This window comes from Sorghum bicolor, chromosome 5, assembly GCF_000003195.3.
Source record: "Sorghum bicolor cultivar BTx623 chromosome 5, Sorghum_bicolor_NCBIv3, whole genome shotgun sequence".
NCBI classification, from domain to species: Eukaryota; Viridiplantae; Streptophyta; class Magnoliopsida; order Poales; family Poaceae; genus Sorghum; species Sorghum bicolor.
In genome coordinates this window covers 68,950,215-69,021,312 of record NC_012874.2, presented here as the reverse complement: position 1 = coordinate 69,021,312, position 71,098 = coordinate 68,950,215, and the positions used below count along the sequence as shown (strand labels likewise).

The following is a 71,098-nucleotide window of genomic DNA, read 5'->3' as shown; positions in this document are numbered from 1 at the left end:
ACAAAGAAGGGAAGTACTACGGTGGATCAAGGAGTTGATGTTCCCTGATGGGTATGCCAGGAACATGAGTAGGGGAGTCAACTTGAGCACTATGCGAGTCAATGGGATGAAGAGTCATGACTACCACGTATGGATTGAGCGGCTTCTTCCGGCGATGGTTCGGGGCTATGTTCCTGAGCATGTCTGGCTAGTGCTAGCGGAGTTGAGCTATTTCTTCCGCCAGCTCTGTGCCAAGGAGCTATCTCGTACCGTGATTGCAAACTTGGAGGCAAGGGCACCTGAGTTGGTTTGTAAGCTCGAGAAGATCTTTCCACCCGGCTTCTTCTTGTCGATGCAACATTTGATTGTGCACCTCCCGTATGAGGCACGCATGGGGGGGCCCGTGCAGGCCCGTTGGTGCTATCCAATCGAGAGATGTCTGAAGGCGGTTCGTAAGAAATGTAGAAATAAAGCCAAAATTGAGGCTTCTATTGCAGAGGCAACCATTGTGGAGGAGGTGACAAACTTCACACAACTATACTACACGGAGAACCTTCCCAATGTGCATAATCCACCCCCTCGGTACAATGTTGATCAAAATGAAGGCAACCTCAGCATTTTCCAAGGGCAACTCGGCAGGTCAAGTGGATCGATCAGGAAGGTGTTGGAGCCTGAAGAGTGGCGCACGATCATGCTATATGTGTTCCACAGCCTACCCGAGATGAAGCCGTTCATTGAGTAAGTTCTCAAAGAACTTGTTTCATTACGCCCTCAATGTTATGCATCGAACTAATTCTTTGTCGTTTGCACAGAGATTTATTCGTGTATCCTGGCATCATCAAACTACGCCTACCCAACGACAAACCGACACCCTTATTGTAAGGGGTCCGGGAGCAGGGAGGCCCGATTTCATTTCTTGGATCAAAACAAAGGTAGTGTCGAATTGACCTCTTACCTCGTTCTAGATTTCGACTTTCGCATACTTAGTCCGCAATCTTTTCTTCTCTCACTTACAGGCCCAAACCGATGCAACAATGAGTCAGGAGTTGAGACAGGTTGCAAATGGGTTCAACCGAACGGTGGAAGCTTTTTCAGGCTATGATGTCAATGGATATTGGTTTCACACAAGACGGTACGAGTAAGCTCGGCCAAATCGAAAAACCACAAACAGTGGAGTTTGTACTCCCGGCACTGATGACCTCGAGTATCATGGCATACTTGAAGATATCTACGAACTTTCATTTTATGGTTCAAAACCATGCACCTAACATTGGTCTAGTCGAGGTTCGACACGATTCTATATATGAAGGAATAGATGTCTTTATTCTGGCGGATCAAGCCGTGCAGGTTTATTATTTGCAATACGCATGCCAAGGCAACAACGCTCTTCAGGGTTGGTCTATTGTGCACCAGACATCGCCACATGGTAGGTGTCCTGTCCCAAACGATGAAGATTACAACTTTAACCCGAACACATATGATGGAGAGTTCTATCAAGAAGATGGGCTCACAGGGAGGTTGGTGATAGACTTAACCGAGGCGATCAGAATGGAAGTAGACAATGACGTGGTCGAAGGAGATGAGGTGCAAAATGCCAACGACATAGAAATGCTTGAGCGATTACATTTAGACGATGACCAGGAAGAAGGCAATGTTGTTAGTCCGGACAATCTTGTTTATTTGGACAATTTTGATAGCGATGATGAGACATATGATCTAGATAATCCCAATACTGATGATTACATCTAATACATGTAATGCTATCTTATTTTGTACCTATGTTTTGTTTACTTAGCTTCTATTTACAATACATGTACTAATATGTCTTGTTTGTTTCTTCTTCATTGCAGGTGATTGAACAAAGATGGCGAGCGGTCGTGAGCAAAGGACAAACGTGGCCTCTGTGTTTATGAGGCCCCGACCAGGAGAGGAGGAGGCCGAGGACAGGAGCAGGACGAGGAGCAGGGGTAGGAGAGGCAGCGGCACCAGGAGGAGGGGCCGACCTCCTCTAGCCAGGACGCGTGACGCGTCCCAGGGGGAGCGGCGTACCTCGGGCTACTTGCAGGACGAGGAGCGTACCTCAAGCTACTTGCAGGACGAGGAGCGTACCTTGGGCTACTTGCAGGACGAGGCTCAGCAGGGCCTGGGGACGGACGACGAGGCACAGCAGGGCCTGGGGACGGACGATGAGGCAGACGAGGGCCTCGAGGCAGACGAGGGCGCCGAGGATGGAGCTGTGGCCAGGCCCTACTTTCGAGGTGCCTCAAAACTCTGTGCGCCTCCGCTTCCTCACCTACGCCCAATGATCCGCCCCCAGGGGGATAGGTAACTAAGTTCAGTTTTTTTCACGGCTACTTCATATAACCTGTTCAAAATTGCCAGAGAAACTAATAATGTTTGTTAATCACTTGTGTAGGCACTGGGAGGTTTTATCGCCTGGGGGTTCACGCAACCCCAACCACATGTTGGGGCTTATTTGCAGGCACTTTTACCCTGGCCTTGTCACGCACAAAAGCAAGGAGGGGCCGGCCAAGACGTGGGCCCACTACAAATCTGCCCCCGACCCGACAAGCAGGATCGGGTAAAGGCCGAGTTCTGGGTAAGTCACGTTCGCACAACTATGATCAATACATCACATTCATTTTCCTTTTTGTTGACACAACGAATTGATACATTGTGTTTGTCTGTAGAAATGGTTCAAGTGTGAAGACGGACAGGAAGAAAGGGCGGATAAGCACATTGAGAAAACATGCAAATCAAGAATCTCCAACATGCACTACGAGGAGCGCATCTCTCTCACCATCAAGTACTACGCCGAGCACCTTGGTCAGAAGATCAACAAGGCAGAGGCAAGACAGTCGCTTCTGACCCAAGAACAGTTCCTGGAGGTAAATGAAGAAGCAAGATACTGATTTGTTTTTAGACTAAGTAGCTTTAGTTTGGCCGTCTTATATCTGAAGTTGTTTGTCACATGTATATGATTCCATGGTGGTGCGCGTCATATGCCGACTGTTGGGAGAAGATTGTGAACAGTTGGTTTGTGCCGGGAGCAGCCGAGGATCGCGACTCCCACCGTGACCGGGCTAAGCAGAAGCAAGGCCCCACACACCATCAAGGAAGCAGCAGCCTCAGCGGGTACCAAAAAAGATGGGTACGGACTTTATCAACATTCGATGCATTTATAGTATTTAGACTATGTCAAATTTCTTCTAATCATCTTCTTGTCTTCCTCGCAGTCGTCTTCGCATGGTGGCTAGACTTTGTCAAAGTTCCAGGCATATGGAATGGCCCGCAAGGCAAAGGCGTCTTCCGATGTCACCTTCAACGTGGATGACCCGCCCGAGGCGTACAGCGACCCGAGCATCCACGCACGCATCACTACCTATGCGTCTGAGGTTAGGTCGGTCCGGTCAGACTGGGATCCGAGCACCGATGACATTGATGGGACAGTGGTCATGAGGGTTGGACAAGGCAAGAAGCATGGGCGGTACTGGCTTGGCGATGGCGTTCTCGATTCCACCCAGGTTCCCTCCCTCTCCCAGATCCGAGCTGAAACCCCGAGCGGAGGCCCGGCCATACGCCAACGGCCGTCCCGTTCACAGCAGAAGATTGTGGCACTCGAGGTTAGTCCCGTGGCACTCGTCGTACATTGATCTTGACATAACTTAGTTGCCTTTGCATTACTGATACATTCGATTCAAATGTTGCAGGCCGAGAACAAGAGGCTCAATGAGGAGGTAGCAAACCATGCCAAGCAGCTGGCTGAAATTAAGGCGTTCCTCCAGAGTCAGAATGGGGGGGCTTTGTTCAGTCCTCATGCGAGTCCTGTGAGTACATATGAACCAAGTTGGCTTCGACAAGTGCTTTCAGTATATGACTACTCTAACACATGCAACCTCTTCTCCTTTATGCAGTCTCAGTCAACCGTGGGTTCGAATATCCCACCTCAACTGCAAGCAGGCGACCGATCTACGTCTTCGCCAGGCCATGCCAGGCAAATTGCTTCACCAGACGACTAGTTTCCCGTCAACCTCTAGTTTGCTTTCCCTTTTCGCCGCTTCATGGACATGTATTGGACATATTATGCTTGTGTGAGACATGTTTCGTTTGATGGACATGTTATGTTTGGACATGTCATGTTTGGACATGTCGATGTTCGATGAACATATTATGGTTGATGTGATATATATGTCTCATATTGTGTTTGTGATGTCAAATATGTGTCATGTATATTGTCTGTGATTTGTTTGTGAACACAGAAAAAATTAAAAATAAAAATTTATATATATAGCCTTTGCCTGGTGTTTTATTGGAAAACACCAGGCAAATCTGGGAACATTTTCCAGTTCGGTTCCCAGCTTTGCCGGGTGTTTCCTGTAAAACACCAGGCAAATCTTTTTAAAATTTTTCTTTACAAATTTATTTGCCGGGTGCCAACCTCAGAAGACACCCGGCAAAGGATGCTGTCGAAAAAATGAATATATATATATATTTGCCAGGTGCCTCCACCCTAGCACCCGGCAAAAAAACCAGCTAACGGAGGCGCCGTGACCGGTAACTTTTTTTTGCCTGGTGCCGACAAAAACACCAGGCAAAAGATTTGCCTAGTGCCCGATAAAAAACACCCGGCAAATATTTCTTTGCCTGGTCTTTTTTTGCCGGGTGTTGTTTGCCGGGTGTTGCACCAGGCAAATTAGTTGCCGGGTGTTTTTTGACCTTTGCCTGGTGTTTTAGGCACCAGGCAAATTGCCCGAATCCTGTAGTGGTGGTATATCTAGGCACCAAAAGAGGTGCTGATAAAAATACATGCACAATTTCAATTAATCTAGAACAAACTCTAGCTGAAACAGATACAAAATTTAGGGAGCTTTACTTAATTAAGAAAAAGGAACATAAACATTGCTTTAATTTAGGTTTGTGAGTGATGTGCCATCACCACATGCACTAAACATATCAACGCATGAGCACTATCCTGCAATAACGGCCAACCACTGCCTCCCTTCTGTAGAGAGACCACAACAGTAGATCTTCGAAGATACATTGCAAATGGCAGTTCCTTGTGTCTCTCATACCCAATGGCCAATGGTATATCACCTAGTCTATAGCTGTTTTGGTTTAAACTAGAGCCCTTGGCATGGAACCCAAAATCTGTATCCAGCTAGTTGAATTTTGAATTGTTGGCATAATATATAACAAATTGACACCATATCGCAAGGTTCATGTATACTTCTATATATGTATGATACTGTTGAGGCATGTATTGGGCCTCAAAGGAAGTGTATATAAATGAAAACTACCATGGATTGCAAGCAATTATCAATACTAGAGATATAGTTGGAAATTGGAATCATACCAAACATATAGACAATGTACTAAGAACATGCAAATGTCCTATGACGATGACGGTGCATGCCATTTTTCCAACTATTTGAATTCTGTTCATATTTATAAAAGGATTTAGTGAACCTTGTTACTCTAAATTGCTGATAAGTCGCTACTAGAAATCTGAGCTTTTGCGACAACAAAATTTGTTGCATTATTCAAAAGCCTGGCAGGTGTGACCAATAGTACTGTGCTGCAAAGTTTTAGGCCATGATTTGTTTTGTTGAAATTAATATTTATTCTAAATGCCATATGATTAGCGGTTGAATCATACAACTGTTGCAAGGATATGACTGTTATAAGGAAAAGCTTTATGTGTGGCAGTAATTCTGTTGGCAAAAGTAACGAACAATACTGCACTGTAGTATAATAATATATAGGTGAGGTTTCTATCGCAAAAAATGTATGGCAATAGGTTGATCTGAAACAAAATTACATCCTAGCATTAGATACGGTCGTCCCACCATTCTCTGTTCTTCTGAAGATGCCAAGCAGATTAGTACAGGTGCATTGTTAATTTCAGCATTCATGTGTGTCTGCTCCTGTTTTGGTGCCTGGCCAATATCTCTGGGTTCTTTATCGGCTTGTTTGGCGGCTGCATTGGGAAGGTCATCAGCCTCGTGATTGTTTTAGTGGGGATGTGCTTCGAATCAGACTCCTCTGAATCACTGCTGCTTCTTCCAGTAGAAGCCTCTGCAGTATAATGCCACGGCAATTTGACACATATAAATTCCAGGTGCATCTCATACCTAAGTGATCCGATACTTAATTGAACAACTTCTGCTGATTTGTTGCATAATTAGTGTGGAGCCCAGTTGGATTCCAATCAAGTTGTACGCATTACACGCAAAGCATGGTGGATGCAATTTTAGAGTTAACTGTCGAATGGAGCTGAAAATAATTTCCAAATATGAGTTGAAATGAAAGTCTCACTGACGCAGACATGGAACACATCAGTCTTGTTTTGGTAAAATACAGCTGAATATCTTAATGAATTCATTGCTTGTTGTGGCTCCCAGAAGACAGAAATGATGACATGACTACAAGATGGTCGTTGAAGGCAATAATAGAAGCCCTCTTTAGCGATAAACACTAAGTGACCAAACTCGAAAACAAGAAGAGACACAATTACGTACATAGTTGCAACCGGCAAGAGCTGGACAGGAGCTTGCTAGTGATGCTGAGCAGCATGACGTTGTACACTATGACAGAATTGAAAAGCAAATTAGTAATGGTTCAAGATCTATATTAGTGACGGGGATATGAAGCATCTCTAAATTTATGTATGTGATGTGAGCAACATTAATGAGGTGTTATTCCTCATCTCTAATATATACTTAATAGCGACGGTTACTAAGAAAAAACCATCTTTGATGTGTATTCTACAGTAAATAGGCCTCAAGGTGGAGTGTCTCTAAAATATTAGAGACAACATATGGATAGATTGTCACCGATACTATAAGTATACCCCGCGCATTGTCGTAGGATTTTTTTTTAAAAATAAATATGTTATATACATAGCAATACTATATGGTATTCTGTATAATGTATGTGTGTGTGTCTATATATATATATATATATATATATATATCAAATGGTAAAAAGCCGATAATCTAATAGAGGAAAAAACCAATAGAATTTTTTATTACATTATAGAGGAATAGGTGGAAACAAATAGCATATATAGATGTTGTATGTTAATAGATTAAAAATTTAAAGTATTGCACATGATGAAGATGACGTGGATATTCTTTAATAAAAGATGACATGGACTTAGTAGAAAATGATGTGAATACCTTGTATGAATAGATAACATATCTAGGGTGGGGAATGATATGGACACCATGCATGAAGAGAAAAATCATTTAGTGGGGTTTAGCTTTATAAGAGTACTAGAAGCATACCCCATGCTGCTGCGGGATTTTCCTAAAAATAAATATATTATATATATAGCATTAATATATGATATTTCGTATATTGTGTATTTATAAATTTGATATACGTGTTATTTTATTATATCAGATCTGGTATAAAATCGGTAAGCTAATAGAAGAAAAACTAATAGAATATTTGATTATGTTATAAAGGAATATATGATGAAACAAATAGTGTATGTAGATGATATGTATGTTAATAGATTAAAGATTAAAAGTATCACACATGATAGAGATGTCATGAATATTTTTTTTTGTAATTGATAGGGGATGACATTGACTTAGTGGGAAATGATGTGTTGCCACCTTGTATGAAGAAATAGACCATCTAGTGGGGTCACTTAGTGGGAAATGATGTGGACACCTAGTGGAGTTTAGTTTTATAAGAGTGGAGTTTAGCTTTATAAGAGTTAGATATAGATTAGTTCATCAGAGATGGGTACTATTGCTGCGTGGCTCCAGACAAAAACAAAATAGAGACGTACTTTAACTACACATATCTCTAATATGTTACTGTGATGCTGACTGATTTATTACCATCTATGATGTACGCGTCTCTTTTGTTCCTTTCTGGCGTAGTGGTGTTTCGTGGTCCCTCTCATAACCAATGGTAACTTATCCAACCACATGTGCGTCGTCTCTAGCCTTGTCGCAACCTGGGATAAGTTACTAGTAAGAATTGAAGTCGTTGTCGCTGAAAAACAACTGACCTCCTTACTTGTTTTAGTAATAGATGACCCTAACCATTATATATGAATGGCTCACAATTATTTGGGAGTACCACACTAAAGCTCTTATATATGGTCAACCATATAATTATGTGTGCGCATGTTGCAATCTTTTGAGTACGTAGAAAGCTTCAAATGTGCAAAGAGGAAGCAAAGATTTTGGGCGAGTTTCCTCAGGGGACGGTGTTTCCTCTTAGTTAGTAGCTCCTAGTGTTTTGGTTTTTCTCTCTTTTTCCTCTCTTTTGGCACCTTTAGGGTGCCAGGGTGGTCGTTAGTAGTAGAGTAGAGTTTTTTTCTTGGCCTTTTCCGGTGTTTTCACCTGTTCTTTTGTAATTCCCTCGTCTAATAAAATTCCGGCAAAAGCTTTTTGCCGCCTTTCGAAAAAAATTTGGGCGAGTTTGGTTGAGCTCGGCTCCAGGGTTTTCAAGCTCTCACATTGTTCAACACTACACAACACAATTCACAAGGTTATATTGAACTGATGGTCAATGGTAAGAGTTTGCAAGCCAATAGTTTTTGGCTAAGTAAAAAATTACAATAAAAAATGAACTCGACAAATCTCAGTAACGCCAGACACAATGCATCACAGTGTCACCTTGAGCTCTGATGTGCCTACGCCTATCAGACATAAGATGATTTGGGAAAGGTCCTTTATGTAACGAGAACGAGAATTCTCAGCACATGCAAATCCAAAGTTTTTCTCAGCTATTCCCACATTCTCCGTCTGTTGGACACATGTGTTTGCATGATCTTTTTTGACTGAATGTTTGCATAATCTAATATATGTGATAATGATAGTAGGTAGCTAGCGCCATTGTGTAGCTTGAAGCTAATACAGACGAAATGTCAAAAACTAATTTACCAATTATATATGCTTGCATGCTTAGTTAATTTTTAGCCATCGTTCGGAGCTTGTCTGTTCAGCGACAGAGACGACAAAGGAGTCTTTTCTGTCAATCTCTGGATCGACCATTCTCTAACCCAAACACATGTGTGTCCAAAATTAATTTCAATCTAACAAAAGATATGTCCCTCACAAAATGAGCAACCTACGTGTCCTGCTAAAGCAGGCATGAAAACAACTGAATTAGCCCATATGCGGTATGCCCACCATTGTCCGCTGGTCCTGGACATGCAGCTAACTGAAGCGTCTGGCTTCGTAGAGACAGCTTACCTCCAAATGTTCGGACCTCCACTGATGGGAGAGCTCAGGCAATTGGGTTATCATAGTTCATCCAGATCATGTACAGGGACATCTGTGTACACCCTGATGCCTCTCGTTCCTAGTGGTGCACACATCCTGTCCCACACGTCTGTTTCTCTTATAGATCTAATGAAATAGTGTGGTGAGAGAGGCTCTCTTCTCCTTAGCTCGAGCTTTTTCCCTTGCTCGGTAAGGAAAATTAACCCTGAACTAGTGCAGAGAGAGCCTTGTGCTAAGAAAAATGAAAAAAGGGTAAGGCGTTGAACAGAACAATTGGAAGGGAAAACGGGGGCACTTTCATTGTGGCATTTTGATTTCTACATGAAGACCCTTTTATTTGGTCCAAAAGAGTTCATGGTATAATTGCTGATAACATGTGACTATAACCAACGTGTCTCCCTCGAGCTAAGGCGAAGGATGCATTCTGCTTCCTCCTAAAGTGCTTCCATAGTGTTACTTAAGATAATTCCAGCTAATGGATTAACTACCTCGCAAAAGCTGATTCATCTCTATTCAAGACATTCCATCTTACTTCAAAAAAATCATAGTTATAAATAATTTAAAATTTCATAAACAAGCCCGCACAAGTGCACAGGTTCACAAATAGCTTCACTAATAGTCATTATGAAAGATGATAAACTTCAAAAAGAAACTAGCAATTTCCTGGAACCATCCTCAGCTAGCTACAAGTGAGCATTGGGCAGCCGTTGTGGTTCACAGAAGAGAGAAATGTCCACGTACCATCCATTATATTAGTTGATGAAGGCTTACCCGATCGAGCTCCATATAACACCTAAGGAGAAACATCCTAGGACTCCAAGCAACAGCGCACAGGAGGGACTTGAGTTAGTTCTATCCTGCAACAACCAGCCAGTGCCTTCATTTCTTTGTCAGACCACAACGACTGAACGTCGAAGACCATGCTGGAGATGTCAAAGTCTCAAAGACCATGCTGGAGATGTACGTTGGAAATCACAGTTCCCGGTGCCTCTCATACCCAATGGTATCTCATCCAGTCTCATGCTGCGTTAGTTTCAACTAGAGCTCTTGTAATGGAAACCCGAATTCGTATCTAGTCGAATTTAGAGCTCTCGCGATGATATTTAATAAATTGACACCATATGGCAAGATTTATATATACCTCTATATATGTATGACGAAGTTTAGGCTTCTATCGGGCCTCACAAGAAGTATATATAGAGGACATCCTGAATGGATTGCAAGCAACCATCAATACTAGGATTTACATCCAACCACCCTGTACCTGCATTTTGTTAAATAAGTGATTTACAAAGACGGTCAAAACTGGATTATGGAGCTAGGTCTGTGGAACTGGTTCCTTTATAGAAGCGGCAAAGGATTGACCTATGAAAATTGTATACAGAAGCAGGATCCTAAAACTTACCAATATATATCTATGTTCAGAGGTGCCTGCCTTAGGAGAGGCAACGCTCTATAAAACATTTTTCGAGATTCGGCCATACAGTCAACTTAAGCCCACCAAGGAACCACACTGGCACGCTAGGATTCATAAGTAACTCAATTTATCAAGGAAAATACATGTTAGTACATTTCCTTGGATTTGAAACTAATTCTCTACCCTAGTGCGAGCCTTCCTTTCTGTCCCACTACAAGAATGCTAGAGATTCAATAGGAGAATATTTCTTTTACAGCTTTGGTGGGACTGAAAACATATTTTAAATATATCTGAAAGGATTCTAAGGCAGATTTAGGCCCCTAAACTATCACAAATTAAAAAATGTTCACTATAAAATTGTTGATTGTGTGAAGAACTAAAACTTTGGTGTAGGTATAAAACTGCTAGGCGGTGTTCCTATAAAAGGACTTTAGAAGACATCCTCTCTGATTAATACAGAGCTGGGCACATTTAAGGACCCTCTGTATAAAATGCTAGGCGGCCTTCAGGTAAAAGCAAGCCGTTATTAATCATTTACAGAAGTGGTATCCTAAGGCTACTTCCTCTATTAATCTTAGGATGTCTAGTTGTCTACCTCTGTAAATTGATTAATAGAAATGTCTGCCTCTAAGAATCATTATTATTAGCAGAGGCGGATGTTCTAAGTGTCAGCCCCACAGAATCGTTTAACAGCAATGGGCATGTTAAGAGATCCCCCTCTAGAAATAGATGCATCCAAAAAGACGTTACATAACTTTTCCATAAAAACCCTAAAGAAGACAAACTTTATATGAAAATTGTAGCCCTTGATGGGATCTACAACTTTTGTAGTGGAGATGTTTCATATCTGAAACTATTTACAATTTCAAACAACCTTAGATGTAAACATGGTATAAATAAAAGTTGTGCTTAAGAATATAATATAGAACTTCGTAGTTGGAAAGTTTATGGTTTGAAGCTGTTTAGAGCCCTAAACATGTATTTTAAGTTGATAGATGTTAAAATTCAAATTTTGGAATTTCCAAATGACCTCCAATATTTGCATGGTTAATACAAAAGTTGCAGTGGTGACCTGATCTACAAGTTTTTTGTTGATAAATTGTTGATTCGAAGTAATTTGGAGTCTCAATGTTTTGTTTTAAATTTAGATATTTTGAGACTCAGATTTCTGAAATTTTCAAACATTCTCAAATGGCCAAGACATGTTCCATACAAAAGTTGTAGTGTGGTTACCAAGATTAAAAACTTTGTAGTCAAAACTTTTTTCATTTGAGTTCGATTAGTATAAGAAATATTCAATACAACATTACGAAATGTTGGAAAACATAGTAAGTATATTCATGAGTGACTAAAGATCTTGAGTTTTGAAAAGCACCATTTTTTTGGTTTTGTGGCATGATTAATAGAGGTGGGCATGTTAATGTGCTTGCCTCTATTAATACTATTTATAGTGGCAGGGCATCTAATATGTCTGCCATTGTAAATTACCATTAACAGTAGCCATTTGACAAAACGGGTCAGGTTGCCTATCTCCTGTTTTGCTTATTGCAGAAAGTTACTTGAACATGACAACACAACTTTTGCTAATGCACAGTTTTTATAATATGATAACATGGAAAAAAAACTACCTGATTAAGCACCGTAAATATTAGTAATTTCTTGTATATTTTATTAAAGTTGAAGTACGTTTAACCTCTTAATATATTTTAAGAACATTAAAAAATTAAAATAGTGAAAAGCTTAAAAGATTCATCTTTTAAAGTAGCTACAATCTGTATAATTAGTTATTTTTTGAAAAAAATTGTATTTTTTTTTCAACTAAAAGGCTTATAAAGAAGTCATGTTGGAGTTGGAGAGTAGAGAGAGAAAGGATATCCTAGAGGTGACACGACAAGGTGACACGACAAGGCATACAGACTCTTGTCATTGCTATGGTAAGTACTGTTCAGCCATCTTGTTTAGTTGATGAGAATTTTTGAGTTTGGTATTGTAGTATTTTTGTTTGTATTTGATAATTATTATTTAACTATAGACTAACTAGGCTTAAAAGATTCGTCTCGTAAATTACAGACAAACTGTACAATTAATTATTTTTTAATTTATATTTAATACTCTATACATATATCTAAAGATTTGATGTGACAAAGAATTTTAAAAATTTTAGGAACTAAACAATACCCTAGTACTAGTATGCACATCTGCATGCACGTTCTCTTTCTCTCCAACTTTTCTAATATTATGGCCTTGTTTAGTTCTTAAAAAATTTTACAAAATTTTTCAGATTTTCCGTCACATCAAATTTTTAGACACATGCATGGAAATATAAACAAAAATAAAAACTAATTGTACAGTTTGGTCGGAATTGACGAGACGAATCTTTTGAGCCTAATTATTCTATGATTAGACAATATTTATCACATACAAATAAAAGAGTTACTGTAGCAATTTTACAAAATATTTCCAAAGTAAACAAGGCCATATTATCTAGTATACATATGTGTATGTGGATGCATGCATGCACATCATGTCATGTCTTTTCGGATGCATGTATGCACAGCAGCAGAGAGGACGAGTGCCAGAAATGTCATGTCTTTTCGGAAGCAGTTGCACGTCGCCGAGATCTATGCAACCGAAAGGTTGACGCTAATTTATGGCGCCAAGGTGCCCAGTTTGTACAGCGACGAAAACGGTACAGATATTTTTCGACCGTATTCGAGATCGAATTCGTTTAGAGGGGTTCAAATTTGTCTGTATCCGAGTCTAAATCTTCGACATCCGATACCATATCTGTATTCGAATACTTAAATCGTATATTTATAATATCGACATCTAATCCTATCTTATCCAATATGGTTGACATTATCCGTATTCGAATCCGAATCCGACCAGAAATATAAAAACAATTATGATATCGGTGATATCTATTCGTATCCGATACGTTTTCATCCCTACGTTTGCACCACGTCATCAATCATGGTGACACAGAGTTTGATGCTCACTGCCATGGCTCATGACATCAAGATGTGTTGCCTTAGCGCCATAACTTATCCAATGTAGGAATCGTGTTGAGCTTGGGGTCCAGAAACGAAAATAAAATGCTCAGAGGTCTAAATGTAAATATTTTTTAAAAAAAGGCTAAAAAATGAAAAAAAAAGTCCCCACCTCAACTAGTCTCACTCATGCACCAGTTTCCAAACAGAGAACCAAAATGATTTCTATTTATAGGGTCCTGCAACAGTCACAACTGAATGAAGAGAGTGACGCTCAGGAAGACAACTAACTTTCTAGGCAGTTTAATCCTAAACTGGCCATGTTGCATAAGCTGGGTCGAGACGAACTGACAGAGTGACAGTGATAAACTTATAACTGCCAGCTTCACCATAATCGATGGCGATAGCGTGTTTTGCACAAAAAATCATAACTTTTTCATATGATATTGGATTAAAATAAACGTTATATCAAACTTATAGAGTTTAAATCTAAAATTATAGTTGACAAATTTTTGATTTGAGATGATTTACAAGTCCAATGCAATATGAAGTTCTCATATGTGATTTGAGATGATTAACATTGTCGAATGGAGATAAAGTCAACATCAAAGTTGTAGTATCGACAAGATCTTCAACTTTGCAGTTAATAACTTTTCATTAGAGATCGTTTGAAGTGTAAAATAAAATGCAATATCAGATTTAAAATTGTATAGTTAAAAGAATAGCATCAGCTATATAGTCACATGTGTCGTGTAGCCTAGCTAGTATGTGCGCTTGAGGGAACATTATATTTTTTATTATTTTTTTACCATAGACCGGTACCACGACACGCATCCTTCATTGATCATATAATGGGACGCCAATCACTAACATGTGTGAATTGTACTGTCAAGTCATCATCAAATGAACAAGTGCCCCTCTGGTGCCATATTTTTAGCTAGCCCCGGTCACTGCTGAGATTATCAGTATGATATACTGGACATATCGGCCTAACAAGACACAGATGCAAATTTGGAATCTAGATAGACAATGAAAATGTATCTACTAGTAATTGATAATTAACTGAAATCCATAAGAAGTGTATAGAGATTACAAAATGACAATGTGAGTATTGGATTAGAAAATAAAAGATAAGATACAAAATGAAACAAAAATGAGGAAATTACAAAACTTAATTATGCAGGGTTTACATATTTGTAATTAAGAACCCCACTAGAACTTGGTAATCATATAAAGATTGGGATCCTAACTAGTGTATCCAACCCCGGCGCTGGTGCAGCATGGTATGACTTATCGACAAAGGATAGATGACTTATCTAAAATGTTAGTTCTCTCAAAGTCACTTCATTTGGGATATACCTAACCCTATGTTTGGCATGATATTCTGTAAATACATGGTATTTGTCAACTAAGGGGCACACCTCACTGCTAGAAAGCACTCAGGCCACCGCCTTCCCTCCCATATCCAACATCTAGTTTTGAGAATTCTTGTCCATTTGGAATGTGTACAACAAAGCCGGCAGTTCCTGGTGCCTCTCATACCCAACATGCAATGGTAGCTCATCATCCTGTCCCATGCGGGTTTTTTCATGATACTATTCCTGAGTCCTGACCGATAGACATGGGGATATATATGATCGATGGACGTTGTATTTGTAGATGGGCATCAGAAGCCATAAATGAAGAATTGAGTGCCACACACAAGAAAAGTAAAGACACTCTTGTCGTTTGCCTGATTTAGAGATCTTCCCACTTTGTAATACAGAAAGGAAAAAAGCAAGCCATAGGGATGTAATTCTTGCTAGTTAGATGCAGTTGTGCCAACAACGCCACCTCAGCTGTTCTGTGCAGAAACTACAAAAGTATCCTACAGCCCATGAAGTTGATGTTGCATTTTTCAATGAGAAGAAGAATGCATAAAGGAATTAAGTGCTGCTGCTCAAGAAAAGTAAATATACTATTCTGCTAAGATAGATGTTAAACTTCTTCCCATTTTGGAATTTTGAGAGAAAAATTAAACGAACCAAATGGATGTAATTAATTAGCTAGTTAAACACAGTCTGAGCTTGTCTGATTCTTGTGAGTTAACCAGCATCCTGTGACCCTTAGGCTACACAGCCAGAGCAAAATCCGGCACTGATAAGTGGTAAAAATAAAAAAAAAATATTTTTCAAGATTTGAGCTCAAGGCCTCAATGTTCACATTAGCTGACGCTATTCTTTTAACCACAGAATTTTGAATTTTATATTATATATGTGACACTACAAATGATCTCAAATGATTTTTTTTGTTAACTGCAAAGTTGTAGATCTCGTAGAGTACTACAACTTTCATGTTGACTTTGCCTCCATTCGACATTGTTTAGATATTTTATTTTGAGGCAAGTTTTGGTCTGCAGGCCATGTCCAATAATTACGTGTTTTTTTCTTTCACCTGCAAATGAAAAAGGTTAGCACTTAAAAATGGTGATGCAAGAAGCACTCCTCATCAGTATCCCTGGGATGAACTTGAACGTTTCACACAGAAGCATAGGAAAAAAAAACACCGATCATCCATGCATTTGGAAATTTGCATCTAGAGAGATGCAGTAAATGCAGATTGAACACACTTTTCCTATGTGTGACAAGCTCACAAATATACAGAATTGACAATATCAAAGAACATTTCATTGACATCAAACAATCATGTGCACTAATTAAGTCCTAATAAGTTGAAGCCAAAACAATTCACGAAATACGCAAGCATAGAGAACATCTAGGCAGTGCCACCTGAGAAGAGACTACTAGTCTTTTGTCTGAAGTCTCGCTTGAATCATGATGTAGCTTTTTTCATGACTCAGCATAGAAGCACGCCATGCCTAGCTATGTCAATGGTGTTAACGACCTTGCAGAGGCAGCACGAAATAGCACGTTCTAACTACTTCCACAGCAAGAAGCTAGCCATGAGAAGTTTATTCCTGATGACTCTCATACCCAATTGTTCATCAGTCCATAGTGCACATTCAGTCCAATGTTGTCCGATTGTGTAAAGAGCAACCGGACAGAACTTAAAGAACAACATATATGTTGTATCTGTTATATGATAAGTCCTTGTCTTAGGTTCTTTATTCTGAAATAACCAAATGCTGTAAACACTACTCTCAAGATTCAGTGTCTTCATATATAACGTGGTGACTGTTGAGCACAACTGGCTCTCCATTAGTCATTCTGTCAGAGCGGTAGTTTTAGTTTTTAATGTCATTGACGATGAGATGAAAAAACATATGACTTAGCCATGCCAAAAATTTAATTCTGAACTAAAGGTGAATTTTTACATAGTGCCACGGGAATGGCGTATTATGGAGCTTTGCACTGGTATCAAACCTGTACAAGAGAGTTATGTTCTGTTCATCTCCTCATCATCTAGATTATTTTGTTTATTTTTTAAGAGGACATGTGTACTATTTATGAACAGATTTCGGATGCAATGTTTCACTTTTGGCCTTGGGTCGACCATGCCAATTTTACTTCTTTCACCTATAAACAATGTAAGCATTTGCAAAAATGGTGCTGCAAGAATCTGATGTTGTATTTAGCTCTGCTTCTATCAGGCAGCGCATTTTGACAGTGATAGACTTTAAACTTTGAACGAAAAGGTGAAAGAAATAATTTCTATCCACTATATTCTTCTTGGAATTTAGAGTTTTCGACCGATCAACAGCATTGTGGATTGACCAATACTGTCATTTGCTCGTAGATTTACAGAGAGAACTCTTAGTGACAAAAATTGGCAAGTGTACATTTTTGCCGGCCAAAACAGGCGAGGCATGTTTTTTCCAGTCCAAGATGGATTCGGAGTTTCAATTCATGTATAATTCAACTACTAAACATCTCATATGTATATTCGGACATTGGGCAGTTGGATGTATTGCTCTTGATCAAACCATATCCCTGAACGGTGCTGCAAGAATTTCACTGCATTAGCATTACAGTTAAAGCTTTCAACACAGTAACATATTTTTTGGTCGCACAAAGACCAATGCAAACACACAGACCAGGCGGATGCATGCACAGGCTGTTACTAAAATATCGGCCCCATATGGTTGAGTCCCAAAGCACAAGCGAAATAGCTCCTTTAGAAATCCATTTTTAGAGGCGGCTGAATCTAGAGCTGCCTATAAAACTATGGGCAATTTTAGAGATTTCTGAAAATACAAGCCATCCCTCAAGTATGGGGTGTGGACTATTTAACCCCCTCAACTTTGAAACCAGGCGTTTTACCTCCTAAATTTTCCAAAACCGTTCAAATAACCCCCTTAGATGGTTTTCGATGGTGGTTTTGCTACAGTAGCCATGGTTTTGCTCATATATTGGATATCTGAGTACAGTACTGTGGGAATATGTTTTGTGTGGTGAGCACAGTTTGACGGATATACTGCTATTTATGAACCATACCTTCATAGGTAAGAGAATGATGGTTTTAATTTTTGAATGGAATTGATGATGAAATAAAAAGGGTAGTAGACCAATGGATACCATTACCAGTCGCTTTAATTTCTTGAATGAGATGGAAGGATCCTCACCTATGCTAACTCCACCAGACATGGATCCGGTGCACTTCAATCAACCAGGCGCAGAAGCATCGATGGGGACTATTCGCCAGCCTGCTAGCTAAAATGCTTGCCAGGGTCCTTTTTTACCAATGTAGTTCTGCAAACTGCTGAACTGTGCAAATGATCAACTTGCAGTTTACACTGTTGCAATTACCTCTTCCCTCTGCTTTCATTCAGACAACAGTTCTAGGGACCCCACACCTGTCACCACCAACGAGCCCTTACAGGGCATGCTTGTAAGCACCAGATCAAACCCCCATGCAGTATCCAGCAAGGGCTCTCCATGTATGGAACGCATTGCCCATCTCTCTGGATCCTGTACATAGCTAGTATGCCAACATATGTAGTTCCTGGTGCCTCTCATACTCAATGTTTCTCATCCAGTCGCATGCATGTGTTTCTAGTAGCCTGAATCAAGTTGGAGACAAGAAACTATATTTATAGATAGGATGACGCTTTGCAGTATAGATGACTGCATAGGCAAACACTCGGCAAAAGGCTTGACAACATATGCCTAACGAACGACAACCAACATTTATATAGGTGGAGTTGAAAAACTTCTTCTTTCTGCCACCGAAGAATGAGAAAGACTGATCTGAAACTTATTCTCCCTAGTTTTTTTATCGTGGCTAGATCCAACCACAATAAAATAGAGAAAAGTCTTGAGAAAATTATTCAATGGCATCCATCTTCGCCTTGATATCGCTATCTGGAAATAAAAGTCTCCATGTCGTCATATACCGGTGAGAATCCTGACGCCATAGTTGTCGCCCTCATCTTCAAAACAGATCCGCCATGGAAAAAATGATTTAACCCTGCCCCCTCAGACCACTTGTGACTTAGAGCATTTTCTATTAACTTTCACGAATCTTGTATTGGCTATATATTTGGCCTATAAATGAGTTCAGACAAAAACAATTGACTATAAAGTTTAGATCTCATCGAGCACTACAACTTTATTTGATTTATGATGTCTTTCCATCCGATGTTACTTAAAAAAATAAAAAAAATAATTTAAAAATATGAGAAATGTCTTTATCTGTAGATATGACTGGGAACACCAGCTCAACAGCCTATGAAAATATAGAGCATTTTTAGGAGTGGCTACAAATACCAACCGCCTCTAGAATTTATTTTTTTAGAGGCGAGCTGTGTTTCTAGAGATAGTCTATATCTAGAAAAAAAAGAGGAGCATCTCTCTAATAATTGTTTCTATAGTAGAGACAACTGTGACCCAGAACTAACCATTCAACAGTCATTAGCCCCCTGCTTGCATCGATTCGTCAATGTCACTAGTTAAGGACGGACAGTCTCTTAACCAGAGAACATAGCTGTACAAAAGGAACCGAAAATATCTTAACGAGGGGGAACACAGCTGTACAATCCAAGTTGGATTAATCCTGTGCGTATGTTCGTTTGTGTATTTCATAGTTCATCTATAGCCGAAGCACAACTTCATAGTCTCTGATTGTGAGATGTTATGTCCAACGAGCTGTGAGATGAACTATGAAAGGATACAACTTCATTATCTTTTCCTCATGTGAAAGGAAAAACATATGAGATGTTGTATTAATCCTGTGCGTATCCTCATGAAGTTGTGAGCTGTGAGATGTTGTATCCTTCCATAGTCTCTGATTGTGGAACAAGGAGCAAGAACGTTGGACACAAACCACAATAATAGGCTCATATATATAGAAATCCATCTGTTATATGCCATCTCTTTATTTCAGGATTTTTTTTTTGCTTTTTTTGAGATACCCAATAACGGGCTACTCCAAGGTACAGTGTCTGAATATATATATAGGGGCATGCTTTGATGATCGACATATTGACCTTGATTAGCCATACCGTCGCAAGTACAGAGCGGTGGTTATATTATCAATGGCTTTCATGATGAGATCAAAATGTCCACGAACATGGCCAAAATCAATTCAGGGCAAAAGTTCTCTGTAATCTTATACTCCTATAAAGCTAAACCTCACTAACTATTTCTCTCAACATGCAAGCTATCCAATTACACATAATTAAAATCCACTAGCCCATACAATTATAGTGTTACTATATTTCTCTCAACATGCAAGTTGTCCAACTAAAAAATGCACTATCACACACAACTAAAATCCACTAGCCATAATGTCCATGTCAGCAAGACAGATAAGTATTTTGTTTGTCCATATCATTATACCACGTAATCCACCGTATTCTCGCAGCAACGCGCAGGATATTCTCGTAGTTCATCTATAGCCGAAGCACAACTTCATGCTTTTCCTTTCACATGAGGAAAACATAATATTTTCTTACTTATTTAGCACTGGGTCAATTTTTTAATGTCATATATATTTGGTCCTGTCAAGGGTATAATTTCTGTTGTAATATCCTGGGAGAAGCCGACTAGTGAAGTACAATGGACTCATGTCATAAGTCACAATTCGCCTGATCTTTCTTGCATGTGCATTTCCTAGGATATTAGTTCTTGTCTCATGTGAGTTTCCCTACCACTGAAGCATAGAGTCACTTATGATTAAGTGTATAATGACATCCTTTATATTAACTTCTACCAATCCTGCTTCAAATATTTCTTCCTCTAAATGGTTTAAAATGAAAAAAGTATAACAAATCTATATATACCACTGATCACTATAGCTTTTCTGTAAAGCATATGTCTGTTTGAGGTCATTTGAAAAATTAAATTTTAACTCCCCATGGGAGCAAAATTAAACAGATCTAGAATAAACAAAATTATAAAAAATATATGTTAGGGTTTTTCCTGCTGACTTCGGTCAAAAAAAATTCAAAATATGAGAACTTAAAACATATTTTTGGGACCCTGAAAAAATTTTATGAAAAAATTGTCAACTATATGTTTGTATATCTCTTTGGGCTTTACAACTTTTATATAAAGTTCATCTTAATACAACTTCATTTCAAAAATTATAAAAAAAAACTGTACGCACCTATTTTTAGAGGTGAATAATAAGGATATGGTATGTAACACCAACCCCATCTAGAAATACACCAACCGCCTCTAAGTAAGGAGAGCAAGTTTAGGGGATGCCTGGAAACACCAACTGCCTCTAGAAGTCATATACGGATCCATTTTTTAGAGGCTTTTTTTTATTCAACCATGGCTCAAAAGAAATGTGTATTCAAAATATATTTCTTATTATACCATTGAATTAAATTGGTTAATCATCTAGGTTACATGAAAAGGGTAACATGCTACTGCATTCATATTTGAGATCTCTTGATATTTTGCACTACTGGAAACTTGAATTCTTCTGTGCAGAAAATACGAAAACACAGAAATAGAATGACAGAAAAATTGAATTTTATTTGGACTGATTCTATTTTCAATTTACACGATACTGTATTTATATGATGGAGCATGGATTGTCATATAAATTCAAATATACATGCTATTACTTCACAAAATGTAATTGTGAATACACATCAAAAAAATGGTACTCTTAAAAAATTAAGATTTTATCCCAAACTTCCATACACGAAAACTCAGCATAAAAAAATAAAAACTCTAAATATGCTCAAAAGCAAGGAGAGGTGCTGTGTGGGATGCATTTTGGGCTTGAAAAGACATAAAGAGAAAAGAAGCCATTTCCTCTTCTATTTTAATAGTATTGTTGGGGATGGTTGAAGCTTACTAAATTGATCGCAGAACATTTTTACTTTTATGGGAACTGTTAAAATTTTTTCCTAGCACTTCCACGTACGTTTTTTCCTAGTAAGCTCGTGCTACCCCCATTTTTATCTCCGTGTTTAACTGTTGCTTGCACTCAACTGTTCATTGTAAATAGTCTACTATGATGTAGTGTAGTGTGCTCAAAGAGGGAGGACATCTATGCAAGCTAGCCACGCGGAAGGGAACGCAACTACGCGCGTCCGGCTACTACACCAGGGCCGCCATGCCGCTGCCGGCCACGAGGCGCACTACAGGAATTCGCGGGTTTGCCGACAGCTGAAAGCTGTCGGCGAAGCCCCTTTTACAGTCGGCAAAGAGTTTGCCGATAGGATTTCCCTATTCCTGTCGGCAAACCCCTGTCGGCAAACAGGACTTTGCCGACAGCAATTAGGGCGCTGTCGGCGTCCTTTCGCCGACAGCCACGTGGTCTGTCGGCGAAGTGAACGGCATCGCCGACAGCCAGGGCTGTTGGCAAAGCCAGGTTTGCCGACAGCCAGGGCTGTTGGCAAAGTCAGGGTTTGCCGACAGCCAGGCCAAGATAGCTGTCGGCAAAGTCCAATTTTTTGCCGACAGCCAGGTAAACAGGGCTGTCGGCAAAGTCCCTACCAAGGCTGTCGGCAAACATCTGCTGTCGGCAAAAAATACACAGCTTTGCCGACAACTATGGTCAAAGCTGTCGGCAAAGCTGGGATTTTTTTTGCTGTTTCATTGCATTCGAATCACATTTATAGCATATATATATATATACCACAGATCACGTTTATAATAACAATATAGCATATAAACCGCATTTCATCATTGGATTCGATCTCAACATGAATCCACACATGAACATCATCAAATCCATCGATACATGTCCGAAATACACATAACGTCGCGTAACAAGTGCATACATGTCCAACATACATGTACAACAAGTCCTACAAGTCCAACATGAGGGCAAAAGGGTCTAACATGCGTCCTAGTCGAGAAGATGGAGGCAAAGGTACTTTGCTCGTCACCGAGTACCCCCCACAGGTCCTCCTCCTACAAAAGGAGAGAAAAAGATTAGTATCCACTCAAAAATTCGGCAGCACCTCCCCTGCACGGGGAGGTTCCAAGACCTGCAAAAAACATGGCACGAAGGCCAACAACGACCACGGCACGAAGGCCGATAACCACAGCGGCACGAAGGCCGACAACCATCGCGGCACGAAGGCCAACAAGTAGTTAAGGGAGGCAAACGTACCTAGCTCGTGGCGCCGTCCCCAGGGGTCCCATCGCCCCACGAACCCCACCCTGCCTGTGGTGGTGCCTGAGTCCACCCTGACGGCGCGGCGTTGTAGCGCCATAGTCCTGTGCTAGGCCCCTGCTGCGTCTGCGCCCCCGGCCACGAGGAGTAGCCCTGCGACTGTGGAGGAGGAGGCCCCCACGTGAACGGCTGCGTGGGGTAGGTCGGGTAGGTCGAGTACCCTGGCCAGCCTTGCTGTGTAGGGCTGGCACCCAGTGGAGGGCTGGGAGTCGGGTTCGAACCCGCCGACGGAGCCTGCACAAAGGACAAGTGAGGTAATTAGTAATGTACCTGCAGGATGGCCGCACAAGATTCGCTGAATCCAGGACGCGCCACACTGGCTCCGGGAGGTATCCTCGGGTCATCGCGGGAAGGACCCGCTGAATCCATATGTGGAAGTCGTGACTCTTCATCCCTAACACTTTCATAGTCTCCAAGTTCACTCCCCGGGCCAGATTCGCTGCATACCCATCAGGGAACTGCAACGTGCTCATCCACTTCAGTATTTCCTTCCTAACTGGCCTTTTCAGGACGTAATTGGCCGGGCCCCTTTTCCATCTCTTGCCTGGCGCAGGGGTCTTCATCACAAGCTTTGGTCTATCACAAATAGTTTCAATGTCGAGTCTAGCCTTAACGTTGTCCTTCGACTTCTTACCAAGGTCCATGAGTGTTGCCCAGAGTGCCTCGGCGACATTCTTTTCTGTGTGCATTACATCGATGTTGTGTGGAAGAAGAAGGTCCTTGAAGTACGGTAGCCTATGCAAGCCCGATATATGAGTCCACATGTGTGTGGTACCATATCCAATAAAACCACCGTTCACTTCATCAATTTGGAGAGCCTGTAACTCGGCAAGGACAGCGGCAGGGCTCCTAGGCTCAGGAATGGGGTCGGTGACTTGAACACCTTTCGTGAAATGCTTTTCATCCCGTCTCAATTCATGGCCCTCGGGCAGGAATTGCCGATGTTTGTCGAAAGAAGAGTACTTGCCACCCTTTTTCAGCCAGGTGAACATCACATCTGTCTTGCATGTTGGGCAAGGGAACTTCCCGTGAACACACCACGCGCTGAACAAGCCATACGCCAAGAAGTCATGCAATGAATACTGGTACCACACATGCATTGTGAAGTTCCTCTTTGTAGCTCGGTCGTACGTCAGCACCCCCTCGTCCCAAGCATGTTGCAATTCATCCCACACTGGCTGCATGAACACACCCATATTGTTGCCCGGGTGTCCAGGTATTATCAGCGTCAAGAACACATTCCTGGGTTCAAACATGACGTCGGGGGGAAGATTTAGGGGGATCACGAACACCGGCCAACAAGTGTACGGGGCCGCCATCATTCCAAATGGGTTGAACCCATCTGTTGCCAGCGCGACGCGTACATTCCGAGCCTCCTCAGTCTTATCAGGATTCATGGCATCGAAGTGCCTCCATGCATCACCATCCGCTGGGTGTACCATCTTGGAAGTGTACCTCTTGCCTTTCTTGTGCCACACCATCATTTTCGCGGTATCCTCTGTCATATACAGCCGTTGGAGCCGATGTAAAAAAGGAAGGTGCCTTATGACCATCTCGGGGATCTTTGACTGACGCTTGATGCCATCACTGCCTTCTACCTCCACATACCTAGAGATTTTGCACTTTGGACAGTGTGTTGCGTCCTCGTGGTCGTTCCTGAACAGGACACACCCATTCTTACAAGCATGAATCGGCTCCAACGAGGAGATAGGACACACTAAAGATGAAATTAGACTCACGTTACAGTAATATACATGAAAATTGAACTACTCCTACCAAGTACCAACCAGGGGAATTAAACCCCAATAAGCATCAACTGATCATCAGCAACACACGAGAAAATGACAAGCGGAGCCAAAAATAATAAGATCAAAATAACAAGCCACATTTATCTAAGTTCACATTCCATTACCATCTGCATTCATCATGAGCAACCAGAAATTGATCAGAAACAATAAGATGAAAATAACAAGCCACATTTATCTAAGTTAAGAAATGCAGGGGGCAGGGGCGTTGCCGGGGAGTGAACACTGAACAGTACAGGAATTCCATTTCTATGTAGCTGAGTATGGGGTGTGCTAATCGCGCTCAGTGTAACTGGTAATTTAGTATCAAGTCCATTTTCAGGCGTATGGCCGGATGATGTATCCCACCTGGCTCCTGCTCTGTCTGGTTCCATGTAAGCTAATCGGATTTGGTTGGAAACCAAACAGTAAACAGAAGTGAATCGCACAGCTGGTTGCGCTTCGACAACGACTCCCACGGTCTCCCATCTCCGCCGATCACAAACCAACGCTCACGAACTCAATCCCAAATCCACTCCCGAGCAGCCCCGACACAACACGACGCCGCGAACCGAAGCCAGGAGGGGTGCAGAAACATGATAACTCACCGCAGGAACTGGATCGGCGCGCTGTGCTGTCCGGTGGCCGGTGTCGACCCCTGGTCGGGGCGCCGCCGCTCGCCGTATTGGGCAGGAAGAAGATGACTCGCCGTATTGCGCAGGCGACAGGAGCGGGGCGCGGGGGAGAGGAGTGTGGCGCAGGGGAGAGGGGCGGGGCGCGGCGTAGGGGAGCTGGGCGGCGGCGCTGCGGGCAGGGGAGAGGGCGGCGGAGCTCCAGGCAGGGGAGTTGGGCGGCGGCGGCGTAGGGGAGCTTGGCCTGCGGGTGCGGACAGGATGAGGCGCGTTTGTTTTTTTTTTACAAGTCACGGTGGGATGGGGCCTTTTAGGGTTAAGTCCTTTGCCGACTGCCACTTGGCAAGGCAGTCGGCAAAGGCTCGAAATATTTTAATTACGAAAATCCTTTGCCGACTGCCTCGATCCATGGCAGTCGGCAAAGCACTTTTTTCTCATATTAGAAATGTCTGGTTTTTGTCCATCTGATACTGTAACTGCTCCAAAATTTCTCAAATTTTTTCTATAGGGTCCACATGTGATAACATGACACCTCAAAAAGTTTAGTGATTTTTTGACTTTTTTTCTATATTTCATTAATTAATTTCTTTAAATTGATTTTTCCACTCAATAATCTATTTTTTTTCTGGGCCCTAGGTAACACAATTAAATCTCAAATTCAAAATTTGGGGCTGTTTTGAGTTATTTAGCTATATTTTCTTAGTTCTTTTCGCTCACTACAATTTTTCCGCATTTTTTAAGTTTGAACTGCAGGTGCATGAAATAGTGAAACTTTGGCCTTGAAAAAATGATATTCATGATGGGGAGTGTGTTTTAAGGTCGTGTCCTAGAGCTCACCCAAAAGTTTCAAGTCCTTGTCCACGTAACACGACCATCCAGGATTGGTAAAAGTGTTTTTTAATTATATAAAATTCAATCGAAGTTGAAAAATCACGAAAATTGACGGGGTGTCGTGTTATAGCATGTGGAGGCTATGGAAAAAATTTAAAAAAAATTGGAGCAAGTTGCGACGTCAAATGCTCAAAAGACACACAACTCCACATGTGATCACAAGTGAGATGTGTGGAGATGTCTGGGTTTTGAGCATGTTACGCCGCAACTTGCTCCAAACTTTTTCAATTTTTTTGCATAGCCTTCACATGCGATAACACGACACCCCGTCAAGTTTCGTGATTTTTCAACTTCGTTTAGATTTTATATAATTAAAAAACACATTTGCCACTCCTGGATGGTCGTGTTACGTGTACAAGGACTTGAAACTTTTGGTGAGCTTTGGTACACGGCCTTAAAACACATTCCCCACCATGAATATCATATTTCAAAGGCCAAAGTTTCATTATTTCATGTACCTGCAATTCAAATTTGAAAAATACGGGAAAATTCAAGTGAAGGAAAAAAATTAACGAAATATAGGTAAATATTTCCAAAAAGGCTCAAATTCAAACATGTGATTGTAAACAATGTATCTAGGCAACAAAAAAATTTTGAAGTCACAATTCAAAAAAAAATTGTTTGCCGACAGCATCGAGTGGCTGTCGGCAAAGAGCGTAGTTTGCCGACAGCCAACAGTGGCTGTCGGCAAACCGTGGACTTTGCCGACAGTGGTCTTCGGCTGTCGACAAACAGATGGTTCGCCGACAGCCCAGATCCTGGCTGTCGGCAAACGTCTGGGCTGTCGGCGAACATCTAGGAGGCCATCATCTAGAAGGCGGTGACTACACAGAGACAGGTGAGACACGCGGGAGCACTTCGCCTGCACACCAGGATGCACCGCCTCTGGCCATCTGGACTTGACTTATGCATGTACACGCCACCGTCTATGAAGCAAGCAAGGTAGCCGCTATCGCTGGCATCAAGATCATCATGAAGGCAGCCAACTCTAGCTAATAGTGGGAGGGCAACACCTGATGCATGCACGCACGCACGCACGTATATATACGTACTGTCTACACAGAGCATCTGCGTGCTCACGAGCTACACCAACATGCAAGCGTGCCGCAAGCAAGCAGGTGCGCCCACGTCGAGCTGGAGGACACACGCCGACCCAGGAGGCGCCCTGACGCCGGACGACCACCACGCCGAGTCGAACGGGTGCACCGAGCGAGCCTCAGGAGATGCTCCGACGACGGTGCTGGACGAGCATGTCGACGTCAAACATGTCTACACCATCAACATGTCCGGACGCCATCGACAATGGCTCCAACGCTACCGCCTCCGCACTGATCAGGAGGTGAACCCGGATGCATATATGCCATCAACAATGGCTCGTCCGTACCTACACCATCGACAATGCTAGCTAGTTGTACCAGCCCAGACAGACACTATCAACAATGCATGGTTTCGCAACTACGGTTCAACACGTACGCATGTCAAACAAATTGCAAGGACGCGTCGGTGGCAAAGCATGCATGCAGATGTATGTGTGTTTGCACGGCGTGCGTGCTCACATGAAGCCAATATGCCAAGCTGCATGCACACATGTATATTTATATGTACTATATATATATATATATATATATATATATATATATATATATATGCGTGCGCTTAAATTACTTTTGCTAATAAGAAAACGTGTACATGCACGTATTGATCGTATCCATAGGAGCTCGGCTGCTCGTTCGAGCCTTGAATCAAATTTATTTTATTTTATTTTATTTTATGTGTAGCTGTCGGAATATTCAGAGCCCCATTAGCCGACTACAGAGAGCTACCCGGACTACTACGACACTACGCACCGTCTGATGAGATCAGCAGGGCCTGTGACAGAAAGCAAGCGAGACTAGGATCAAATACATCTACCATACCGGATGCAAGTCTTCATCAACTAAGTACAACCCCACCATGATCAACCTCTACGCGTACCACGACGATGCTGCCGAAGAAGTCCCAAGCAATCCAAGCTACACCAACCATGCAAGTACGATTGTGATGACACCATGTGCCGTTCGACACCAACGAGGCGAACGACACAGGCGGGCATGGCTGATATTATAGCCATGTTGTATCGGCTCATGGACCGACGAGGCCCTCACGCCAACGCCATCTATATCTACACCAACACCATGCATGGAGACGTGAAGCGAAGATTAACGACGACGACCAACGCAGCTTAATCAGAGGTACTCTGTGAGCTTGACTCGCAGGGGTAATTCACTAGGAGCTTTCCGATGCCTCAAGAACCATGAAGACCATGATCGCCCAAGTTAGATTGCTGCTAGCAGGCTATGGAGCACGCACTTGTACTTGGGAACATATATTTGTATTTTCTTTAAATATGAATAAATTTTATGTTCCCTTTATTTATTTATTTTTGTGTACTCCAGTACACTGGCACGCCCGCACATCTATTTTTCTTTGTGACGAAGAAATATGTTATATTTTTATGTCCAAACAAAAATAATACGGAGAAAATTGCGTCGGGCAACCCATTTGGAAGTTCGCAGGATGCAACAGCTGGCTCCATGCTTGACATTCGTCTTGAAATAACGCCCCGTCGAAAGTGACGCCATTATATTTCTATTTCTGGCAGCTACGAAACACCATCATGGTTTGGCAGGGACACGATTTGGCTTGGAGCCGCTCCACGGATATGACTCAAAGTGTATTCCTGATGACTCTCATACCCCAATTATTGCTCATCAGTCCTCGGTGAGCAAGCAAGCATGTTTTCCACAAAGCACAATATATATGCTCATATAAATGCCTCTGTGTTATATGTCATCTCTTTATGTTAGTTTTTTCGGATATCCCAAGCGCTACTCTAAGGCACAATGTCTATGTACATATATGGTGTCTATGCATGTGTGTGGGTATTGCTTTGGTCCACATATATATTGATCTTCATGAGCCATATCGACTCAGGTACACAGCGGTAGGTATAATTCTATAAGTGCCTCTCATGAGAAAGAAATAAGCATCCACATGCCCATGCCCAAATTCAATTTAGGACAAACCTCTTTCTCCATCTATAGGTACAGGCCATGTACATTTACATGCTTTAATTTTTCTTTCACCAAGGACTTACGTTAACATTTCAAAAGTAACAAGGTATAAATGGGTACAAATATATCTCAGTTGTTTCGTGCAATGCTTTTTGGAATTTGAATAGATCAACTGCAATGCAGATGGTCCAATGCAGCAATAAAAACTCAAAGATGTATGGAACCGACGATTCAACACATTTCAGTATACCAATCTCTCTAGCTCACAGACACTCGTGACTACATAGCATCGAAACCAAGCAAGCGAAGTATGTCCAAGAACGAAAGCAGACCAGGGAGGACCTGGCCTTGTTTACTTCCTCAAATTTTTTACAAAATGTTTCAGATTCTCCATCACATCGAATCTTGCGGTACATACATGGAGAATTAAATATAGATAAAAAAGATAACTAATTACACAGTTTACATGTAAGTTGCGAGACGAATCTTTTGAGCCTAGTTAGCCTATGATTAGACAATATTTGTCAAATACAAACGAAAGTGTTACTATTTACGTTTTGCACAATTTTTTACAAGTAAGCAAGGCCTTGTGGGACTTCATCTGGAACCTGTCCTGGGCAGGCACACCAGGCAGCCAGAAAACACATTGGCATGTGATGGCGTATTATTGTTCAGCCCACATGAGGAAATGGTAGAAGTTGCACGCTAAGCATGTGAGGACTAACATGTTGTGGAGGTCTGGGTAATGGAGGAGCTGAGCGCACAAGACCTTACGATTCATGATGTGCCAACAAGTACTACTGATCACTAAGTGCAACAGAAAGAGAAAAAGTTGTTCCTGATGACTCTCATGTCCGAATTGCTCATCGATCCATATATGTGTGTTGTTTGTGTACTTCATGTGCATGTCAGCTGCAATGTCTACTTGCTATGTATATCATATGAGGACTACCCCAAGCGCTACATATCCTAAGGCACAATGTATATATATATATATGGTGTCTATATGCAGCATATGTGGCCAATGCTTTGATCCATGTATATTGATGATCTTCATGAGCCATATATCATCACAGGTACACAGCGGTAGGTGTAATTCTATAAGTGGCATTCATGAGACAAAAATAAGCATCCACGTGCCCATGCCCAAATTCAATTTAGGACAAAAATCCTCTTTCATCTTCATCTATGGGCCATGTGCATTTACATACTTTAATTTTCCTTTCACCAAGAAATTAAGTTAACATTTGAAAAGTAAATAAATATGGTATAAATGGGTACAAATATATCTCAGTTGTTTCGTGCAATGTTTTTTGGAAATTGAATCAATCAATAGCAATACAGATGGACCAATAATGCTACAATAAAATGAAAGACATATGGAATGGAACCGATGATTCAACGCACATCTCAACCAATCTCTCTAGCTTATAGATGGCCAAACGGGCCGATTTAAACGGGCCGGCACGAGCACGGTACAAGAAAGCACGGTTCGAAAACGGCCCAGCCCGGCCTGCCTCGTGTCCGTGTTGGCACGGCACGCCCCCGTGCCCGTGCCCGTGCTGGAAGCCGCACACAACAGCACGGCACGGGCACGGCCCGCTCCAGCGGCCGGCACGGCCTCGGCCTGCTCCATCAGCCCGCTCCAGGCACGAGAGCCGTTGGATCCCTTCCCCAAGCGATCTCCTCCGTCCATTTCTTCCTGTTACGCGGCCGTGTCGTTCTCGTGCTCGTGCCGGGGTGCTCGTGCTCGTGCTCGTGCTGGCGTGCTGCCGTGCCTAGCGGCATGGCACGGCACGCTCCAGATCTAGTCGTGTCGTGCTCGTGCTGGGAGGCTGGCACGGTAGCACGTCAGGCACGGCACGGCAGGCACGCGTGCCAAATCGTGCCCGTGCCGAACCGTGCCCGTGCCGCGACGTGCCGTTCCGTGCTTGTGCCGTGTGGCCTGTTTGGCCATCTATACTCTAGCTCACACACTCACAGACACTAAGTGACTACTAGCATTGAAACCAAGCAAGCAAAGTATATATATGTCCAAGAACGGTACCATGTATATTTTGGGCTTCCACGAGGACCAAGCACGACCGCTCTCACGCATCCATGCATGCACAGCACGGGGGCATGCTGCATCCTGACTTCCTCGCCTGTCGTGTCGTCCTCGTCCGTCCGTCCCTGTCCCTGGACAGGCGCAGTACGTCCGGCAATGCCGCGGAGCCGCCAGCGACCGTCATCCGCCATGACCGGCCTGACGCGCGCATGCAACCGCACGCTGTTACGGACCCCCGGCCGGCCTCCATAAAACACCACGGCGACGAGGGGGGTGTCGACCACCGCCCGCTCGCTCGCTCGCCCCCTCATGGACCCTCCTCTGCGGCTCCTGCCCGACGTCGGGCGCCTCATGGCGGCGCTGCTCCTCCTGGCCGCCTGCCTGTCCGCGTGCAGCGTGCAGGCGGTGACGAGCGCGGAAGCCTCGTACATCGCGCACCGCCAGCTGCTGGCCATGAAAGAGGCCGGCGGCGGCGAGGGCGGCGACCTTCCGTCGGACTTCGAGTTCGACGACCGCCTCGGCGCCGCCGCGGGCAGCTTCGCCAACCCTCGCCTCCGCCGCGCGTACATCGCGCTGCAGGCCTGGAAGCGCGCCTTCTACTCCGACCCCAAGGGCTTCACCACCAACTGGGTCGGCAGCGACGTGTGCAAGTACAACGGCGTCATCTGTGTGGAGGCGCTGGACGACCCCAAGATCATGGTGGTCGCCGGGATCGACCTCAACGGCGCCGACATCGCCGGGTACCTTCCCCCCGAGCTCGGCCTCCTCACCGACCTCGCCTTCTTCCACATCAACACCAACCGCTTCTGCGGCATCATCCCCAAGAGCATGTCCCGGCTGTCTCTCCTGCACGAGTTCGACGTCAGCAACAACCGCTTCGTCGGCGTCTTCCCCTACGTCTGCCTCGAGATGGTGTCGCTCAAGTACCTCGACCTCCGGTTCAACGACTTCGAGGGCGACCTGCCGCCGGCGCTCTTCGACAAGGACCTGGACGCCATCTTCGTCAACACCAACCGGTTCGTCGGACACATCCCGGAGAACCTCGGCAACTCCACGGCGTCGGTCATCGTCTTCGCCAACAACGCCTTCGTCGGGTGCATCCCCAAGAGCATCGGCCGGATGGTGAAGACGCTGGACGAGATCATCTTCCTCAACAACAAGCTCGACGGCTGCCTGCCGCTGGAGATGGGCCTGCTGGTGAACACCACCGTCATCGACGTCAGCGGCAACATGCTCGTCGGGACCATCCCGGAGCAGCTCTCCAACGTCGCCAAGCTCGAGCAGCTCGACGTGTCGCGGAACGTCTTCACCGGCATCGTGCACGACAAGATCTGCGAGCTCCCGGCGCTCGTCAACTTCAGCTTCGCCTTCAACTTCTTCAACTCGGAGGCCGCCGTGTGCATGCCGTCCGACAAGGCGCTCGTCAACTTGGACGACAGGGACAACTGCCTCGGCGCGCTGCGACCGGCGCAGAAGACGGCGCTGCAGTGCGCCCCCGTGCTCGCGCGCCCCGTCGACTGCAGCAAGCATGTGTGCGCTGGCTACCCGACGCCCGGAGGGCCACCGGAGAAGCCGCCGTCGGTACCCGAGAAGCCGCCGTCGGTGCCAGCCAAGCCTGCTGCGCCGGCGCCCATGCCCACCCCGCATACACCGCCGGATGTATCGCCAGAGCCGCTTCCAGAGCCATCGCCGGCGCCGGCGCCGGCGCCCATGCCGGTGGCGACCCCTAAGACACCACCGGCGGACGATTACGTACCAACACCACCTGTACCGGAGAAGTCAGCACCGCCTCCAAAGTCTGTCCCAGAGACACCCGAGCGGCCAAAGGAGCCACCGCCTGAGGTGAAGCCTCCGGTTGTCGCCTCGCCGCCTCCGGCACCGGTGAAGTCGTCTCCTCCACCAGCGCCAGTGGCATCACCACCGCCACCTGTGAAGTCTCCTCCACCAGCTCCGGTTGCTTCACCACCACCACCTGTCAAGTCTCCCCCGCCACCAGCACCAGTGAGCTCTCCACCACCTCCCGTCAAATCACCTCCACCGCCGGCACCGGTGGCCTCACCACCACCACCCGTGAAATCACCTCCCCCGCCAGCGCCGGTGGCATCACCTCCGCCGCCAGTGAAATCACCTCCTCCGCCCGCACCAGTGGCCTCTCCACCTCCACCGGTGAAATCTCCACCACCGCCGGCTCCCGTGAGCAAACCTCCTCCTCCGGTGAAGTCCCCACCACCACCAGCTCCGGTGAAATCAACCCCACCTCCAGAGGAACACCCAACACCACCTACTCCGGTGAAGTCATCACCGCCGCCTGAGAAGACTCTACCTCCACCCACTCCGACTGCCTCTCCACCACCAAAAGAGAAGCCTACTCCTCCATCAACTCCGTCTAAGCCACCTTCAACTCCAGAGAAGCCTCCATCAACTCCGTCGAAGCCACCTTCAGCTCCAGAGAAGCCAAAACCACCACCATCTCCGGTTGAGACACTACCTCCTCCATCAAAGTCGTCTTCTCCACCGAAAGAACCACCGCCTACACCTAAGTTATCACCTCCACCAGTGAAGTCTTCTCCACCTCCAGCACCAGTGAGCTCACCACCACCTACACCTAAGCCATCACCTCCACCAGCTCCAGTAAAATCACCGCCTCAAGTAGAGAAGAAGACTCCACCACCAGCACCAGTCAGCTCGCCACCTCCGGCCGTAAAGTCGTCTCCACCACCATTGACGCCTAAGTCATCAGGCCCACCTGCACAAGTGAGCCCACCACCTGAAGACGAAGAGGAGAGCTCACCACCTCCAGTAGTGAAGTCTTCTCCACCACCGGAGACGCCTAAGTTGTCGCCTCCACCTGCTCCTGTGAGCTCACCACCTCCAGTGGTAAAGTCAACTCCACCACCGGCACCAGTTAGCTCACCGCCGCCAGCGCCTAAGCCGTCGCCTCCACCTGCTCCTGTGAGCTCACCACCTCCGGTGGTAAAGTCTTCTCCACCACCGGCACCAGTTAGCTTACCACCGCCGGCACCTAAGACACTACCTCCACCTGCTCCTGTGAGCTCACCGCCTCCAGAAGTGAAGCCACCACCAGCGCCTAAGCCGTTACCTCCACCGGCTCCTGTGAGCTCACCACCACCTCCGGTCAAGTCGCCGCCTCCACCGGCCCCTGTGAGCTCACCTCCTCCCCCAGTGAAGTCTCCTCCACCACCGGCACCGCTCAGCTCACCACCGCCTCCGGTGAAGTCCCCACCACCACCGGCCCCGGTTAGCTCACCACCACCTCCAGTAAAGTCACCACCACCCCCAGCACCGGTGAGCTCGCCGCCACCTCCAGTGAAGTCACCACCACCACCACCGGCACCGGTCAGCTCTCCACCACCCCCAGAAAAATCTCCTCCTCCACCAGCACCGGTTAGCTCTCCTCCACCGAAGCCGCCATCACTACCACCACCGGCCCCAGTAAGCTCGCCTCCTCCGGCGGTCACCCCTGCCCCACCGAAGAAAGAAGAATCAACACCAGCACCACCGGCAGAATCCCTACCTCCACCTTCATTCAACGACATCATCCTTCCACCTATCATGGCCAACAAGTACGCATCTCCACCTCCCCCTCAGTTCCAAGGGTATTAAGCACCACAGAGATCGACATGGCTGACGAAGAGTGACGACTGGAACAGTATATAAGGTCACACGCGCAGACAAACAGCTAGCTACATGTAAACTGCAAGCGTGTGTGAAATTGTTTATTTTTGTGCATGTGCACGCGTGAGTATATGCTTCTTCGTACATATATATGTACGAATGTGTGCATATGTGAACTAACTACATGAGGCGACAATTCAAGGTGTAAGAGACATGCCAGGGGAGTGTGATTTTTGTGCCTTCTGTATCGCTTTATTTTTTTTCTTCTTATATATAGAAAGGAAACATTTTCCTTAAAAAAGGGAGTACAAGGTGAAGGAACAAAGTTAAGGGATTTTTACGAACTGCTTTTGTTCCTGTTGTTGATATACTATATATTAAAATGGTTATGTGACCCAGGCCATATATGATGAATATTTCTTGTAATTTCATTATGATCCATGTGAATTGAATTCTGTCATAATACATGTGCTTTGAATCATTTCCTGAAAGTGATTATGCTATATTCAAATTTAACTTTGTGTTTCTCTTGTTCAACAAAAGTCGAAACTAGTGGGTGGCCACGCTGTTGTGAATACAGATGTACTCTTCTTTCTGTCACTAGTACTTGTGCTCTAGACATCATTCAAATTATTGGACTGTTTGTTTAGACTCTACTGTTGTCACTTTATTATGTTTATAATTTCTATTCGTATGTGTTTTTATTTATTTCTATTCTAACTTAGTACTAATTTAGACTAGAATGCCACTTTCTATCAATTATGTATGGTTATGCCTTTCACTCTTATTTTCCTTTTTACAATGCTGCAACACCTTGGAGATTTTCAAGCTACACGCAACTTTTATTTGACACCGACCATTTTTTTTCATTTTCTTATTACATTTTACATAAAATGTTCATTTCAATGTAAGATATACCATGTTCAATGAACTTTCCCATATAGCTCTTACTCTTCCTTACCCCATCACTACTGAAAACACGTGCTTTGCCGAGGGCCAAATCTCGGACACTCAGCAAAGACACTCTTTACCAAGGGCCCTCCTCAGAGGCCCTCAGCAAAGAAAGACCCTCGGCACTTAGCCCTCGGCACAGATGCCCTCAACAAACTTGGTCTATTGGGTTACGGCGATCGAGACCCGTCAACCTTTACCGAGGGCCAACCGTTAGGCCCTCGGCAAAGTTTTTTTTTGACCTAGCTCTTTAGCAAAGGTTTTTTATTTTTTTTATTCTTTACCGAGGGTCATAGCCCAGGCCCTCGACAAAGAACCCCTTTGTTTAAAAAATGTTATCCATGTTATTTGGTGTATCTTGAGTCCCTATGCATGAACTCGCTTCAAATTTCTCACATCTTCTTCGCGTAACATGATGAGCCACTTGTCGGAAAAGTGATTTAAAATTATATAAAATTCATACAAAGTCCAAAAATCATGAAACTTGGCCTGGCGTCATGTTAACGCATGTGTAGGCTATGGTAAAAAATTCATATGGTTTCGAGCAAGTTGCGACGTCGAATGCCTAAAACCTAGAAATGTTTGTGTCGATGAAATGCAAAAAATAAATAAATAATTTAAAGTTTTTGCCTCTTTGTCGAGGGCCCTCACCATAGCCCTCGAAATATTGGGTCTTTGCCGAGGGCCCTCACCATAACCCTCGGCAAAGAATTTTTAGAAAAAATTGTGCACAATTTCTTTATCGAGGGTCGTGGTGGAGGCTCTCGACAAAGATTGGGTCTTTGCCGAGGGCCTCACTGTAGCTCTCAGCAAAGAATTTTTAAGAAAAAATCTGCACAATTTTTTTGCCAAGGCCGTGGGTGGAGGCCTTCGACAAAGACTTTTTCTTTGCTGAGGGCCCCTAGCCAGCCCTAGGCAAAGACACATCCAAGGGAACGACACTGTCACTGTTACTTTTCTTTGCCAAGGGCTATCTTGGCCCTCGGCAAAGGCTTTACCGAGTGTCCGATAAAGAGCCCTCGGCAAAGACCCTCTTTGTCGACTCAAAATTTCCCGAAAATTCTTTGCCGAGGGCCCTTTATCGAGCACTCGGCAAAGCCTATGGGCCTTTGCCAAGGGATTCAGGCCCTAGGCAAAAAGGCCGTGTCCAGTAGTACATGTCCGGTTGATGTCGAGCGTGGATGTAGTATTAGATAGTGTTTATAGGGGGTATTTAGTTCTCTTTTCATCAAAAAAAAATCTGGATTTTGGTCCATCATTTTGCATAATAGAACAAAATATCATGCAAATTAAGGGCCTGTTTGATAGAGCTCCTCTCCAGCTCCGCCTCTGGCTCCTCTAGAGGAGCCCTGCTAAACGTTTTTCTATCGTTTTTTAGTAAAAAGCAAAAGAGCCCGACCCCTTGTGAGGAGCCTTGCCAAACAAGTCCTAAATTTTTTGGAAAAATGATTGTCATTCTCTATTTCGCATTTTAGCCTCAAGAGGCTAAAAAAGCCCAAAAGAGCCTCCCATAGTGAGAGCAATAAATTCTTCATTATGGATGGAACTAAACATAACCCTGCAAATTTTAATATTTTGCATTTTTATCATTTCAAAATAATTGGTATTTTGTATGTTGCATTTCATGAAAACCTAAATAGGCCCTTAGTTTGGGAGCGGAACAAGGATGAAGTGGAGCGAATGCTCATCTTGAACGCGGCTGCCATCTCTTTCTTGAATAGTCTGATACCGTTTTGCAAAAAAAAAAAAGAATAGCCTGATGTCATTGGAGATGGTGCCAGTGATCACAAGATCACCGACGTACACACCGACCACCAGCTGCACATCACTGTTCTGCCTGATGTATATATAGTGTGCTTCAACGTATTCCTCCTAAAGCCGAGCGACACCAGTGTGTCATCCAGCTTTGCGTTCCAGGGCACTCGTGTAGCCCGTACAGCTTGAGCATCTTGTGCTCCTTCTTGGTGATGAAAAATAAACCGGCTGCTCCATGTACACCACGTATATAGCAGTTGATGTCGTGCCACTGTTACAGTAACTATTTTCCTAGGCAACCAAAATGGTTTTTGGAGTTTTTGTCTCTAAAGCAATGCCTGTGTAAATTAATATTTTAAGGGTGCTCCAATGTTCATCTCTAAAAATAGATTAAAACCCCAAAAAACTCAACGACAAGCCCGCCAAGCTATCCATAAGGCCCACCAAGCTCATCGATGCATTGCTGCCACCAGATCTAGGTGATGTCACTGCTCCTCACAGGATGCGAGCCCATGCACCCGTCTCAAGGCTAGCCGCTGCAGATCCGAGCCTCCGCCACCTTATCCAAGCCACAGCCACTAGTGCGAGACATGAGCGGTGAGTGTGGCCCTCCATCGGCGGGGCATGAGCAGCCCCTGCTGCCGCTGGGGCGCGAGTGGCCCCTACTGTTGGGGCGCACGTGGCCCTCTACTGCTAGGATCTATCGCTAGATGTCATGCCCTTGTTTCCTAGAGCCACCATCATGTTTCTTAGAAAAGAGGAGTGCCTTGGTGGGGAGAGCTAGTAGGGAGAGAGCAAGAGAGATCGAAGCGGTTGAGTCTGCATGGTGGAGGAGATAGAGGGCTAGTGTTTCTCTACTTATATACTATACAAATGGGATACCAGCCCAAGATGGCCTCACAAAGGATGGTAGTGAGCTTGACCACGTTAACAGAGGCAGGCCTTCTGAAAATAGCCACCATTTTCATAGCAAGACCTTTTACAATCCATTTTAAGAGATGATCATTTCTTTACCTCCTCTATAATAAAATATCTGCCTCCATAAATTGATTTTAAGAGACAACCAATTTGTGACTGCCTTCATAAAAAAACATTTGCCTCCCAAAATCCTAAGGTATTTTAAGCACTGATCGCCTAAATGGACGAGTAGCCCATTTAAACACCATGTAAAGGCTACACAGTGGTGTGCCATTTTTATTTCTTCATCCATTTAGGGCATTTAATTGGTCGTTGAACCTATTTAATGGATTGTTTAGACCAAATAATGGTTAAACGATAGGTGACCGACTGTTTAGCATTTAGGAAAATATTGATTTTAAGAGAAGGTGAGTTTTGTGAATGCCTCCGTTAATTGTTTGGCAGTGTCTCACAAAATCATTTATGTAGTAGTGTGTGCATATCACTTCACCATGAGGCGTGCCTTGTGCTTGGCCACCGTCCTATGCTCATCTCTCTTCACCTTGGGGAAACATTTTAGCCCGATCGCCCGGTGTCTAGGTGGGAGGTGCCAATGACTAGGTCTGGTTGTCCTTAATGGACTCCATCTTTCCACCATTTCCTTCCTCCAACTCAGGCTATGTTCTTCTTCAACAAATGAATTGGGCTCATCAGAGCCCACCATATGCAGCTCCAGTACAACCAGTGCCTGTGGAGAGAGAACCCAATCGATGATGCGGGTCCAAGGATTTTGTTAATTATCTAGAACTAAAGCAGGGCATTCTTGTCGTTGTTAGCATCTAGGTGGTCGATGTTTTTGCCTGGTGGTGAGGCAAAATTCACTACCTACGCTCCAAGCGATCCACTTGGCATCACTCCTCAAGTAGCATGTGGTGATGGTGCTGGTGTCAACTCATCTTTGGGCACCACAAATCTAGGCATCTCATTGTTTTCCTTGACCATCGGAGGTGCCTATTTAATAATGGAATACTCCACAATGAAAACATCACCATTCCCACCAATTGTGTTGTTGTCATTGATCGTGCCGTAGTCCCATTGGGCTTATTCATTGAATCCAACATCTCGTGTCACATGGACGCTCTTTGCAATAGGGTTGTAGGTGTGGTACGCCTTTGTTTTGTGCTCATAGTTCATGAAGATCATCTTGCATCCTTTGTCCTCTAGCTTCTTGAGGTGAGGCATCATATTCTGAACATAGATGATGCTGCAGAGTGTGCTAAAGTTTCCTATGCCAAGCCTCGGATGGAGTCATTTGGTCCACACTCTTTGTCGGGCACTTATTCAGCACATATACACTAGTACTCACCACCTCACCCCAAACCACCCAGGCAACCCTTTTGCCTTGAGCATGCCTCTCACCGCAGCCACCACCATGCCATTCCGACATTCCATGATGATTCTCTATTGTGGTCTGTGTGACATAGTGTGTTGGTGATGGACTATTTTTATCATGTGGAATACTTGGCGAACTCCATGGCGTGAATTTATAGCCATAGTTGACACAGAGTGCCCTTAACTTCCACCTGGACTCGCCTTTCGCTTGTGCTTGGATCTCCTTGATGGCAGTTGTTGTGCAATCCTTGGAAGGAATTATGACCACCCACATGTATCTGCTGAGGTCGTCCACCAACAGCAGGAAGTACTAGTTGCCCCTTAGAGTTGTTGGTGTGAAAGGACCTCATAGGTTGCCATGCACCAAGTCAAGGACCTCGTGTGTGTGGTACTCCACTTGTTCCAAGAATGAGGTGGTGCCTTTGCTTTCTAGCTTGACACGCCTAGCACACCAGCTCCACATGCTTGATCTCAAGAAAGCCCTAAACCAACTCCTCCTGAGCTAGCTTTCATAGTGCTACCATGTTCACATGATCGAGGCACACATGCCATCACCAAGCCTCTGCATCATCTCATGCCTCTAGGTAAAGTAGAGGTGCCATCTTGATGTTGAGTGTTGGGGGAGACCCTGCCTTTTCGCAACCCTCGCCTTGTCGTCTAAGTTTTCACTGGTTACCTTTAGAAAGTAGCTCTCATTGGTAAGGCAGTTCGAGTGCTTTTCGTTGATGCAAAGGCAAAAGCCCTTTTGAACTTGGTGGGCACAATCTGCTGCAGTGGTGTAGATGCATCTCATCGCCGCCAAGGTGAAAGGGCTTTCAGACTTGGTGGTTGCTGTCCGCCACAGAAGCGTGGACTCTTTTCGCTCATCATAATATTTTTGCTATGAGATTGTATTGTGCCATGCAGGTTGACTCTTTTCACCGATGACATGGAAAGGCAGAAGTGACTGATAGGATGCAAGTGCAATAGTTTCCTTGGTGCCCCCCAATGCTAGCTGTGAAGCGGGGGCCAGTGAGGAAGGCGCTTAACATGGGAGGCCAAAAAGCAAAATGGACCAGAGATGCCCTGATTATTTGAAATATGCCTTAGGATATGGGTAGTTGGAGGGGCATTTTTGTCTTTGTAAAAGATACAGATATGTATAAATAGAGGAGGATTGAAACCTTAATTTCTTTAGTTATTTAGAGATGTATAAATATATATTAAAAAATATTAATACTTATGATACATAATTAGTATCATTGGAAAGATCTTTGAGTCTAGTTTTTTAATAAATTTATTTAGAGATATAAATGTTGCACGTATTTTCTATAAATCTAGTCAAACTTGTGACATGAAAATCCAAAACGACAGTTATTTTGGGATGGAGGGAGTATGTATCGTTTCTATTCTATCTGCATAAGAGCATCTCGAGCACAGAGTACCTAAATGTCTTATTAGGTAGCCATCTATTTTTGTACTACCTATATTTTTTCTCCAACTCTAACAGTACTACCTAAAATATGGCTCCTAAATTTATTTTAGGACATTAAGGACCCACATGTCATCTTCTTCCTTGTTGCCATCGAAGAACTTGGCTATGGATAGCTTCCTGCGGGAAACGGAGTTGGCTAATGGGGGCGGGAGTAGGGTAGCAGGGAGATGGTCGGCGCTGGACAGGGAAGGGCGAAGCCACCGGGAAGGCCCGTAGTGCCCACGCCGTGAGGTCATCCGTGGCCACACTGAGGTACGCAACCACGGCGGGAGGACTGCCTACCGGCGTTTGAGGGCCGCTGCGGCCACGCGCGGGAGGGCCAACAAGCAGGAGGAGGAGCACGACCGGTGGGAGGAGGCGCGTGGGCGGCTGGTGTCAGGGCGAGATGCGCAGGCGCGGCGTCGCGTAGTTGCGACTTGCGAGTGCGTATGGGAGGAGAGGAATGATGAAAAAAGAATAGGTAGCTAGATTTTTGGTCCAACAGATCTAAATAGTGAGAGAAGAAATTTATTGGACTAATAAAATTAGATAGTCAAATAGATATAGCATGTTAAAGTAAGTTTTTTTAACTTCTACGTTAAATATAGAATATGTAGTGGAGGCTAAACATGTTCTTCGTTCTCTCCTCCGGGGCTGGGCCTGGAAGTGAATCATCATGGGCATCCAAGACCCAAGCTAGTCCGAGAGAGCTGAGAAAAAAATTTCCATAGAAGGCGGAATATTATGTTTACGTAAACTCCAGTGGGACACGGTACCCGCATTTTGTCTGCAAACGAGTTCAATCGTGCTGTACGCCCTGTACTAAGAACGGAACACATGGCCGCCGCCGGCGACGGCGGCGAGTCCCACTGCCGGGACGCGCTCCGCGAGGCCTTCGGTGACTCGTCGGGCAGCGACTCCGACACATCGGCCGGTGTTAGCCTCGGAGCGGGCCGCGGGCACTGGAGGTGGGAGCCGGTGGCTGGGGTCAGGGGCCTGTGGCTCTGCGCTGCCTTCCTCTCCGCCGACGAGCAGGCGCGCCTCCTCAGTGCGATCCAGCGAGGTGAGTCCTCGGTTGTCAGGACCTCCTGTAGCCTTCTTCATATTGTTGTGAGCAAAAAGGGGATATTCGATTCGATTATTAAAAACTGAACTTATATTAGAATCTAAAATTACAGATTCCCCAGTTTGTTAGTTGTTACAAAATACACGATGAAAACAACCAAGACCTTTCTAACTCAGGGGCCCTTCAATTTCCTCCAAAAAAGAAGAAAAAGAAAAAAAAAAGATACTTTTTGTTAGCTTCGTGTTCTGTTCAATTTGGTTTCAGTCATAAATGTTGAAAGGACATTACTTATTCGTTAATGGTCGATCCATCTCTCTTTGTGATGATTACAATCACCGGATCTGCTTTGTGCTTAGACAGCTGCGGCCTGCGGTGCTATTACTAATGTTAGCAATAGGTACTTTAATCCCCTTTTTTCCTCTTGACTGTGTATTAGTTCTTATTATAAAATTATCTAGCTATATGTAACTATGTTAAATTGTAATTTGAAATAAGTCTTTCGTTCTCCAACTAATACTATACTTGTCTCTGGATTGGTTAATTTTACATCTCCCAGTTGAGCAGTAGCAAACTTTCTAAGTACAAGTACCTATGCAGAAGAAACTCTGCTCTAGTATATTGCTCAACGACAGAAATAACCATGGTTCATGGCTCATTGCTAATCGTAAACCTGATGCCTTCTTTTTTGCAGAAGGATGGTTTGTTGATGCAAACAACCAAGTAAGTTTTCCCCCTCATCTTTTCATTATCTGCATAATGTTCGTCAGCAGCAGGATTTTCAATATTCTCAGTAGTGCCATAAAGACTGCCTGATTTGTGTATAAGGCTTCCTAAAGTAGTTCAAACTATACGAAGAATTTCCATCCTTGTCTATCGTTTCTACTGTATAAGTTCTTCTTGCTCCTATCTTCTTTTTAGGCAATGAGATTCGGCGATCTCCCTTCATGGGCTGTTGAACTTTCTGCACTTATCCGTGAAGCTATCTGTGTTGGTGACGCCAGTGTTGGTCTTGATGCAGAGGTGACAAACGAGGATGAAGATGCATGTCCTCTGCCATCTGATTTGTTGTGGCGGGAGCCATTTTTTGATCAGATGATTGCAAACAGATACAAGCCAGGTGAGGTGCGGAACTGTCTCATGTTCACAGGAAACGTATCATTCAGAAAAGAGGTGCATTCTTTTTGCGCTCTTAACATTATGCTTCTGCTGTTGAATCTAGGGTATCTGTGCTCATGTTGACCTGATGCGCTTTGATGATGGAATTGCAATAGTCTCTCTCGAGTCAGCTTGTGTGATGCACTTCAGTCAAGCAGAACCAACAAGGGGAAGTGCAGCCTCTGACATCCTGAAGCAAGGGGATGTTGAATCTACAAAGGTCCCCGTTTTGCTGAAACCAGGCTCCCTTGTTCTCATGTCCGGCGATGCAAGGTATCTCTGGAAGCATGAGATCAACCGCAAACCAGGCAGACAGCTATGGGATGGCAGGGAACTTGAGCAGCACAGAAGAACTTCTGTTACACTGAGAAAACTCCTGCCTTCTACAGACTAAAATGGTCATGACAGTGAACAATTTGTTAAACCTTTGTGGTTCCAAGCCACTTTTGCAGTTACAGAGCAGTCATTTTTTTTCGGTGAGGCATGTCATGGAAAACTGTAATATGCTGTTGCTAAAGACAGCCATCATTGGACAACAGGAGTATTGTGCATGCATCATTTAAGTTCTATTCTCCTTTTCGAACTTAAGCATGCTTACAGAGTTACAGTTGTGTTTCTGAACAATGTCACAGGAAGCCATCATGGTATGTAAATGCACCTCAAAGCAACATAAAAGTAATAGACAAGGCTTACGCTCCCTAACAAGGATTCCACATGACAACTGGCTTGTTGGGAGAGTGATCCATCACAACTCACATGGCAGAACTAGTCCAACTAATACTAGTCCTAAATTGAAAATAAACAAACACCAGCTGATCCTTTCGTTTCAGGAGAAAAATGAAGTTCACACGTCTTCCTTCCAGGTGCCAAACTAGGGGGAATGAGCACATCACTTGGTTGGTTCAGGTGAGAAATATCAAACTCTTGATGGATGAGCATCATGCTGCATGTGCCAAGCAGGGACAAGCACATGAAGATGTCCATATTAGAATAGCGACAATATTTGGGAGACCAAGCACAGGCAGGTACTGAGTTCTATCCTCAGCTTCAATGTGCCTAACAGGAAATCTGGGTGATGGAGGAAGGGCAATGGCATGAAAACCATGAATCTTTTAAAGCAGCATTGTATATAGTTCTATACTAGCAAGAACTAGCTTGTGTCCCCTCAAAAAGAAAAAGAACTAGCTTGTGTCACAGTCTCACAGATCCAACAACTTCATGTTAGCGCAAGAGTAACTTTCATTTCTTCCCACATGGCAATAGTAATAACAACAAAAATTCCAGTATCTTATGCCTTGGACCACAATCTTTTTTGACACTACAACATATGTAAGGGCCTGTTTGGATGGCTGGGGCTAGTATAAGGTTAACCAACTGGCTAACAACTAGTTAGAGGTTTGGGCAAAAGATTAGCTCACCTACAGTAGCCCACTGTTGGATGGATGGGCTAGGGGGTGGATTTTTGCTATCTTTAGCTAGCTAATAACAATTAGCTCTCGCTGTCTAAACAGGCCCTAAACATTGCTGATACAAGGACAGAAGAGCTTGTGGCAGCTTGCTGCTGGTACAAGAAAACACGCGGTACACAGAATTCTTTTTGGATGGCGAAGAGGAAGAGGAACCAAAACCATGGCTTCAGCCGTGGCAGTTCTTGATGCGGGAGCAGGCGCGGCGGTAGGGGTTGGCAAGGGCGCCGGGCCGGCAGTTGTAGTAGCTGGCGCCGCGGCGCGAGCACGGCACGCTGTCGCGCTGCTGGTGGTGCACCCGCCGCCGGACCAGCTCAGGATCGGCCGACATGGACATGGTGGAAGCCGCTGCCCCTTTACGCGCGCCAAGGCCACGCACCTCGTCGCTCGCCGGGCACATGCCCACGGGCCCGCGGCAACCGGCGGCGGCAGCGGGGTCAGCTGGGAGGAGCGGGAACGGGGGTCTCCCGCCACCGTCAGGGAAGGAGACGGCAGGGGGTTCAGCTTCAGCCGGGAGGAGCGTGAACGGAGGGACCTCCCCACCGCTGTCAGGCAAAGGGACGCCGGCAGCGGCGGCGAGGAGGAAGGCGATGACGACGAGGAGGGGCTTGGCCGCAGCCATGGCGGCGGGTGGATGTGGTGTTCGGCGAAATGCCGGTGGTGAACGGAACGGGGGTGGACGGACAAAGGCAGAGGCTAAGCGTGTTATGAAATTTTCCGAGCTTGTTTTGAGGGCAAAGGCTATTATGGGGCTGTTTGGTTGGTAACCCAAAAGGCCCTGGCAAAATTTGGCTATGTCAAAATTTGGCTATGCCAGAGTTGGAGCCATGCCAAAACAGGAATAATAAGTGTTTTGTTCATGGCCAAGCCGGAGTTTGGTTATGCTAAAATTTAAGAGCAAAAGTATGTGTCTGTCAATTGTTTCTTTTGGTTGAAATGTAGCTAGCTGGCAATAGTTTTGGTGAAGACTGTTTGTAAATCTGATGCATAGCTTAAGACACATCTTGATTTAGTTTAAAGAAATCCACTCTCAAAATCTTGAACCACATGCAGCCACTCACAGGCTGCCACATCAGCTGCCTATAATTGAAGATGGGCAATGCCAAATTTTCAGGGCAGGCTAAACCCTGATCACAGGCCAAATGGTGTCTAATTTTTACCGGCCGGCGAAATTTTGGTTAGGACCCTATGGCCTAAACTAAACATGCCCTAAGTCATCTCACGTGTCAGCTAGTATAACTACTACTAGTCTATTGTTGTTCATCTCAAAAGCATAATAAAATATAATGTTGTTGCTCATCTCAGAATGGAAGAAATTTTTGTATAATAAAATCTAGGTTGTGAACTTGCAATCCAAGCTTAACTCCCCAAAGCTGAACTGAATTTTTGCTATGAATGCCAAAAACAAGAGTCTTTTTTATAACTGTGAAAACAATTTTGTAAGCCAGAACGTGCTACGTTTTTCATTAAGACAGGGATGGGGAAAGGAAGAACTGGTAGTCCACTTAACTCAGCACAAGACACAGGGATGGGGAAAGGGAGAACTGGTCACTTAACTCAGCACATGGCTATAGCGTCTTTATAAATGGGTATTTGCAATTTTTTTCTTGAAGAATTACACATTGGGAACAAAAGAATTTCACAGAACAACAAACCTAAAATGCATTAAACTGTGAATACTGGAGCAGTTGAATTGTACATACCGTGTATATTTTCTAATACTCAAAAATCTGATGTCGTTAAGGAAGCTGAGATGCATGGGTGTGTTCTATGGTATTAGTCATGAACTCATGACCATGTGGACTACAGAAAAATTTCCTATGTGGAGTTCATTTTGTCAGTTTCTTGTACAACTATCAATCATCTTTATCGGTTTTGAACACATCATGAGTTTCTTGATTCTATTTGATGACCTGATCTCAACGCCGAATTGCCTGAATCATACGTTCACTGCGCCCACGGAACTGGCCATTTCCTCCAAGAGCTCCTGCTGCTCCAGTGTAGCACAAGACTGTAGATGTTTAAATGACAAATGAGATTTTTACAAGAGATGGACTCATGTTATTACATCATCTCTGATGTAATAGTTGCACGTTGCCACATTTGCATAGTTCTTTTTTTGTCAAGTAATGTACCTGAACAGCCGATTCGATGTCTCCTAAAAGGAAGCCGGTCAGTTCATAGTTCATCTTTAATCGATGGTCTGTCACTCTGTTATCCTGTTGTGAGCAATATTGGAGGCGATTTATAAAGCATAAGAAGAGCTCCTTTCCCAAAAGAACAAAGAAAGAAAAGACATGTTTCTAGGTGATAGGATGTCCTGCTACCTTGTAATTGTATGTCCTTATCTTCTCAGATCGAGCACCAGTACCAACCTTCAGTTGCACAGGTATTAGTAACACTGACCAGAGAGGATGGCAAAATTTTTCATAAGGGCCAACTCTATTTCCTATTTCCTACACAAACTGAAGACACTAGCTTTTGCTGTCTTCTCATGGTTTAGATTTTTGTGAATTCCAACTGGATATTATACAGTTCTCATAAATGTCTACTACACTGCTGCTCTGTATCCAATTTGAGCATTTATCATATATAAGACAGTTTGTTGCTTTCAGTTGGACACAAAGTTATGACCTTTGGAAGATACGATCCTTAAAAGGAAGAATTGACAACATACCTGCATTTTCCTCTGGTTTCTTATTGACTCTTGTTGCTCCCTTAATTTTATCTCGTAACTGTAAAGTTTACGGTATATATATGTATATAAGGAATGAAAAAAGATTACATAAGGATGACCATGTATTATACTGAGTACAAATAATTTGGGAACAATAGATCACTCTACTTTGCATTAAGAGATTTCTAAAACCAGAATTTACACTGTAATTATGGTCCTATCATCAAAGAGCATGTTTAGAAACAAAATAATTGAGGTGATAAAAAAATATAGAGAAACATAATTCATAGTTTGGAAAGCTATACATAGCTATAACAACTTACAGTTTTGCTCTCAACAATTGAAATGCCCGCTCTTTGTTCTGTAGCTGTGATCTCTCTTCAGTACAGAATATCCTTATTCCTGTAGGCTTGTGAATAAGATCAACAGCCGTCTCCACCTTGTTAACATTCTGCCCTGCATTGATTGAAATGTTAGAAGATGCTCAATTATAAGGGAGAAGCACGGAAAACCAAGTATTCTACTACACGTAACACAATATGCAAGTGATATTACCTCCAGCTCCACCAGATCGTGCTGTTTTAAGCTCAATATCTTTTGGATCAATAACCACATCAACTTCATCAGCCTACTATGCCATTGAAACATTATTAGGTGTTTCAGAAGAAGAGGGGATTCATGTCATAAAACTTCACACAAATATCAAAATGGCCCACCTCTGGCATAATAGCTACAGTTGCTGTTGACGTATGAACACGACCCATAGTCTCTGTCAGGGGAACACGCTGAACACGGTGTACACCTGACTCAAACTTCAATTTACTATAGACTTGTTTCCCCTTCACCTCCATCACATATGTCTTGTATCCACCCATGTCTGCCTGAAAGAGTCAGCTTGTGAGCAGTGTTTTTCTTAAATCTTAATCAATAGTCAGGTTAAGGTTGCAAGTACATACTTCTGAGCAAGAAACTGGCTTAAACTTCCAATTGTTGCGCTCACAGTATTTCTGATACATGCGTACCTACAGAAATCCATTGGCATATTTAGTTCTGGATTACGTGAGTAAAATTGCAGATATGATGCAGTAGTGTACTAGTGTATCAGAAGTATAACTGCTATAACAACAGAAAAATAAACTAAGAAGAGCTTATATTCCAAAATAAACATATAAACATTCTAGATTATTGTCCATATAAACATCAAGGTCCGTGTGTCAAACTTTAGTACTCTATTATTTGAACAAAATGAAAAACAACTGTATCAAATTTGCTAAATTGCACTCAGTTGGAATAAAATCATCATCTACCTACAAGGTCACCAGCCCAAATTCCAGCTTCGTCACCACCAGCACCTGCTCTTACTGCAGAAGTGAAGAATACAGTTCTCAGTTTCAAAACAAGAAGGAAAAAGAAACTTTTTTCTGAAGCGAGAAGAAATGGAGAGATGGAATGTGTAACTGAGAAATGGAGAGAGGTACCTTCAAGTAAGATGTTGCGTGAATCTAGAGGATCACTGGGAAGCAGTAGTAACTAACATGAGGAAATAAGAGTGGATGAGAGGCACATCAAAATTTCTAATGCATGCTTTCTCCAACGAAATACAGAAATTGGCATTGTAGAATGCATAAAGTTAAACATAATGCCCAGAATTTATGTAGCTATTGTGCAGAGTGCTATGTCCTATTCACCTTCAATTTTTCTTCAAGCTCTGCAAGCTGGTTAGATAGAGCCTCCAGCTCAGAAGTTATCATCTCTGACATATCAGGGTCATCTTCGTTCTCTTTTTCCAGAGCTATGATGTTGCAAAGTTAAAAAAGCTATAGTGAGTCTATTATTTTCTCACAGGCACCAGAAATACTGAAGCATACCAACCTTTTGTCTCTTCAAGCTGCCTCTCACAATCCTTGAATTGCCTGTATGTGGTCACGACCTAAATATTGTTGTCAGAAAAAATAAAGATGATGTAATAATTAATAAAATTAGCAGCTCAAATTCTGGTATAATTGAGTTGATAGTACACACCAACATTAAATACCATAGTGAGTAAGCCAAATACCTGATCCAGTTCAGAAACAGACTGCGCGAGTTTTTGGTATTCGCTTGGATCTGAGACAATGTCCGGATCTGCCAACCTAACCTGAAGTATACACTCAAGCATTAGACTGATGAATGTTTGGATGAGATCAAAATTGAAAGCTTTCCATATCATTGTGGCAGCATTGTAGTTTAATTGCGTATATATAGTTACTTTTTAGTTTACGTGACATAAATGAGAAGTTCAGAATTGATTTAGTACAGCATTGAAGCCAGACCTAACTTACTTCTAAAATTAAGTTTCCACTCAAGCAACTTCAGAGCAATAACAATGGCGATATAACCTGATTGGTAAGCCCAACAATATAGAAGAAAAAAAGGAACAAAAGGTGAACACAGAACAGGTAACCATACCGACATTTCTTTCCAGGCCTTCTCCGCAGAATCCAGCTTGGCAATCAGATAGGGCTCCTAGACAGAGCATACAAAATGAACAATCATAAGGCTATGATATGAACAATGGACTTGTTCCGTGTGCGAAAGTTAGGATTCTCAGCTATAAGCTACCAAAGCACACAATGTTCAGTTCAGCCTCAGCGTGGACAAAATTTCAGTGTAAGTGACAACAAGCCATTTCATAAATTAATTGGACCCCCAAACGAGAAATGGCTCAGAACCAATATATCAGGTGACAGCAACAGCAAGAGCGCTCTATTTCTCCAAGAAATGGCCGGTAAAAAAAAATCCGGAAATGGAGATGATCTCGGAAAAGGAAGTTTTTTTTTCCTTACCGCCATGCAGACCACGGACGAGGACGGCCGCCTGCGGCGCCTGCCGTGAAAGAGAGGAAGGCCGGAGAGAGGCGTGCCCCGAGGGCCGGGGACGGCGCGTGGAGGCGCCCTGAAGAGACCGGCGAGGAAGGCCTCCATCTCTGTTCAGGCGGTGAAACGGGCGCGGAGCACGAGTGAGGTGGGGATGAGAAGCACCAGGCACCAGCTGCTGAGCGCCGAGGGGTGTGCGCCGGGCGGGGTAGAGCCGAGGAGGGGGGGGCGCCGGAGCTGGAGAGGGGCTGCCGGGCGGGGTCGCGCCGGGGAGGGCGGTCGGGAAGGAGGCACTGTGCACAGGGGACGGGAGGCTGGGAAGAAGATAAGGTAGCTGAAAAGAAAAGAGAAGGAAAAAACTAACAAGATGACACATGGGGCCGACTGAGGGCAAGTGGGCCCATAGATGATTGTTAGTCTATGGGCCTATAGAAAACTAAAAATACTCTTCATTTTTTACAATGTTTTGTGAGGCTCAGTCAGGGTACACAAGCACAAACAATGTTCAGATGAAACCTTGAGCTGAGCAACAACTCAGAACTCGTGGATGAACGCATCTTGCATGGACCAAAAAAACTCATTCTACACAATTACGTCCCAGTGGCGAAATACATTTGTATCGAATATTACAAATCACAATGTGGCTCTGGCACCAGTTATAGTTATAGTACAACATTGAATCTACAACAGATTGTTCAAAAACTGTACACTCCTGCACTCTACTGATTCTGAGGCTTTCGTGGTGTAGGTGACCTTCCCTCCATCGTCTGCAAGCGTTGCTTCAGATGGAACACTTCAACCTGGCAGAGCAATGTCAGCTTGCCAAGTCAGGTCAGTGAATTCAACTATAAAGCAGAGCACAAACTTGATAAGATATGAAAAGGGAAGAAAAAAATAGGCAATGGCACTCTAGCTCGGTAGGTTTTACTTTTACCTGAAGCTGAAATGCCCTTGCGCGTTCTCCTGCAAGAACTCCGCGAGTCGAGTGCAATTCCTGATCACGGATGAAACCAAGCAAGGCATCAGTATGGCAACATCACAGAGAGTACCAGCTGAAAATGGAGCATAGCTAGGTAAGGTAATTCTCTTGCCTTCTGGGTCTCGTCCATGACGGCCTTTAGGAAGGCCACTTCGCGCTCCAGCCGCACGTTGTCGGCATGGACGGTGTTGGAGAGGTTGTTGGACTCCTCCTGTGCCAGTTCTAGCCCGGTTGCCTTCTCCTTCAGCGCCTCGACCTCCCTGTCCTTCTCGGCCAACCTCTTCTCCAGCTCATCCTTGCTGTCGATGACCAGGGAGAGGTTCTTCTCCGCTTCGTCCTTGCTCGCGAGCGCGGCTGAGAGTTGCTCTTCCAGCGCCATGTTCCTCCTGATCAGCGTGGTTATCCTCGTGTCCTGATGGTTGTTGTTGATGTCTGACGAGCTCCTGCCCAGCCTCCTCGCTTTAGCATCAACAGCATCTGGGGACTGGCGTGTGTCGTTGCGTGGTTTTTGGTTTGCGATTGTGGGTAGTTCAGAGCAGTCGTCGGCGTCCTTGTACTTGTCGTCGTCGATTGGTTTCTGCAGTTTTTGGGCCAGGCTGCAGTCCTCTTCCTGACGAAACTGCCTGCGGAGCGATGAGCTCCCGAGATTTGAATTCTGTAGCAGTGAATCGGGGAGGGATTTTCTCCCAGAAGAGTTTTCCGCTGTGGTTGCAAGACTGCTCCTCGCTGCGGAGCTAGTAGAATACAGAGGAGCGCAGTTGTTGAGATGGTCAGCAAGTTCCCTTGAGCTTGGAGGAGAGTCGTCATACAGTAAGGGTTCCACCTCAGGTGCGGATCGCCAACTGAAACAGTGCTCGTTTTGCAGCACCACTAGTACTTCAACCTTCAAAAACACAAAGTAATGTCAACTTAGTGAAATTGTCATAGAAATGTTATTGGTGTTTCTATTACAAAAAATGCAAACACAAAATAATTAATCCTGAAATAATGTCACAAAAATGAAGCTTCGGTTTTGTAATGAAGTTCAGTTCCTTCACCTTATCAGATGGTTCCTTTTTGTTCCCTCCAAAAGCAACAAGCACAATCTTGTCCCTGTAGTATAATGGAACCATGCTGAAACCCTGCAAAAGTTTTGGGTCAATTGTGCAGCAACTAGAGAAATGGCACACGAATAAACATGGATCTCATGGATTATTCCTACGAAGACTCTTTTTTTAGCTATAATGGGAAGCGTATTAAAGTTATGGTAATTCAAATTTCCAATATTGGAGTATAATTCCCATGGAAAACTATTACAAAGATAGATGTTCGAAAAGTAATTTCAAGCTTTATATCTATGCAATATATATTACATATTTGGAGGAATCTTATAATATGCACTATGCAGTGCTTGAGATTTTCAGGATGGCATCAATCTTAAATATAAGAAACTGTATCCACTTCCCAACATTGCTTGAAAGGTGAATTCCTTGTGAGTTGCTAGCCACTTAATATGAAAGGTGAAGTCAAGCAAGAATTATACTTACTTTCTTTGTAGTGATTGAGGAACTAGGAGGCACTACACAAACAGACCATTTGGATTCGAGAACATCAAAAACCCATGTTTCAGGATGCCCTGAGATAAAGATTTTTTGTTAGATATTGCCCATGCATAGTAGCAAAATTATAAATTCTTACAAGGAAACATGCATACTATTGATAGATGGAACTGAGTCAATAATCTGCCATGATATAGAAACAATGTGAAACCCAACTTACGTTTTTTCTTGCTTCCACCCCCTGCAATATACCATTTAGTCCCACAAAGAGCCCCGCAGCATCCTGCTCGAGGTGATGGATGATGACCATGGGTTTTGACCCTTGACCATACCATCTAATAATATAAGGACATCAAACTTTCAGCAAGCTGTTAACAAGCAAAACCAATAAAGTAACACAACAGTACTTACTGTTTCAAAGTCTAGAGCATGAATATCATTCAGGGTCTTGGACTTCGACTGACCTCCAAAAATCAATAGAATTCTATCATCATAAAGGGCAGCTACATGATTTGATCTTGGAGAAGGTCCAGCACCCCTAAAACAATGAATTCTGAGTTAATAAAAGAAGTATGCATAGTTAAGTAAGATAACGATTCTATCCTTGAGGGGTTTTAGTGCAAGGAACTAGGGATGCTCAAATGCATTTGATAGGTAGATAGCTATGCTTTTTTTGTATTTTAAAGCACAGTGCAAAAGCGAAGAGGAAACGAATTAGCTGCCCTGCTTTCTTTACATTCCTTAGTAATGAAATCACACTGTTGTTGAGTTCTACTGTAAACTACAATAACTTACTTATAATTCAGAGGAAGCCAAGTTAATGACTTCAGATCAAACATATGAAGGTCATGTAGTTTCTTCCCTTTGGCATCCTCACCTCCGAAGAGAATTAAAACAGGACCTGCTCTAATAACCGTATGGCCGCTTCGAGACACCTGAGATTAAAAATCAGGGTACAGTCTCCATCATTTACAAAAGTATTTTAAGAGGCATTCAGATCAACAGTCAAATATTTACCGGAATGTCACCCTTCGCTTCCATATGTGACCAGAGTTCACTCTCTGTATTGAAGGTCCATACTGCAGTAAAACAAATGATGAATTCCTAATTGTTTCTGTTGGAAGTTTCGCAGAGAATCAGATAAACAACACATACTGATGCACTTCAGAAAATTAAATAGCAGAGGCAAACCTGATATCTTGTCAGAAGGTTGATCACTTTTCCCTCCCACAAGAATAACATTCTTTCCCCATGGAACCTAAATATCAAAGAAAAATAGGCTTGATCAATGCTAGGTAAGATGTTCTAAAACGTGAATATAGATAGCTAGAATCAGAGAACTTTGTTCCTTCTCCCTTGTATTTAAACTTGTATCACCTCAGCAAGGAGGCTATGAGTCTAGTACCCTAGCCCATTAGTGTTTCACCTTGGTATCCTAGCTGTTTAAACAGGTTCAGGTGAGCTTATAAACCATCATGTTCCAAACATGGCACCTCTGGGTTAAAGATAAAACTCACGAAACTAGCACCAAAGCCTAAGAGAGTATTACGCCGCTATGCATAACTGGGCCACATTCGAATTTTGGATGCAGTGTTCGAGGAAGTTGAAAAGTGGGGATCTATTTTTATCTTTCTGATGATTACATAATTACATACAAGAATACTGCTGAGAAACAAATATGAAGAACTAACTAGTTAGAATGGGCACCAAGAACTATACCAGACAATGACCTTTGCATGGTCTCAACTTCAGAGAACGTCCATTTGATGATGGTCGAACTTTAGGAGCAACAGAATCCCAGGTAAGCTTGTCTAAACTCAATATCTGAAGGATACATAGTAGATGAGATCAAGAAGTCATCTCTTTACTAGAATAGCATTCACCCATTACCTTAGTATCATCTAGCAAACATTGACCAGAATCGCCACCAAATACTACCATTTTGCTCCCTACCATGGCTGCTGCATGCTGTTTACACCCGAACCCGAAGAATAAGATACAAATACTTCAGAATACTGATGAGAAGGAAAGCACTTGGATTTATATTTGTTACAAACAGAAAGAAATTTCAATATGGCCACTTACATCAAAACGAGGAACTGGTTTGTCGCCCTCTGTTGACAGCACTGCCCAGTTCTCTGAGCTCTCAAAAGCACGACCATTGATATCAAAAGTATCGGATGAGCAGCGCCAAGAATGGTCATCGGGACGACCACTCACTGAGGTAGTCAATGGATCCTCTCCCTGCACAAATCCCATGAGCCAATAAACTTAAAACTCATCGATACAACAGAATAAGATAACAAATGTGAAACAACTGAACCAGAAGGCACACATTGGGGTGACTGAAACGCTTGGTGGTCCGAGAGGGGCTTCGAGAGGCATGGAAATGATCATGTAGATGACCCTTCAACCTGCAGAAGTCATGTGACAATGAATAGATGAGACTATGAGAGGAAACAGAGCAAATGCAGAGAAAGAGGCACTGACAAGCTTATGGTTATAACTTGAATCTAAACAGTAAAGATCAAGCTCACTACAGTAACCAAATTTCATCACCGAGTCATTTATACTATATAGACACAAGACTCATTTCTAGGTTTACATAAAGAATCAAAAGTAGGTTAAAAAATCTCCAGAAATTTACATAAAGGCGCCAACTTTTTCTGGCATATGAACTCCTAAACCTTGTACCAACCAAAAAAAATTCTTGCCTTTTATCATAAAAAATTAAAGTAAATATCTTTGCACATAGCGTACCAACCAAAAAAAAATTAAGACAATATCTACCAATGTTCAGTATACTACTTACTAGTTAGAAAAAAAACACAAAACAGATACGAGCCAAACAAGGAAGAACTCTGCAAAAAAATGGGCTAGGAACTGAAATCATTTAGTAGGTTGAAAAAATCTCCAGAAATTTGCAAACAAGTCCAACATTTTTAACAGCACCTCTGTTCTGAGGCATTTGGGACTCACTGAAATAAGACTTATCAACTAGAACTAGAAGACGCCAATGAACCTTTTTCCCCTTTTTTATGACATGAAAAAGCGCCAACATTTCTTCTCGCACATGAACTCCTAAACCTTGTACCAACCAAAAAAATAAAGAAAAACAATATCTGCCAATGTTCAGTACTGCTAGTCACTAGGGGAAAAAACACAAAATAGATACAAGCCAAACAACGAAGAACTGCAGAAATCTATGGGATAGGAACTGAAATCTCACCTCCCCAACTTCATCCGTCGCCGAGAGAAACCAAACATCTTGGGCATTGCGGCGTCGCCTCGAGCTCCTAATCACCCAACGGAGAGACTGATATCTGAACCTGAACCCTACAGCTGCAATCTCCTGTGACTCACCTGCAAACACGGAGACGCCAAGAAATTAATAAACTCGAAAAAGAAGAAGCCGGGTCAGTGGAGCGGTTGGGATTTGTCCCGAGAAACCATGTCGAGTCGAAAAAAAAATAAGCGGAGAAAAGGACAAACTATTCCTTTTAAAAAAAAAGGTCGATGCCTTTGGGACTTGAGCAAGAACAGGAAGGCATCAAAACAGTCGCAGATACTGAGGGGAAAAGCAAATGGGACACGGATTTCGGGCCTGGGAACAACCAGAGCAACAACGAAAACAAATCAAGAAACATGTGTAGCCTTGCCAGGATTGGAGAGGGGGGGAAGCCCAACAAGCAGTTCCTTTTATTTTGTTTCTGCCTCTCTTTTTTCTTGGAAAACAACAGTTTTTTTTTTTGACAAATATCAAGAAGTTCCATTGGCATTGCCAAGAATGACAAGCACATCAAAGTAAGCACAAAAAAAAAATCATCAAGTGAATCGAGCACAGAGCCGGCCTACCCACTTGTTGGATCGGAGCAAGAAGGAAGATGAGCAGGAAGAACAGGAGCAGCTCCAGCCTCCGGCGTGAATGTGATGTGCGCTGAGTGAGAGTGTGAGAGCTCGAGGACGAGGAGTGTGAGCGGCGCAGGAGCCTGTAGCTGAGGAGGAGCGTGGGTCGTCCAGTGACATTGACTTCTCCCAGACTAGAGTGTGGTGTGAGTCTGCGGGGCCTTGCTGCAGGCGGCGTGAAAAGTTTTTGCAGGTGTTGTTTTTGTGTGATAGTGAGGCAGGCAGGCAGCTGCAACAGGCAAACAGCCATGGCCAAAGGGCCAAATGTGATTCACTTTACTGTTGGCCATTGGCCTCTCTCTCATGTTAATGCGTGCATTATCTCAGATGGATCTCTTTTTTTTTCCCTGATATTTTTGAAAGTGTTTCTTTTTCCCTGATAGTGATACTGTGTTTAGGACAGTGTCCTCGAGGAGAGGAGGGCCTTGTTTAGTTCACTCCAAAATCCAAAAAGTTTTCAAGATTCTCTATCACATCAAATCTTGCGATACATGCATAAAACATTAAATATAGACGAAAACAAAAACTAATCACACAGTTTTACTGTAAATCACGAGATAAATCTTTTGAGCCTTGTTCGTCTATAATTAGATAATATTTGTCAAATAAAAACAAAAATATTAAATCCGAAATTTTTTGGAACTAAACAAAGCCCAGATTAGAAAAGGTGCTGAGCAAATCTATGTCCAGACTCGAGATGGCAGATGGGCATCTGTCTGTCTGCCGTTCCAAGGCGCCATTATGGCTCCCCTTGAAACACGCGCATGTGGAGCTGCCTGCACTGATTTCATTCATTTCATTACTATCGCGTTTGACACAGCTAGTACAGGTATATTAGAGCAAGTATTATAGTGGGCTGTAAGCTGGCTAAATGCTGAGGTGGAGGAGAGAAGAGAGGAGAAGCGGGCTGTAAGCTTACAGCCAGCTTAGCCACAGGAACCAAAGAACTTTATGAGAGAGACAAGTGGACCATGTATTAATAGTAAATAGCTAACTATTGTATGGGTGGACTAGAAAAAAGCTGTAAAAAATCTTACAGCCAGCAAGTGGGCTCTTTTATTAAACTTGCTCTTAGCACTTCAGCAGCAGCAGCCGCTGTGGTCAGTCTGAGACATGGGAAAGCCTGCCTCCGTCACAGCGTTGAGGCTGACATTATGGGCCCACCAAGTGTAGAAAAGTCCAGTGATAAAAGACTGTGAGGTTACCTGCCGAATTTAGTAATATTTTTTCTCATACTTCAAGATTAATAAAAGGCAAAACACAACGCAGATGCCTTGGCTAAACAAGCCCAAAGCACCACTACTACCACTCAAGATTTCCATTGTACTAGATCCCAATATGGATCTATATGTTCACTGCTTCAAGCTTTACTCAACGTAAACCTCAACAATGTAACTATCTTAACAGCTACTTGTTGTGGTTAATAAATTTAAGATTGATCGTTGTCAAAAAAAATATCAGCTTATCAGCAAACAGATACTTCAGCCCCGTAGTATATGTCTGGTATCTCATCTTTTTATTTTATTTTTATTTTATCTTTCCTTTGCTTTCAAATAAATCTATTTTTACTCTCTGGATTACTGTAAGTCAAAATATTTTAAGTTTAACTAATTTTATATTACCTTTATAGTGAAAAGCAACAATATCGTGGCACTAAATAAATAGATCGGAAATATATTTCATGATACTACCTTTTTTGCATGTAAATTTAACTGGCCGACATTGGAATAACTATTTTTCTTCTTTCTGTTTAAAATTTATATTAAGTTCTATGAAGTCTTTCTATACTTTTGTCACTATTTTTTTGTTAGATACATGTCGATTAATACAAATCAAGATCTTGCTAAAAGACATGTGAAGGAGAATTTATCAATGTACCTTATATTTAGGATGGAGGGACGAGGGAGTATGTCACAAAACTATTTATTGGTACATGAGTTTAGAAAATAATAACATGTATCTCCATGTCGCACAAGACTACTTTTTGTGATACACTCCCTCCATCCATATAAGACACGTTATATTTAGGCCTTGTTTAGTTCCCACCAAAAACAAAAAAACTTTTCAAGATTCCACGTGACATCGAATCTTATGACACATATATGAAGTATTATATATAAATAAAAATTAATTACATAATTTGACTGTAAATCGTGAGACGAATCTTTTAAACCAAGTTACTTCATGATTGGACAATATTTATCAAATAGAACCGAAAGTGCTACAGTAGCGAAAACTAAAAAAATTTCACAACTAAACAAAGCCTTAGTGATAACGTGGCTTAAATATGAGTTTTGCCATACTGTTAGAATGCATATATATTTTTTGTATTTAGAAAGAATATGTAACTTTCTGATCCATGGTTTACTACTAGGTATAATTATATATTTTTGTATTGTTACCGGGTAGTATATGAAAGGTAGATCTTGGGCATGCATGTCACTATGGCAGCGAGCAAGTAGCCGACAGCCGCATTAAATCCCGTCGGGCCGTTCTCTATGTCAGGAGCTGTACGCCTGTACCATAATCATACTCGCATACAGGATCTTCTGTGCCAGCAATATACGACTACGTAGCTGGCACTCCAAACAGCACGTCACAACCAGCATGTTTTCCTAACGGTTCTAGTACGGAGTGCGGGAAAGTTGTAACGGAATGCCTCCTGGAGTCACTTGTCAGTTTGATCACCTACAAGTAGTTAGGCCTTGTTTAGTCCGCAAAAACTACCAAAATTCAAGATTTCCCGTCAAATCGAATCTTAGGACACATGCATGAAGCATTAAATATAAATAAAAATAAAAACTAATTACACAGTTTACCTGTAAATCGCGAGAAGAATCTTTTGACCCTAGTTAGTCTATGATGCGAGAATATTTGCCACAAACAAATGAAAGTGCTACAGTACCCGAAGCCAAAAATTTTTGCAAACTGAACAAGGCCTTATTAGTCCCATCTGTGTTTTAGGGTTTTTAAGATAGATTAGTACTCGGTTGAAATTATCCTTGTATCCCCTACTCTATGTTAATTAAGAAATACGAGTAAGCTGCTACTTAAAAGAAATACATTAAGGCCATGTTTGGATCCCTACAGTTTTGTAGTTTTTAAAAACTGAGTGACATGTAACTGTATGAAGTATTAAATATAGATAAAAATAAAAACTAATTACACAGTTTGGTCAGAATTGACGAGACGAATCTTTTGAGCCTAGTTAGTCTATAATTAGACAATATTTGTCAAATACAAACGAATGCATTACTATTCATATTTTGCAAATTTTTTAGAAACTAAACAAGGCCGAAGTCAGGTTCTTAAAAAACTACAGGGATCCAAACACCTCCACCAGTTTTTGCTTAGGACTTCCCCCATCTAAAAATTTTTCATCCATCCATCGAATCTTTGGACACATGCATGGAACATTAAATGTAGATAAAAAATAAACTAATTACACAGTTTGGTTGAAAATCGCGAGACGAATCTTTTAAGCCTAGTTAGTCCATGATTAGCTTTAAGTGCTACAGTAACCCACATGTGCTAACCACAGATTAATTATGCCTAATAGATTTGTCTTGCAGTTTCCAGAAGAGCTATGTAATTTATTTTTTTATTAGTTTCTAAAAATCCCTCCCGACATCCTTCCGACATATCCGATGTGACACCTAAAAATTTTTCATCTCCAATCTAAACAAAGCCTTAGAATCCACATTTTAGAAATTAGAGACAAAAACTAGTTTTTAGAGCAACTCCAACAGATATGCTATTTATGTTATCTAGGCTACTTTTACATTTTTAGAGCAAAAATTAAAGTCCAACAGGTGTGCTATCTGATTTGCTAAAATAGCAAGTTTGTTATTCCTAAACTTTTGCTTGTCATATATAGCATGTCGTCCTCACTAGCTAGCCCTATACAAAGGCTGTTGTAGAACTTTATGTTTTGAGTGAGTTTTTTATTTTACACAATGGCTAAATCTTGTAGTTTAGAATATAATTTTAACTAGTCTTTTGGAGATGCTCTTAAGAGGGCCTAGGCATGCATACTACGATCTCAAGCTGATATGTGATGTGGACATGCAACCTTCTGATACCACCATCAGTTATAAGGTGAGTTTGTTTTTATATTTGTGTAATAATAAAACTTATAATTGATTGCTACCTAATATTGGTATTCCAATGTGCTAGGAACAACGGTGATAATGATGGGATGCGGATGCACCATGCTCAAGAGTCAAGACCCATCTTGGGATACAAGATCTTCAAAGCACAACATTCGGTTCAACTTCATTTTTGACAATCAGGCTATGAATTGAAAGATAATTTCATAAGCTAACTAATGGAACTGATCTCACGTCAAATTTCGATTGGAGTCAAAAGGAATCGTCAAAATAAATCTATATCATCGTCTTTTGGGTCTTGTAACATGTTGAAACTCCTTAGGGATGTTAGTAGGGGTCCTTGGAAACTCCTTAAGCTATATAATAAGTAGGCACGCCCACGTTAGTATAATCTGTCAATGAAGCCAACATTACACTCCTATTCACGTCCAAAGCCAAGATTATACTCAATAAGAATGAGACTTATTGAGTTACTCCCATTCTTATTTTCTAAGAAATTGAATATTTTAATTTTTTATCAGATGTAATAATATTGTAATTTTAGTGCACAATAAGTATTATTAGATTAATTGTTGAATACATTTTTATAATAAGCTTACCTAGATAAGTAAAAATTTCTAAAACTTTCTACAAACATAAATAAACTTAATAAAATTTGACCTTGAAAGGTCCAAATGGCTAGAGGGGGGGGGGTGAATAGCCTATTTAAATTTTCTACAAGCTTCAACTAGACAAGTTGATTAGTAAAACAAAAGGCGAAGCTATTCTAGCACTAGCACAACTAAGCTATGCAAGCCACCTATACAAGTCTAGTACAAGGCTAAACACTAAAGCACAACAACAAGAGAAGGCTAGAAGCACTCCTAAACAAGAAGACTAAACTAAACAAGCTAAACAACTAGCAAGGTAAACAAGTAAGTAAAGGAGTGGAGAGTGATTGTTATACCAACGTTGTAGAGTAGAGATATAACCAACCAATCACTCACAATCACAAGAGAATCCTCGGCAAGAGATGACACAAGATTTTTTTACCGAGGTTCACTTGCTTCCCGGTAAGCTACTCCTCGTTGTGGCGATACACCCACTTGATGGATCACGAACTAATTGGCAATCCAAAGCCAAACCCTCAGCGGGTGCCGCACATCCACTCACAAGATGGGGATCCTCCAAGCCACGAGCAATCCACTAGAGTAGCCAATTGCAATCTCCCGCGGGGAAGGCTCAAGAACCCCTCACAAGTCACTTGGTGAGGCTCGAAACAATCTCCAATCACGAGCTCAACACCACCGCTGCTCCAAGCCATCTAGGGCGTCGGGAAACACCCAAGAGTAACAAGAAATCCGCAGCAAACTCAAGAATCAAGTGCCACTAAATGCAACTCTCAAAGCAATGCACTTGAATCTCACTCAATCTCACTAGGATTAGCAATCAAGCAAGGAGATGAGTGGAGGGAGTGTTCTCTAGCTCAATATATGTCTCAAGTAATCAAATGTGCAAGAGAGAGCCTCCCAAAGGCGGCCACCAACTATTTATAAGCCCCCCTCAAAAACTAGCCGTTGGCTATTTTCACTGGGCTGAAAACGGGGGCACTGGACGCTACTAAGTGAGCACCGGACGCTCGACTCCCTGCGTCCGGTGCACTGGAGTTGGCCACGTGTCCGTCCTGAATCTCGCGTGTCAGATCCTAACGGTCACCTGCGGATCACCAGACGCTCTGCAGGTCCACACCGGACGCGTCCGGTGCACACCGGACTCATGCGCAGAGAGTTCCGCAAACCTGCGGGTCACCGGACGCTAAGCACCGGTAGCGTCCGGTGCTCACCGGACCCATGCGTAGAGAAGGTCGCAAAACACCCGCACACCGGACGCTCTCAGAGTGCGTCCGGTGCTCAACCCTAGCAGGGTCAAGCGCACCGGACTCTGAGGCCAGCGTCCGGTGCCTCCGCACTCAGCGTCCGGTGAGTGTTTCTCAGTGAGAAAACACTCCCGCGACTTCTCCAAATTTCCCACTGGCGCAATAGAAAATATACACTTATTTTTCTCAAAAGCGCCCCGCCTCGCAAGCTCGGCGGGAGGGAGAGAGGAACCCACACCCCTCTCAACCCTAGGAACTCCACCTCCTTTGTAAATGAGCTAACACCAACAAGTGTCCACCACCAAAGTACAAGTGTGTTAGCTTTTCACAAACATTTTTCCAAAGGAGTTAAGTTAGCACTTTACTAGATCCTAATGCATATGCTCAAGATGTAGACCTAGTAGCACTTGATTCGAGAGATGACCGTGATTTTCCCTCTTGATAGTTGGCTATCTATCCTAAACCCGGTCAATCACTTCTCTACTCATCTTAGACCGGCAAAAGTAAAACCCTATGTTTATACCTTTGCCTTGATAACTTTGCTCCTCGTCTATCACCATGATCTCCACTTCATGCTTCATCCCTTTGTGATCATGTGGCCACCTCTCCATGCCACCATGCACCTTCATCACATGTGTTGCTATGCCTAACTTAAATCACTTAAACACAAGGCATTAGCAACTTGGTGTCATTAATTACCAAAACTAAACTTGGACTTTCAGACCTACCACCAAATCTCTAAAGGACTCTCTTTTTATGACGAAGGGAATATTTCCTACTCCCTCCATCCAAAAAAGAAAAATACAATATTCACTTCCCAACGAGTCAAACAAATTTAACTCTAACCACCTCTATACAATAAAGCACTAACTTTTTTATTAAATAAGTATAATTTAATTAATTATGAAATATATTTCCATACATGGAGACATAAATATTAATGTTATTTTCCATAAAATAGGTCAAGTTAAGAAAGTTTAACTAGTATCAAATCTAAAATTGTTTTTCTTTTGAGTGGAGGGCTTATATCTAACCTAGCTAGTTTATTTTAACTTTTGTGTTGGCACATCATATTAGGCTCGTCTTAATGTTGGTTTCGCGTGAGTTTTATTTGCATTAAATATGTAGCTATATAGAATTTTTGAATGGCATGACATTGTATTTAAGAAGAGGCTGAACAAATGGGCCGGTTTCATTTAGATGAAACTTTCTTGGTACGATTACAAACTCTCTTTTGAGTCATGATTTTTTTTGACAAGGAGTCATGAAATTAAATGTCTACAAAACTACAAAATGAAAATGAAACTTCACACTGAGAGTACGTGTTTTATCCAAGTTTTAATTACATGACATGACAGTTTTGAAAACAAGACTATGAAAGTATCCACTCGCCTTATATACTATTCCCTATGTCTAAAAAAAATGCAACTATGAGCTACGTACTGGATAAAAATGATTCACATCTGATCAAGTTTTTAGCAAATACTATTCACATTTAGCTCTAAATCAATTTATCATGAAAATAGATTTCGTAATTAGTTCAATATTGATATTTCTATCTAGAGTTTGACTATTAAAACATACTAGTTTAGTTCCGAAAAGATTTCGGATTTCGGTACTGTAGCACTTTCGTTTGTTTGTGACAAATATTATCTAATTATGGACTAACTAGGATCAAAAGATTCGTCTCGCGATTTCCAGCTAAACTATGTAATTAGTTTTTGCTTTCGTCTATATTTAATGCTTCATGCATGTGCCGCAAGATTCATGTGACGGGGAATCTTGAAAACTTTTTGCTTTTTGGGGTGAAGTGTTTAGTTCCCAAAATTTTTTGCAAAATCTTTCAGATTCCCCGTCGCATCGAATCTTTAGATACATGCATGGAGTATTAAATATAGACCAAAAAAAACTAATTACATAGTTTGATCAAAATTGACGAGACGAATCTTTTGAGCCTAGTTAGTCTATGATTGGACAATATTTGTCAAATACAAACGAAAATACTACAGTGTCGATTTTCCAAAATTTTTTGAAAGTAAACAAGGCCTAGTACTTTGCTAATTGCATTCTCTGCTCCGGAGAGAAACAGTAGCCTGTCCACAAAAGATGCTGCGAGGACCGGGGAGGACGTGCAAGGACAGACGCTGTCGTCGCTGGTGCTGACTGCAGCGATGTGCAATCATAGCACGGAAGGGTAAAACAAAAACACTGAACAGTTGGTCCCTCATGTGATGTCGTGGAGGACCATGCTCCATGCATATGCATGCACAGTGATCATGCATCGTCATTTGTGAGGTACCGATCGATCGGACGGTTAGGCTCAATCGTGAAAGCTAGCCATCGTGTGATGTTCTTTTTCCCAGGAACCCAGTATAAAATGCTAGTATCTTGTATATTTTTTTTTTCACTTTTTTATTTGTAAGGTGTCTTTCTAGGCTCCATTCTTTTTAATACAACATACAGCTCTTTTGTCAGTCCCGTTTAAAAAAAAAGTATAAAATGTTAGTCTTCTCGTGTGATTTTTTTCCCCGACAATACCCAATATAAAGACGGTCAAGTACACGCATGTTAGACCAGCTGCAAAAGTATATTTATATCTTAATTGATAGAAAGTTAGAAACAGAGATTTTGGATAAAAAAATATATCATCCTTCTTTGATTAGGTCTCACTCCCTGGAGGTACGCAAAATATAGAGAAGCTATATATTGGCAAGTGAAAAATATAGAGAGCGATGTTTATTTTAACGGCGCCTCTGATAGAAAGGAAGTTGAAGAGGATTCTTAGAGATGCTCTTATAAAAAAAAAACACACACACACACATTCTATTCATAAGCACTTCCAAAGAACTCAGCTAGATTGAATCAACAAATCTTGAGGGTATATTGTCCACCACTAAAGAATAGTGTCAACAAATCTTAAAATAAATCTAGAAAGTATGAATGTCCATGTCAAATTCAGAACTTAAACAAAATAAATCTACAAGTTACACAATAAAGATCATATAACTAACTGAGTTATGCTCAGTTTGCTAAGCTTTGAGTGTGTTTGGTTGAGCTGTGTCTTCTAAAAAAACAACAACTGTGAGCTATGAGCTGTGAACAACGTTGTGAGTTTGTGGATTGTGAGAAGCTGAAAGCCGTTTAGTTAAACAGTTTTGGCTTCTAAAAAAAATGTTGTCAACGGCCCCACATGTCACTCATGGCCCTCATGTCAACCTCTTCTCTCTCCCTTGTTTCTCTAGCGCCGCCGGTCTTGGAGCACTGCTGACCAACTCCCATGGATCGGTCCACAGCCTCGGAGCGACGCCGGCATAGGGCGATAGAGCATCGCCGCCGGCCTATTTTCTCCGTGTGAGTTAATTACGAAATCTGTCACAATAAATCAATGAATAATATTTTCAGTCACGATTTTTCAGCCAAACAAATAGGACTCTAAAAAACAGGTGCAATGATTAGTTCTTATTATGATTTGGGGGTGATTGAATAATTTGATTGTTTTAAGTGCAGATAGCAGACAAGACTAATAGATGCCCGAAATTGTCAACACGTTGAACGCCTCACCACAGATATCTGGTAATTCTCATCATCTCATGGCAAATTCATTTATAAGATGGTTATATGTTTATAAAACTATAAATTGTAAAAAATAAATAAATTCTGGGCTCTGACAAGTAAAAGATGTTTTTTAAACTAAAGAATATATCTAATTTGTTTGAGCAGAGGGAGGGATTAGTAATAATAAAGAAGGGGGAAAAAATGATGTGAACATGTTTGGAGTCCAACATCAACATCCTAGTAGGTAGTAGTAGCACAACGGCACCTGTGGGCCAAGATGGCCCAGTGGGATGCAACATGGCCCACGGGTGCACCTGGCGCACGCTGCCACCCAGCTTCGCTTCACTGCAACCTCACACGATTGATTGGGCTAAAGCTGGCTGAAAGGCCGATTGGTTTTTTTTAGCTCAAAAGGCCGATTAGTTGATTACCTTTTTGTTTTACTTTCCACTAAAAAAAGAACCTTTTGTTTTATTTAGCTGTTAGCAACAACTAAATAACAAAAACTGTTGATCCAGGGAAAAGTTCACACTTTTGTGTTTAAATAAAAAATCCAAAGACTTATATGGTAATTGTAAGGGTTTATATTGTTTATCCAATGACATTTCAAATAACATGTGCTACCTCTATCCACACACAAAAATGCAATTGTAGGTGCATTCTTGGTTGTATAAAGTTTGAATAAATATAAAGATAAAATATAAATTAATATTTATGAAACCATAAACATATATTATAATAAATTTAATGATACTTATTTGATATTATAATTATATTTTTTATTTATAAATAGTTAAACTCGAGATATTTTAACTTGGTATTATGCTAGATCGTATTCTTTTATGGAGAGAGAGAGTACTCCATCCATCCAAAAATAATTAATCTTATGTGATCTGATTCTTGTACTAAAATATTTGACATTCTCACTTTTCAATATTTCTCTCTTTTTCAATATGTCTTTTTTTATTTTCCCAATACATCTCCATCTCTATCTCTGTTTATCACTATCTACCTCCTCCTTGTTTCGTGTGTACCGCATCTTTTTCGTTTGTCCTTAATTTTCATGTTCAAACCTAAATCGTCAAGTATCTTAGGATAGAGGGAGAACTATTATTGCATTTCTTATTCTTTTTTTAATGAAAATAAATTTATTGGTTTGTAATATTTTTACTATTTTAACCTTACCTAGCTTTTATTTAAACTCTAAGTGCTTAATGACCTTTTTTTAAAATACAGAATATTACGTGTTCACCTCATTAATTTGTACCTCCTTCCGTCTCAAAATTTGGAGAAAGAATGTGAGGTGGAGTTTGAGATGTCTGAGCTTAGGCTGTTTCCAATAGAAGAACTATTGGAGAACCTAAACCTAAAATAGGTCTCTAACATAATATCTATAGCCTCTAATATAGTACCTATATGGAAGACGCATTTTGGGTATCAGGAGAGGTATGATTCAAATTTGGGTATCCTATTTCGTTGAGACCCATTTGCAGAAAGTGTTGTCTTTTATGTTTTGTTATTGGAGAAGACTAAAATAGGTATTGAACGTTTTACCTATAGCGCTACTTAAAGGATGAATAAGTCTTGTATTTTGGGTGACGATTATTGAAGATAGCCTAAGAGGGTTGGGTTTCCCAATGACTACAACCTATAGAAATGCTATATTTTAAACATTGTTCCTCTTTGATTGAGTTTTTCCCCAAAATGTTTTTATTACTCGATCCCATGTGATATTTCCCATGAGTCATAAAAAAAATTGTACAGCTAAACCATTTTCACGAAAAGGCCAATTAATCGCCACCTACCTCGGTCATATTTTGTTTCCGTTCAAGAAAAAAAAACAAAAAAAGGGTCAACTCTAGAGTCAATACTGCCATATCCAGTGGCGGATCTAGAAACACCTCGGTGAAGCTAAAAATAGTGTAAGATATATTTAGAGCGCATTAGGTAAGACTAAATCTATATTTTTATCGGTTATCTTAGGGTAGACAAAGAAATTGTTAAAGCGATTTCTGGGCGGTGCCCGGGGCTGCAGCCTGGACAGCTCGGGGCGTGGATCCGCCCCTGACCATATCTGTTTCATTTTCGTGCTCTCGATCGATCCTTATCGTCGGAAGAATCTGTCGATTCCGATCCTCGCACCGGCGGCCATGAAAGCTGATGAATTTCCTCCACGCACGCAGCAGCTAGATAGGCTACTTGTCGATCGGATAGACCTAGTTAAAGAAGTCGTCGTAATTGATTGATTCAGAGATGAGATGCGATGCCGCGGCTTGCCGGCGCAGCAAAAGATCCATGTCCATCCTACCGATCGTATCTCTGATCTGTCTCTCCCGTCCCGTCCCTGATGCGATGCATGCGAGCTGCGAGCTGCTGTTGAGCTTGAGCAGCAGCATCATCGTCCTCTCACTGTATATCTGCAACAAGAAAAACACATGCATCATGCTGCTGGCCTGCTGTAGATCGATGATTCTTTGCATCCGCATCTCTTTTTTATTTCCTTCGATCTCTCACTCTCCCTCTCGTAACAAAACGAGAATAATAATGGGAGATTTAGCTAAGGTCTCGCATCTTTTGATTCCTGTCGTCCTCTCGCTATGGATTTCTGGGAGTGCCGCGTGTGGGTACGATCGACATGTCTCTGTTTCCTAGCTTCACAGTTTTTAAGCTTTGACTCCTCACCTTCTCATGGGCCGGGCATCCCATGCACTGCCCACAGCTTCTTTCAAGAGACGATTATTCCTCCATTGTACGACGACAGTGCACCTGCATGCAGGTATGGAAAGCTGCTAGCTCAACTGGTTACAAATTCTCTTGTCTGCATGCATGCATGATGCATATGTTTGTTCGATCTCTCTCGATTCGATTCCATCCGGAGACTGGAGGAGGTAATGCAGCAGGGTCCCAATTAAGTTCCAAATCATCCAGCACATGCATCTTGTATTGCTAGAGTAATGCTGCAGCTTAGTTTAATTTGAAGAGTCATTTTTTTTCTAAGATAAGATTTGGTTTCTTGTCAAGTACGGAGTAGTCATTACCATCAAATTAGAGTAGTACTTCTGCATCATCACCCAAGGTTTTCTTTTTCGGTTGGAAAATTTTTTCGGCACCTGCGCCGATAAATAAGAAATTTCGGACATTTCGGAAATTTGGGATGAAATTTAAATAAATTTAAATTTATTTTTTAAAAAATTTGACATTATTTTTACTAAAAAAGCTTTCTAATATATCACTCATCACAAATTTATATAATATTAACGAAATAACACAATATATTATTGCGGTAGTACAGCGGGCTGACGGTGGGTGAGCTGCATATGCTAGTGTCACGGAATATGTGAGTGAGAAAATTAAATAATTTTAAAGAAATTTAGGGTTTTGATAAGACTAGAAGATACGGTGGGTCATTTTATTGTTGTTTGGAGTAATTTTGAAGCGAAATATGAATTTAACCGAAAAATTTGACCGATATAAATTTTTTTTGGGACCTCACTGAAAAATGAAATTTCGGTGACGGTAATTTTACTCTCAGTTTTATTAAAACCGCTGGTGAAGATGATCTTCACCAACAGTTCATATAGTATGAACCAAATGTTATAATCATCACCATTTTCATCCTCCGATCGTTACACGAAGTATTTGTCAAAATCATTTTCCAACCACCGCTGAAACCCTAACCCTTGGTCTTCTCATTTCTCTCCCTCATCATCAGCCTCTTCATCCTCTTCTCTCACGACAGTAGCATGGCACTGTGGAGCAGGCCCTTCTTAACCCTCACTGTCATGGGCCTCAGGCAGTGGGGGTGTGGCATGGCCACGGCAAGAGGATCATGCACTCGGCCATGGCAGATCTGCCTAGGGGATCGGCCATGGCAGATCGAGTGGGGGAGATCGAGGAAGGAGATGAGCTGATAGATCGAGGTTGGACGACGCACCTAGAACTTGCCAAATCAAGGCTATTTGTTAGGAGTAAAATGAGCCGGACGCACCTTTGATCGATGAGGTCTCCCAAGTTTGCCAGTGATGAATATTTTGTAATAGTGCACCATATAGTTCTTTTTTTAATCCTTTTAGTGCTTTGCATTGAAATCAGATTGGTACAACTGATGAGTTTTCATCGACCTAATGATGAAAGCATTGGAAACATTGTACATTTAAACAGTTGTTATATATATCAGCGTTAGGCATAAAAAAAACTGCCATTCACGCACGCACACTCTTCTACATCGACCTT

General features: G+C 42.6%; 5 protein-coding genes and 2 long non-coding RNA genes across 9 annotated transcripts in view; 3 read left to right on the top strand and 4 right to left on the bottom strand.

Moving 5' to 3' along the window:
• Window positions 3,456–4,101, top strand: LOC110435342. Its single transcript, XR_002452984.1, has 3 exons — window positions 3,456–3,602; window positions 3,690–3,806; window positions 3,894–4,101. It is a non-coding gene; the product is annotated as an uncharacterized LOC110435342 (long non-coding RNA).
• On the bottom strand, window positions 22,733–23,261 carry LOC110435823. Its single transcript, XR_002453681.1, has 2 exons — window positions 23,151–23,261; window positions 22,733–22,945 (listed from the first exon to the last, which is right to left on the bottom strand). It is a non-coding gene; the product is annotated as an uncharacterized LOC110435823 (long non-coding RNA).
• On the top strand, window positions 31,542–35,716 carry LOC8082063 (pollen-specific leucine-rich repeat extensin-like protein 3). The gene has a single exon (XM_021461023.1). The coding sequence runs from the start codon at window positions 31,930–31,932 to the stop codon at window positions 35,242–35,244; it is 3,315 nt and encodes a 1,104-aa protein (XP_021316698.1). The 5' UTR covers window positions 31,542–31,929; the 3' UTR covers window positions 35,245–35,716.
• Window positions 42,464–45,242, top strand: LOC8070179 (alkylated DNA repair protein alkB homolog 8). 2 transcript variants are annotated; one of them, XM_021461171.1, is made up of 4 exons: window positions 42,464–42,767; window positions 43,462–43,490; window positions 43,689–43,887; window positions 43,990–44,158. In XM_021461171.1, the coding sequence occupies exons 1-4, from the start codon at window positions 42,542–42,544 to the stop codon at window positions 44,007–44,009; spliced, it is 474 nt and encodes a 157-aa protein (XP_021316846.1). In that variant the 5' UTR covers window positions 42,464–42,541; the 3' UTR covers window positions 44,010–44,158. The 2 variants fall into 2 exon arrangements, with proteins under 2 accessions (XP_021316846.1, XP_002451217.1); XM_002451172.2 differs by having other exon boundaries at window positions 42,467–42,767; window positions 43,689–43,892; window positions 43,990–45,242.
• LOC8070177 (peptide chain release factor APG3, chloroplastic) lies at window positions 46,963–51,250 on the bottom strand. Of its 2 annotated transcripts, none has more exons than XR_002453245.1 (15): window positions 50,894–51,250; window positions 50,517–50,573; window positions 50,125–50,205; window positions 49,941–49,998; window positions 49,757–49,860; window positions 49,547–49,598; window positions 49,380–49,429; window positions 49,025–49,090; window positions 48,785–48,949; window positions 48,624–48,696; window positions 48,392–48,524; window positions 48,069–48,126; window positions 47,719–47,792; window positions 47,527–47,610; window positions 46,963–47,402 (listed from the first exon to the last, which is right to left on the bottom strand). XR_002453245.1 is itself a non-coding variant. In XM_002449888.2 (15 exons), exons 1-15 carry the CDS (start codon window positions 51,029–51,031, stop codon window positions 47,331–47,333), a joined length of 1,239 nt encoding a protein of 412 aa, XP_002449933.1. In that variant the 5' UTR covers window positions 51,032–51,247; the 3' UTR covers window positions 46,963–47,330. The 2 variants fall into 2 exon arrangements, 1 of the variants encoding a protein (XP_002449933.1); XM_002449888.2 differs by having other exon boundaries at window positions 47,719–47,766; window positions 50,894–51,247.
• On the bottom strand, window positions 51,428–57,531 carry LOC8070176 (acyl-CoA-binding domain-containing protein 5). Its single transcript, XM_021461170.1, has 16 exons — window positions 57,300–57,531; window positions 56,670–56,803; window positions 55,776–55,854; window positions 55,526–55,684; window positions 55,331–55,408; window positions 55,160–55,264; window positions 54,632–54,698; window positions 54,458–54,519; window positions 54,236–54,375; window positions 53,852–53,978; window positions 53,661–53,775; window positions 53,429–53,517; window positions 52,940–53,023; window positions 52,015–52,785; window positions 51,858–51,917; window positions 51,428–51,723 (listed from the first exon to the last, which is right to left on the bottom strand). Exons 2-16 carry the CDS (start codon window positions 56,714–56,716, stop codon window positions 51,643–51,645), a joined length of 2,064 nt encoding a protein of 687 aa, XP_021316845.1. The 5' UTR covers window positions 56,717–56,803; window positions 57,300–57,531; the 3' UTR covers window positions 51,428–51,642.
• Window positions 70,918–71,098, bottom strand: part of LOC8070175 (glutaredoxin-C10) — a 976-nt gene continuing 795 nt past the window's right edge. Inside the window, exon 1 of the mRNA XM_021461690.1 lies at window positions 70,918–71,098. This exon is cut by the window's right edge and continues 795 nt beyond it. The gene's annotated coding sequence lies outside the window, so the exon portion shown is untranslated.

Excerpts from the sequence above, each read along its gene's own strand:
- LOC8082063 (XM_021461023.1), top strand. The coding sequence starts at position 31,930 with ATGGACCCTCCTCTGCGGCTCCTGCCCGACGTCGGGCGCCTCATGGCG.
- LOC8070179 (XM_002451172.2), top strand. The coding sequence starts at position 42,542 with ATGGCCGCCGCCGGCGACGGCGGCGAGTCCCACTGCCGGGACGCGCTC. Across the intron at positions 42,768-43,461 it reads CCTCAGTGCGATCCAGCGAG|AAGGATGGTTTGTTGATGCA; the intron begins GTGAGTCCTCGG and ends TCTTTTTTGCAG. Across the intron at positions 43,893-43,989 it reads ACAGATACAAGCCAGGTGAG|GGTATCTGTGCTCATGTTGA; the intron begins GTGCGGAACTGT and ends TGTTGAATCTAG.
- LOC8070177 (XM_002449888.2), bottom strand. The coding sequence starts at position 51,031 with ATGGAGGCCTTCCTCGCCGGTCTCTTCAGGGCGCCTCCACGCGCCGTC. Across the intron at positions 50,206-50,516 it reads AGGCCTGGAAAGAAATGTCG|GTTAGGTTGGCAGATCCGGA; the intron begins GTATGGTTACCT and ends TGTATACTTCAG. Across the intron at positions 49,861-49,940 it reads GCAGCTTGAAGAGACAAAAG|CTCTGGAAAAAGAGAACGAA; the intron begins GTTGGTATGCTT and ends GCAACATCATAG.
- LOC8070176 (XM_021461170.1), bottom strand. The coding sequence starts at position 56,716 with ATGCCCAAGATGTTTGGTTTCTCTCGGCGACGGATGAAGTTGGGGAG. Across the intron at positions 55,685-55,775 it reads AGCGTTTCAGTCACCCCAAT|GGAGAGGATCCATTGACTAC; the intron begins GTGTGCCTTCTG and ends GGATTTGTGCAG. Across the intron at positions 55,265-55,330 it reads GTTTGCTAGATGATACTAAG|ATATTGAGTTTAGACAAGCT; the intron begins GTAATGGGTGAA and ends TGTATCCTTCAG.